General features: G+C 34.1%; 5 protein-coding genes and 1 non-coding gene across 7 annotated transcripts; 4 read left to right on the top strand and 2 right to left on the bottom strand.

Annotated features, from left to right (window-relative positions):
- The first annotated feature begins 13,551 nt into the window (after positions 1 to 13,551).
- LOC148562953 (small nucleolar RNA R71) lies at positions 13,552 to 13,659 on the top strand. Its single transcript, XR_015887155.1, has one exon. It is a non-coding gene; the product is annotated as a small nucleolar RNA R71 (small nucleolar RNA).
- A 10,013-nt stretch (positions 13,660 to 23,672) lies between these two features.
- On the top strand, positions 23,673 to 32,427 carry DEG9 (DegP protease 9). Its single transcript, XM_016307157.3, has 9 exons — positions 23,673 to 24,467; positions 25,209 to 25,408; positions 25,525 to 25,705; positions 26,086 to 26,277; positions 26,738 to 26,970; positions 30,272 to 30,373; positions 30,469 to 30,519; positions 30,619 to 30,723; positions 31,852 to 32,427. Exons 1-9 carry the CDS (start codon positions 23,873 to 23,875, stop codon positions 31,948 to 31,950), a joined length of 1,758 nt encoding a protein of 585 aa, XP_016162643.1. The 5' UTR covers positions 23,673 to 23,872; the 3' UTR covers positions 31,951 to 32,427.
- A 378-nt stretch (positions 32,428 to 32,805) lies between these two features.
- On the bottom strand, positions 32,806 to 37,534 carry LOC107647606 (WAT1-related protein At3g28050-like). 2 transcript variants are annotated; one of them, XM_088489276.1, is made up of 8 exons: positions 37,434 to 37,534; positions 35,632 to 35,922; positions 35,490 to 35,555; positions 35,256 to 35,369; positions 33,932 to 34,175; positions 33,688 to 33,846; positions 33,444 to 33,595; positions 32,806 to 33,363 (listed from the first exon to the last, which is right to left on the bottom strand). In XM_088489276.1, the coding sequence occupies exons 2-8, from the start codon at positions 35,817 to 35,819 to the stop codon at positions 33,189 to 33,191; spliced, it is 1,098 nt and encodes a 365-aa protein (XP_088345402.1). In that variant the 5' UTR covers positions 35,820 to 35,922; positions 37,434 to 37,534; the 3' UTR covers positions 32,806 to 33,188. The 2 variants fall into 2 exon arrangements, with proteins under 2 accessions (XP_088345402.1, XP_088345401.1); XM_088489275.1 differs by having other exon boundaries at positions 35,632 to 35,840.
- An 8,082-nt stretch (positions 37,535 to 45,616) lies between these two features.
- LOC148562952 (uncharacterized) lies at positions 45,617 to 47,311 on the top strand. The gene is made up of 5 exons (XM_088491081.1): positions 45,617 to 45,937; positions 46,130 to 46,412; positions 46,497 to 46,852; positions 46,923 to 47,028; positions 47,142 to 47,311. The coding sequence occupies exons 1-5, from the start codon at positions 45,617 to 45,619 to the stop codon at positions 47,309 to 47,311; spliced, it is 1,236 nt and encodes a 411-aa protein (XP_088347207.1).
- An 8,025-nt stretch (positions 47,312 to 55,336) lies between these two features.
- On the top strand, positions 55,337 to 57,080 carry LOC107647607 (uncharacterized). The gene is made up of 5 exons (XM_088491080.1): positions 55,337 to 55,760; positions 55,947 to 56,218; positions 56,508 to 56,573; positions 56,646 to 56,765; positions 56,832 to 57,080. The coding sequence occupies exons 1-5, from the start codon at positions 55,337 to 55,339 to the stop codon at positions 57,078 to 57,080; spliced, it is 1,131 nt and encodes a 376-aa protein (XP_088347206.1).
- A 7,188-nt stretch (positions 57,081 to 64,268) lies between these two features.
- LOC107605315 (WAT1-related protein At4g15540) lies at positions 64,269 to 70,195 on the bottom strand. Its single transcript, XM_016307159.3, has 7 exons — positions 69,882 to 70,195; positions 69,732 to 69,797; positions 69,505 to 69,618; positions 66,563 to 66,809; positions 64,991 to 65,152; positions 64,754 to 64,905; positions 64,269 to 64,641 (listed from the first exon to the last, which is right to left on the bottom strand). Exons 1-7 carry the CDS (start codon positions 70,079 to 70,081, stop codon positions 64,506 to 64,508), a joined length of 1,077 nt encoding a protein of 358 aa, XP_016162645.1. The 5' UTR covers positions 70,082 to 70,195; the 3' UTR covers positions 64,269 to 64,505.
- Between the last annotated feature and the right edge of the window lie 1,894 nt (positions 70,196 to 72,089).

Here is a 72,089-nt window from a genome sequence, read left to right as displayed (position 1 = left end):
CAAGTAGACAATTTGACATTCTCCAGAGTTATGCTCAAAACCTGAGGCACTTGGTGCTACTCGACGGAATTATGATCAGTTTCACGACCATCCCCATGAAGCGTTTCTTTCAGTGGAGTATTTAGATTAATGGTTGATTGGATCATCTTGTATTCAGCCATGGTGTGAAACAATTTCAGGGATCCCCATAGACGACGCCAATGTTCGTACCTATTTCAGGATACGTATTGAAGAAAATTCGAGATCCCATGTTGATTGTTCACAGACCAAGTCGGGTGGACAACCTGCAATAACACTCCGAAGCTTAAGTCAGTAATATATGTTGCAGAGATGATGATGATGTGTTACCTATTTCTGGAGTTCTCATTTTATATGTTCTTTGAGTATCCGTTGAGCACTTATTTCTTTAGATTGACATTTATATTGTTTATTTTCTGTTTCCTTGATTCGGGTCTGTTTGACTTACGCTATTCATATTTCTTGCATGATGTCGGTAATGTACGATTTCGGATAGCTGGATTTTTGTTACCATTATTATCCATAACACTATTTAAATTAATTTAATTATTTTTGTCTCAAACACCGAAATTGATTTCAATTTGCATAAGAATTAAATTCTAATCTTTTTGGACTTAAATATCTACCAGATAAAAGAGAATGACCTATCTGTCATTTTTTTCTTAGTTTATATAATTACAGGGTTAATGGTCAAATGAGTCCCCAAAAGATTGCATGATCGTCATTTTTGTCTCCAAAAAAAATTTTTAATCAAATTAGTCCTCGAAAGATTTGACATCAGTCACGTTTGTCCTTCCGTTTATTGGCTCACAGATTTCGTTAACGGCAGTACACGTGGACCGTTAAGTGATACCTAAGTAGGTCCAAAACGACGCCGTGTTGCAAGAATCTCTATTACTGAAGTAACTCTCCCATTCCCCTTCTCACTTTCACTTTCAATTACACTTTTCCCTTTTTCACCCAAAACCAATGAAGAGTCACCGAAACAGATGAGAAGACGAAGTTGCTCTGATCAGCTATGGAAGCAATAATTAGTGACGCCGTTCGCATTGCAATTGCTCCTCCTCCTCGTGGTCTGCAGGCCACCAGTCTTCTGCGGTGGTAGTCACCGTCTCCGGTGAGAGGTGAGATCTCTTGCGTGGCGAGTTCCTTCTCTATTTTTTATGTATGAATGTGTGGTATAATATTCGTTGATTTTGAATGTTGGTTGATTTCGGGTTAGGATTTTTATGTTGGGGGTAGTTGCTGCTAGGGTTTTGCAATGGTTCAGACATTTTGTATGTTGAAAAAATCTAGATGCTCTGTTTTGATATGGCCGAATGCAATGTGTGTGGATAGATGAAAATTTTTGTTTTGTTTAGTTCATGTAAAAGGCAGGATTATTTGGTTTAATGGTGTTCATTTTAGATTAAAGTAGTGATTGGAGTTTTGTTGTTGAAAAATAAATAAATTGTACAAAAAAAATAAAAATAATGAAAAATAGAGTGCACTCTCATTATTCACTGTTGCTACTTTTAATTTGTAGATGGAAAATAATCCAATGACATTTGTTTTCCATCATAGTGGAAAGTTTAAGAATGACGAAAGTGGATCAAAAATTTATGAACCAGACAATACAAAGGTGTTAGCGGGAGTTGAAGGGGATATGCTAGATGTTTTCTTTGTAAAGAGATATTATAAGGAGTTAGGATATTCAGAGGTGGATGGTTGTTGCTGAAAGGTACCCGAAATGTCGCTTGAAGTTCTGTTGAGGAAGTTAGAAGTAGATGCTGATTTATTGGAAATGGTGAAGGATTGTAGAAGGAATCACAATTCGATCAACATTCATTTTGTGCATAAATTCTCAGAGCCACACATGGTGGAGTGTATGAGTGAGGATGATGATGAGTTAGTTATATTAGAAACTCAGAGCACCTGTAAACCCAAGGCCACAAATACTTCTCAGTTGAATAGGAGATTCTGTTTAAGGCCCAAATCACAGCCATTGTCCCAGCCCAAACCACATCCCATGTCTAGGCCCAATAATACACCACCATAGCCAAAATCCCAGCCCAAAACATGGCCCATGTGTCAGCCCAAATCACAACTCATGTCTCAGTCCAAATCATAGCCTGAAACACAATTTGTTCTTCACAACTAGCCCCTAAAATCCTCATCTCAGCCATCAAAGTCTTCTACCCAACCCTTGAAAGCTCAATCCCAACTACTGAAGACTCACAGCCAACCCTCAAGATCTCAGCCTTTTAAGAAGTATGTTGTTGGAGATAAAAAAAAAGAACCAGTGAAGGGAACCAATGTGATAAGGACTAGTAGAGTTGTTACCCCAACTCCACTTCAAGAGGATAGTGACTCTCATGATTCGTACGAGAGTATCGAAGATAGTCTCTATAATAAGCCTCCAAAGATTTTGGGAGATGGATATGAGAGTTCTAGTGATAGTGATAGTGGGGTTGTTGCTGCCAAGAATTCAGGTTCAAAGAAACATGGAAACAAAGAAAAGTCTAGGTCTGCATCTCACAGATCCACTGATAAGGCAATTGATATGGATGACTCTAGTTATGAGGATATTGAAGATGATGAGATATCAGATTCAGGTGACATGCAATGAACTTTGTCATATTGTTTATAGTATTGTGTTACAAATTTTATTTATAAAACCGATTAGTAAATACCTTTTGTTATCAATTTTTCAGGATCAGAAAGAGGTGTAGAGTCTGATAGTGAATCTGATTGTGGATCTTGGCACTCAGAAGATATGAATCAAGCGTTGAATTCTGATGAGGAGGATTGTGCGGTTTATCCACCGTATAACGAAAAAGCCAGGTTTGAAGAGCTAAAGCTTGAGGTAGGTATGATCTTCAAGACAAAGCGTGAATTTATGAATGCCACTAGGGACTATACTATACAGTGGAGTAGGAATATTGTTTTCAAGAAGAATGATAATGTGTGGGTTAGGGCTGTTTGTAGGGGATAAAATTGTCCTTGGGTAGTGTATTGTGCTTTGAAGAAGTCTGATATGTCTTGGCAGATTAAGACTTTAGTGGATAAACATACATGTCCTAAGAGTAGGAGTAATAGGGCTGATACTCAGGAGTGGACTATGAAGAAGCTTGTTCCTAAACTAAGAAAACACCCGACAATGAAGCATAAAGAGGTGTATGCATGGTTTATGAGAAAATGTAGCATATGGTTGAACAGTACATGTATCACTAGGGCATTCAGGAAAGCTAGGAAGGTTGTTGAAGGAGATGAGACTAAACAATATGGTCTGATTTGGGATTATGTCCATCAACTGTACACCACTAACTCGGGTTCAACAATTCAGGTTGGAGTGATTCTGATGCCTGCGAGTTCCCCACAGTTTCAGAGATTCTATGTGTGCCTCGACGCTTGTAAGAAAGGGTTTAAAGCCGGGTGTAGACCGTTGATTGGATTGGATGAGGCATTTTCGAAAAATCTACATGGGGGATAGATTTTGACTGCATGTGGGCAGGATGCTAACAATCACGTTTACGTGATTGCTTATGCAATTATGGGAATTGAGAACAAAGACAATTGGAGTTGGTTTTTGGAACTTCTTCACAATGACCTCGGTGACACACAGCATGGCTGGGTATTTATATCAGACATACAAAAGGTGAGGACCATTTTGATTTTCAAAAAGATTTTTAAGGGCTTTTCTGACTTAATGAATAACATTTTAAGGACTAATATGATTTAATGATAATCATTTGAGGACTATTTTAACTCATTATCTTTTCAAGTTTTGATGTTTATACAGGGGCTAATTCCAACTGTGAAAGAAGTCATGCCAAATGCTCACCGCAAATTCTGCGTTTGGCATATATAGAGGAATTTTTCAAAACAATGGGGCAGCATGGAATTGAAGGATATGATGTAGGAATGTGCTAGATCAAGAACTGTATCAGAATTTGAAAGAAACATGAACAAAGTAAAAATGATTAGTGAGCCTACTTGGGCATACCTTAATAAACGGCCAAAAGAAGCATGGACAAAGACACACTTCAGAGAGGAGCCAAAGATGGACACAATATGCAACAACGTGTGTAAGTCATTCAACGCGAAGATAAAGCATGACAGGGCAAAGCCCATCTTGACACTAGCTGAAGAGGTTAGGAGGATCATCATGAAGAGCATGATTGAGAACAGGTGAAAGTTGCTGCACTATCAAGGAATTCTTACTCAGGTTCAACAAAGCTGGCTAGAGGCAATGACAAAGCTGTCAAGAAATTGGTTTTCTCAATGGTCGGGTGATGAGAAAGAGGTGTTGTATGAAGTGCAAGGCTGGCCAACGAATATGGTGGTGGATTTGGAAAGTCGCACCTGCACTTGTAGATTTTGGCAGCTGACAAGTATAAAGAATGTTGGTATAGCTTGTGAGTTTAGGTTGTTATATTATTTTGTTAAGCTTATGAGTTAATGTTGTTATATAATATTATGTGAATCTGTGCATAATTTAATGTTGTTATATTATATTGTTGATGCACTCTATCCCCATCGAGATTGGAAGTCTGTGATTTGTCTTAGGTCTTACTTCATTTAAAGATCAATTTACTATTGAATGCAATATTATATGATACTAGATTTTAACAGTGAACTCTTGAGTCTCTTTATAGTATATGTCCATTGAATTCATTATTATCTTTTAACTAGTCGTCATATATTTTTGTAGAATGATATATTTTTGTTCTACTGAATAGTTAACTAGTTCATAGATTTCATTTTGATACCTGGTGCGGAATTTATAACCCACAAACTAACCGGCAAGTGCATCGGGTCGTACCAAGTAATACCTCAGGTGAGTGAGGGTCGATCCCACGAGGATTAATAGATCAAGCAACAATAGTCAATTGATTATTCTAGTCAGACAGTTAACATAAACACAGAAAATTACATAAGAGCAAACTAAAATTAGTTAAGAAAATAATATGATAAAAATAGTTAAGGTGTCAGAGATATTTAAATTTCGAATTAATATTCAATGTTAACTACCTTGATCATGCAAATATTATGTTCATGGCAAACCTTAAGTGATTAAACCCTAACTCCTTAGTAATTTAATCTCCTCTAACTCAATCAATCGCCAATTCCTTGGTCACTTGATTGAATTAGAAGATTAAGTTCAATTCTAGTTTATGAGCCACACAAACCCTAGATACCAAAAAATAAGACGATTATATGTCACGTATCGCGTTAAATCCAGATAAATAGAGAGTTGTGAGGAATTGATTTCAAGATGTAATTCTAATGATATAACTTTTCCAAGATTCAAATAGAATTCAAGTTGAATTAGAGTTATTTCCCAATAATAACTAATTCTTAGGATGAAGAACGAAACCAATTCTTAAACAATAATTAAAACATTAATCAAGAGTAGAAGAACAAATAATTATTAATCCATCAAAGTAAATAGAGCTCCTAATCTTAACAATGGAGGCTTAGTTCCTCATGGAGAAAATAAACCCTAGTAGAGAAAAGTATGAAAGTGTCAAATGAAAATTAGGAGAAGAGCCTTGGTCAAGATCTCTTCTCCTTTTATATCTAATCCTAATTAATGTAAAATATATTTTTTAAAATAAATAATATCTTTTCCTATTTGTAAATAAAATAAAAGTTTAATCAAAATTAATAAAAGATTGGGTGCTGGCTTCTTGGAGAAGTGGGGACCACCCCAAATTGCTGAACCTGGTGCCAAACTTGGGTTGGGCCAAGTTTGGCGCCACTCCTACCGCTTGAAATTCTCAATTGTTTCTTCATCCTGATGCCAAACTTGGATTTTCCAAGTTTGGCGCCACCAAGGCAGTATGCATGGGAAGCTTTGTGATGATCATGGCGCCATACTTGGAGATTGCCAAGTTTGGCACCCCCTCCTGGTCCAAATCTAGAGAGTAAGCATAGACTATTATATATCGTTGGAAAGATCTGGAAGTTGAATTTCCAATACCATTAAAATCGAGTCATTTGGACCTTTGTAGTTCAAGTTATGCTTGTTGGAGTGTGAAGAGGTCAGGGTTGACAACATCCATGAATTTTCTTTACACTTGTCTTCAATTTTTAGTTCCTCCTTGTGCTTTTACTTCTCTTTTCCTAAAATTTTCCTACAAGAATCATGAAATAAAAAAGATCAAAGTAATATCCAATTTAAGCACCAAAACTCTCCATAATTAAGCATTATGCATTTATTTTGTATATGAAAAAGCATAGAAAAGCCCAACATGATGCGCACGCATCAATACCATTTGAATGATGAATGGCTCATTGTGTATTTTGATTTCAATTAGTTTGATTAAGATTTTTACTATGTTGACTAGATAAAATTTTAAGATCCTAAAATATTATGAATGAAATATGTAGTACTGTTTCTTTAGGGAATTCTTTTAAATATATAAAGATTATGAATGAAATATGAATGAAATTATGTTGTTAAGCTTGTTTCTTTATTGTTTGTAAATTATGTTTCTTTAGTGAATTCTTTTAAATATATAAATTTGTGCTGAAAGAACATTTTTATGTTGTTGTGTGATGCTTTTGTCCTATTATGCAAAGGTATGCCCTGCACGCATGCCATCGTTGCCATTCAAGACAAGAATGACAAGGGGCCTGAGGAGTATTGCCATGAGTGGTTAACGATGGACGCGTATAGAAGAACATACTACTTCAATGTGAATCCAATAAATGGATAAGATCTTTGGGAAAAAAAAAGGGTCGCCAGCACCGGTTCCGCCTCAAGTTAAGATCAAGCCGGGTAGGCCCACAATGAACAGGAGAAAGGACAAAGATTAGCAACCTGTTGGCTCAAAGACACGGATGAAAAGAAAGTATAATCTAATACAGTGCCTGTATTGTGGTGAAGTTGGACACAACAGAAGAACGTACAAAGTGAAGAAACAAGAGAAAGCTGCTGAACAAGCAAGGCTTATTGGTACACGAAATTGTGATGTCCAGGCTCAAACAATCCCTGGCAACGTGAGCAACTTGGTACGCGCAATCGTAATTACACTTTGATTATGTAAAATTCATGGCTCTTTCTTTCCCTGGCAATGGCGCCAAGAACATGGTACCAATACCATGGTTCACAACTTCAATACAACTAACCAGCAAGTGCACTGGGTCGTCCAAGTAATACCTTACGTGAGTAAGGGTCGAATCCCACGGAGATTGTTGGTATGAAGCAAGCTATGGTCACCTTGAAAATCTCAGTTAGGCGGATATAAATTGATAATGAGGTTTTCGAAATTAATTAATAAAATAGGGATAGAAATACTTATGTAATTCATTGGTGAGAATTTCAGATAAGCGAATAGAGATGCTTTCGTTCCTCTGAACCTCTACTTTCCTGCTATCTTCATCCAATCAGTCTTACTCCTTTCCATGGCTGGCTTTATGCAAGGGCATCACCGTTGTCAGTGGCTACATCCCCTCCTCTCAGTGAAAAATATGCTCACATGCTCTGTCACAGCACGGCTAATCATCTGTCGGTTCTCGATCATGCTGGAATAGGATTCACCCTCCTTTTGCGTTTGTCACTAACGCCCAGCACTCGCGAGTTTGAAGCTCGTCACAGTCATTCATTCATTGAATCCTACTCAGAATACCACAGACAAGGTTTAGACTTTCCGGATTCTCTTGAATGCCGCCGTCATTCTAGCTCACGCCACGAAGATTCTGATTAAGAGATCTAAAAGATATTCATTCTAGCTTATTTCATGTAGAACGGAAGTGTTTGTCAGGCACGTGTTCATAGGGGAGAATGGTGATGAGCGTCACACATAATCATCACCTTCATCACGTTCTTGGGTGCGAATGGATATCTTAGAAGCGAAATAAGATGAATTGAATAGAAAACAGTAGTACTTTGCATTAATCTTTGAGGAACAGCAGAGCTCCACACCTTAATCTATGGAGTGTAGAAACTCTACCGTTAAAATTACATAAGTGAAAGGTCCAGGCATGGCCGAGATGGCCAGCCCCTAAAACGTGATCAATAGATCAAAAGATAATCCAAAGATCCAAAGATGTCTAATACAATAGTAAAAGGTCCTATTTATAATAAACTAGCTACTAGGGTTTACATGAGTAAGTAATTGATGCATAAATTCACTTCCGGGGCCCACTTGGTGTGTGCTTGGGCTGAGCTTGAGTGTTGCACGTGTAGAGGTCCTTCTTGGAGTTGAACGCCAGCTTTTGTGCCAGTTTGGGCGTTCAACTCTGGTTTTGGCTCCTTTTCTGGCGCTGGACGCCAGATTTGGGCAGAAAGCTGGCGTTGAACGCCAGTTTACGTCATCTATTCTTGGCCAAAGTATGGACTATTATATATTGCTGGAAATCCCTGGAAGTCTACTTTCCAACTCAATTGGAAGCGCGCCATTTCGAGTTCTGTAGCTCCAGAAAATTCACTTTGAGTGCAGGGAGGTCAGAATCCAACAGCATCAGCAGTCCTTCTTCAACCTCTGAATCTGATTTTTGCTCAAGTCCCTCAATTTCAGCCAGAAAATACCTGAAATCACAGAAAAACACACAAACTCATAGTAAAGTCCAGAAATGTGAATTTAACATAAAAACTAATGAAAACATCCCTAAAAGTAACTAGATCCTACTAAAAACATACTAAAAACAATGTCAAAAAGCGTATAAATTATCCGCTCATCACAACACCAAACTTAAATTGTTGCTTGTCCCCAAGCAACTGAAAATCAAATAGGATAAAAAGAAGAGAATATACTACAAATTCCAAACTATCAATGAAACAGAGCTTCAATCATATGAGCGGGACTTGTAGCTTTTTGCCTCTTGAATAGTTTTGGCATCTCACTTTATCCATTGAGGTTCAGAATGATTGGCATCTATAGGAACTTCAGATTTCGAATAGTGTTATTGACTCTCCTAGTTTAGTATGATGATTCTTGAACACAGCTTCTTTATGAGTCTTGGCCGTGGCCCTAAGCACTTTATTTTCCAGTATTACCACCGGATACATAAATGCCACAGACACATAAATGGGTGAACCTTTTCAGATTGTGACTCAGCTTTGCTAAAGTCCCCAATTAGAGGTGTCCAGGGTTCTTAAGCACACTCTTTATTTTTGCTTTGGACCTTGACTTTAACCGCTCAGTCTCAAGTTTTCACTTGACACCTACACGCCACAAGCACATGGTTAGGGACAGCTTGGTTTAGCCGCTTAGACCAGGATTTTATTCCTTTAGGCCCTCCTATCCACTGATGCTCAAAGCCTTGGGATCCTTTTTATTTGCCCTTGCCTTTTGGTTTTAAGGGTTATTGGCTTTTTGCTCTTGCCTCTTGGTTTTAAGAGCTTTTGGCTTTTTCTGCTTGCTTTTTCTTTTTTTCTTTTTATATAATAATTTTTTTCGCCTATTTTATTTTTTTTTCTGTAAGCTTTGTTCTTTGCTGCTTTTTCTTGCTTCAAGAATCATTTTTATGATTTTTCAGATTATCAAATAACATGTCTCCTAGTCATCATTCTTTCAAGAGCCAACATATTTAACATTCTTAAACAACAACTTCAAAAGACATATGCACTGTTCAAGCATTCATTCAGAAAACAAGAAGCATTGTCACCACATCAATATAATTAAACTAAGTTCAAGGATAAATTCGAAACTCATGTACTTCTTATTCTTTTGATTTAAAACATTTTTCATTTAAGAGAGGTGATGGATTCATAGGACATTCATAACTTTAAGACATAGTTACTACTACTAATGATCATGTAATGAAGACACAAACATAGATAAGCACATAACATAGAAAACGAAAAACAGAGAAAGCAAGAACAAGGAATGAATTCACCTTAGTGATGGTGGCATTTCCTTCTTGAGGAACCAATGATGTCTTTGAGCTCTTCTATGTTTCTTTCTTGTCTTTGTTGCTCCTCCCTCATTGCTTTTTGATCTTCTCTTATTTCATGAAGCATGATGGAGTGCTCTTGATGTTCCACCCTTAGTTGTCCCATATTGGAACTCAATTCTCCTAGGGAGGTGTTGATTTGCTCCCAATAATTTTGTGGAGGAAAGTGCATTTGAGGCATCTCAGGGATCTCATGGAAATGAGCTTCTTGCGCCTCTTGAGCTCCATGACTGGGCTCTCTTGCTTGCTCTATCTTTTTCTTAGTGATGGGCTTGTCCTCCTTAATGAGGATATCTCCCTCTATGTCAATCCCAGCCGAATTGCATAGGTGGCAAATGAGGTGAGGAAAGGCTAACCTTGCCATGGTGGAGGACTTGTCAGCCACCTTGTAGAGTTCTTGAGGTATAATCTCATGAACTTCCACCTCTTCTCCAATCATGATGCTATGGATCATGATGGCCCGGTCTATAGTAACTTCAGACCGGTTGCTAGTGGGAATGATTGAGCATTGAATGAACTCCAACCATCCTCTAGCTATAGGCTTGAGGTCCAATCTTCTTAGTTGAACCGGCTTGCCTTTGGAGTCAATCTTCCATTGAGCTCCTTCTACACATATGTCCATAAGGACTTGGTCCAACCTTTGATCAAAGTTGACTCTCCTTGTGTAGGGGCGTGCGTTCTCTTCCATGTTTGGCAAGTTGAACGCCAACCTCACATTCTCCGGACTAAAATCTAAGTATTTCCCCCGAACCATTGTAACATAGTTCTTTGGATCCGGGTTCTTACTTTGATCATGGTTCTTGGTGATCCATGCATTAGCATAGAACTCTTGAACCATTAGGATGCCGACTTGTTGGATGGGATTTGTTAGAACTTCCCAACCCCTTCTTTGAATTTCATGTCGGATCTCCGGATACTCATTTCTTTTGAGTTTGAAAGGGACCTCAGGGATCACCTTCTTCTTGGCCACAACATCATAGAAGTGGTCATGATGGGCTTTGGAGATGAACCTTTCCATCTCCCATGACTCGGATGTGGAAGCTTTTGTCTTCCCTTTCCCCTTTCTAGAGGATTCTCCGGTCTTAGGTGCCATCAATGGTAATGGAAAAACAAAAAGCTTATGCTTTTACCACACCAAACTTAGAATTTTGCTCGCCCTCGAGCAAGAGAAGAAAGAATAGATGAAGAAGAAGAAGAAATGGAGGAGAGGTAGAATGGGGAGTGTTTCGGCCAAGAAGGGTGTAGAGGGGTGTGTTGTGTGAATTTGATGAAGAATGGAGGGCTTTATATAGGGAAGGGAGGGGGGTTAAGGTTCGGCCATATGGGTGGATTTGGGTGGAAAATTGGTTTTGAATTTTTGAAGGTAGGTGGAGTTTATGAGGTAGGTTTATGGGGAAGAGTGGATGGATGTGAGTGGTGAAGAGGTGATGGAGAAGAGAGTTTGAGGTGATTGGTGAAGGGTTTTTGGGGAAGAGTGTTTATGGGGTTGTGTGAAAGAAAGTGGTGAGAAGAAGTGAGTGGAGGTAGGTGGGGATCCTGTGGGGTCCACAGATCCTGAGGTGTTCAAGGATTTACATCCCTGCACCCATTAGGCATGTAAAAATACCTTTGCACACAACTCTGGGCGTTCAGCGCCAGGTTGGTGGCCATTTTGGGCGTTCAACGCCCATTTGTGTGCCATTTCTGGCGTTGAACGCCAGAACCATGCCTATTCTAGCGTTCAGCGCCCAGAAGCTGCCCATTTTGGGCGTTCAGCGCCAGACAGATGCTCCTCCAGGGTGTGATTTTTCTTCTGCTTTTTTTGATTCTGTTTTCAATTTTTCTATTTATTTTGTGACTCCACATGATCATGAACCTACAAAGACATATAACTAAGAAAAATATAGTTAGATAAAAATTGGGTTGCCTCCCAACAAGCGCTTCTTTAATGTCAATAGCTTGACAGTGGGCTCTCATGGAGCCTCACAGATTTGCAGAGCTTTGTTGAGACTCTCCAACACCAAACTTGGAGTTTGGATATTGGAGTTCAACACCAAACTTAGAGTTTGGTTGTGGCCTCCCAACACCAAACTTAGAGTTTGACTGTGGGGGCTTGGGTTAACTTTGCTTTGAGAGAAGCTTTTTCTGCTTCCTCTCCATGGTTGTAGAGGGAGATCCTTGAGTTTTAAACACAAGGGAGTCCTCATTCCATTGAAGGACTATTTCACCTCTGTCAACATCAATCACAGCTCTTGCTGTGGCTAGGAAAGGTCTTCCTAGGATGATGGATTCATCCTCTTCCTTTCCAGTATCCAGGACTATGAAATTAGCAGGGATGTAAAGGCCTTCAACCTTTACTAACACGTCCTCTACTTGTCCATAAGCCTGTTTTCTTGAACTGTCTGCCATCTCTAATGAGATTTTAGCAGCTTGCACCCCATAGATTCCCAGTTTCTCTATTACAGAGAGGGGCATGAGGTTTATTCCTGAACCAAGGTCACACAGAGCCTTAAAGATCATGGTGCCTATGGTACAGGGTATTATGAACTTTCCAGGATCCTGTCTCTTCTGAGGCAATGTCAGTTGATCCAGATCACTTAGTTCATTGGTGAACAAGGGAGGTTCAACTTCCCAAGTATCAATGCCAAATAATTTGGCATTCAGCTTCATGATTGCACCAAGAAACTTGGTAGTTTGCTCTTCAGTAACATCCTCATTCTCTTCAGAAGAGGAATATTCATCAGAGCTCATGAAGGGCATACGGAGGTTCAATGGAATCTCTATGGTCTTTAGATGAGCCTCAGAGTCCTTTGGTTCCTCAGAGGGAAGCTCCTTATTGATCACTGGACGTCCCAGGAGGTCTTCCTCCTTGGGATTCACGTCCTCCTTTCCCTCTTTGGGTTTGGCCATTTTTCTTATGTCAATGGCCTTGCACTCTCCTTTTGGATTCTCTTCTGTATTGCTTGGGAGAGTACTGGGAGGGATTTCAGTGATCCTTTTACTCAGCTGGCCCACTTGTGCTTCCAAATTTCTAATGGAAGACCTTGTTTCATTCATGAAACTTACAGTGGCCTTAGATAGATCAGAGACTAAATTTGCTAAATTAGAAGTATTTTGTTCAGAGTTCTCTGTCTGTTGCTGAGTGGATGATGGAAAAGGCTTGCTATTGCTAAACCTGTTCCTTCCACCATTGTTAAAGCCTTGTTGAGGCTTTTGATCCTTCCATGAGAAATTTGGATGATTTCTCCATGATGAGTTATAGGTGTTTCCATAAGGTTCACCTAAGTAATTTACCTCTGCTATTGCAGGGTTTTCAGGATCATAAGCTTCTTCTTCAGAAGATGCCTCTTGAGTACTGTTGGATGCAGCTTGCATTCCATGCAGACTCTGAGAGATCATATTGACTTGCTGAGTCAATATTTTATTCTGAGCCAATATGGCATTCAGAGTATCAACTTCAAGAACTCCCTTCTTCATAGGCGTCCCATTACTCACAGGATTCCTTTCAGAAGTGTACATGAACTGGTTATTAGCAACCATGTCAATGAGTTCTTGAGCTTCTGCAGGCGTTTTCTTTAGGTGAATGGATCCACCTGCAGAAGTGTCCAGTGACATCTTTGATAGCTCAGATAAACCATCATAGAATATATCCAGGATGGTCCATTCTGAAAGCATGTCAGAAGGACACTTTTTGGTCAATTGTTTGTATCTTTCCCAAGCTTCATAGAGGGATTCACCTTCTTTCTGTCTGAAGGTTTGAACATCAGCTCTAAGCTTGCTCAGCTTTTGAGGAGGAAAGTACTTGGCCAAGAAAGCCGTGACCAGCTTATCCCAAGAGTTCAGGCTGTCTTTGGGTTGAGAATCCAACCATAATCTAGCTCTGTCTCTTACAGCAAAAGGGAAAAGCATGAGCCTGTAGACTTCAGGATCTACTCCATTAGTCTTAACAGTATCACATATCTGCAAGAATTCAGTTAAGAACTGAAAAGAATCTTCAGATGGAAGTCCATGAAACTTGCAGTTCTGCTGCATCAGAGAAACTAATTGAGGTTTCAGCTCAAAGTTGTTTGCTCTAATGGCAGGAATGGAGATGCTTCTTCCATGTAAATTGGAATTAGGTGCAGTAAAGTCACCAAGCATCTTCCTTACATTATTATTATTTTCGGCTGCCATCTCCTCTTCCTGTTCGAAAATTTCTGAAAGGTTATCTCTGGATTATTGTAATTTAGCTTTTCTTAATTTTCTCTTCAGAGTCCTTTCAGGTTCTGGATCTGCTTCCACAAGAATGTTCTTATCCTTGCTCCTGCTCATATGACAAAGAAGAGGGCACAGAAAAAATAATAATAATAATATGGATCCTTTATACCACAGTATAGGGATCCCTTTGTGAGTGAAAGAAAAGAGGGAGACAAAGAGTGTGATGTAAAGAAAGAAACACAACTGTGAGGATGGCAGAGATGTGAGATGAGATGTTAGTAGATGAATAAATAAATAGAATAGGATGGGAGAGGGAGATTTTTTTCGAAAATAATTTTTTTGAAAAAGGGTTAGTGATTTTTGAAAATAGTTTTTGAAAAATGTTAGTAATTTTCGAAAATTAAGATTTAAAAATTAAAATAATTAATAAATTAAAAAGAAATTTTGAAAAAGGGGAAGATATTTTCGAAAATGAGAGAGAGAGAGTTAGTTAGGTAGTTTTGAAAAAGTTAAGAAACAAACAAAAAGTTAGTTAGTTAGTTGAAACAAATTTGAAAATCAATTTTGAAAAGATAAGAAGTTAGGAAGTTAGAGAAGATATTTTGAAATCAAATTTTTGAAAAAGATAAGAAGATATTTTTGAAAAGATATGATTGAAATTGTTTTTGAAAAAGATTTGATTTTTAAAATTACAATTAATGAATTGATTCACAAGAAATCACAAGATATGATTCTAGAACTTAAAGTTTAAATCTTTCTTAACAAGCAAGTAACAAACTTGAAATTTTTGAATCAAAACATTAATTGTTATTGTTATTTTCGAAAATTTGGTATAAAAATAAGAAAAAGATTTTTTTGAAAAGTATTTTTGGAATTTTCAAAAATAACTAAGAATTTTGAAAAAGATTTGATTTTTGAAAAAGATTTTGAAAAAGATAAGATTTTCAAATTGAAAATTTGATTTGACTCATGAGAAACAATTTGATTTTAAAATTTTTTGAAAAAGTCAATCCAAATTTTCGAATTTGATGAGAGAAAAAGAGAAAGATATTTTTTTGATTTTTGAATTTTTAATGAAGAGAGAGAAAAACAAGAAAAATGATGCAATGCATGAGAATTTTAGATCAAAACATGTGATGCATGCAAGAATGCTATGAATGTCAAGATGAACACCAAGAATACTTTGAATGTCATGATGAACATCAAGAACATATTTTTGAAAAATTTTTAATGCAAAGAAAATATGCAAGACACCAAACTTAGAATTCTTTAATGCTTAGACAATAAGAATTCAAGAATGCATATGAAAAACAAGAAAAGACACAAAACAAAAAATCATCAAGATCAAACAAGAAGACTTACCAAGAACAACTTGAAGATCATGAAGAACACCATGAATGCATGAGAATTTTCGAAAAATGCAAGATGCACATGCAATTGACACCAAACTTACAACATGACTCAAGACTCAAACAAGAAACAGAAAAATATTTTTGATTTTTATGATTTTCTAATTTTTTTTGGATTTTTTTTCGAAAATTATATGAAAAAGAAAAAATAAGGATTCCAAAATTTTTAATATGAATTCCAGGAATCTTGCCATGTTAGTCTAAAGCTTCAGTCCAGGAATTAGACATGGCTCACTAGCCAGCCAAGCATTCAATGAAAGCTCCGATTCAAAACACTAGACATGGCCAATGGCCACCCAAGCTTCAGCATGTAATTCAGACATGACATGCCTGACATACCCTACAGTCGTATAATAGCTGATGGTTGGAAGCCTCAGTCCAAAAGAATTTAGACATGGCTTTACAGCCAGCCAGGCTTCACATGCTTCATGAAACACTAGAATTCATTCTTAAAAATTTTGAATCTAAAATTTTTTTTCGAAAACAGGTGAGAAAAATTTGAAATATTTTTGAAAAATTTTTGAAAATAAAATAAAAAGAAAATTACCTAATCTGAGCAACAGGATGAACCGTCAGTTGTCCAAACTCGAACAATCCCCGGCAACGGCGCCAAAAACTTGGTGCACGAAATTGTGATGTCCAGGCTCAAACAATCCCTGGCAACGTGAGCAACTTGGTACGCGCAATCGTAATTACACTTTGATTATGTAAAATTCATGGCTCTTTCTTTCCCTGGCAATGGCGCCAAGAACATGGTACCAATACCATGGTTCACAACTTCAATACAACTAACCAGCAAGTGCACTGGGTCGTCCAAGTAATACCTTACGTGAGTAAGGGTCGAATCCCATGGAGATTGTTGGTATGAAGCAAGCTATGGTCACCTTGCAAATCTCAGTTAGGCGGATATAAATTGATAATGAGGTTTTCGAAATTAATTAATAAAATAGGGATAGAAATACTTATGTAATTCATTGGTGAGAATTTCAGATAAGCGAATAGAGATGCTTTCGTTCCTCTGAACCTCTACTTTCCTGCTATCTTCATCCAATCAGTTTTACTCATTTCCATGGCTGGCTTTATGCAAGGGCATCACCGTTGTCAGTGGCTACATCCCCTCCTCTCAGTGAAAAATATGCTCACATGCTCTGTCACAGCACGGCTAATCATCTGTCGGTTCTCGATCATGCTGGAATAGGATTCACCCTCCTTTTGCGTTTGTCACTAACGCCCAGCACTCGCGAGTTTGAAACTCGTCACAGTCATTCATTCATTGAATCCTACTCGGAATACCACAGACAAGGTTTAGACTTTCCGGATTCTCTTGAATGCCGCCATCATTCTAGCTCACGCCACGAAGATTCTGATTAAGAGATCTAAGAGATATTCATTCTAGCTTATTTCATGTAGAACGGAAGTGTTTGTCAGGCACGTGTTCATAGGGGAGAATGGTGATGAGCGTCACACATAATCATCACCTTCATCACGTTCTTGGGTGCGAATGGATATCTTAGAAGCGAAATAAGATGAATTGAATAGAAAACAGTAGTACTTTGCATTAATCTTTGAGGAACAGCAGAGCTCCACACCTTAATCTATGGAGTGTAGAAACTCTACCGTTAAAATTACATAAGTGAAAGGTCCAGGCATGGCCGAGATGGCCAGCCCCTAAAACGTGATCAATAGATCAAAAGATAATCCAAAGATCCAAAGATGTCTAATACAATAGTAAAAGGTCCTATTTATAATAAACTAGCTACTAGGGTTTACATGAGTAAGTAATTGATGCATAAATTCACTTCTGGGGCCCACTTGGTGTGTGCTTGGGCTGAGCTTGAGTGTTGCACGTGTAGAGGTCCTTCTTGGAGTTGAACGCCAGCTTTTGTGCCAGTTTGGGCGTTCAACTCTGGTTTTGGCTCCTTTTCTGGCGTTGAACGCCAGATTTGGGCAGAAAGCTGGCGTTGAACGCCAGTTTATGTCATCTATTCTTGGCCAAAGTATGGACTATTATATATTGTTGGAAAGCCCTGGAAGTCTACTTTCCAACTCAATTGGAAGCGCGCCATTTCGAGTTCTGTAGCTTCATAAAATCCACTTTGAGTGCAGGGAGGTTAGAATCCAACAGCATCAGCAGTCCTTCTTCAACCTCTGAATCTGATTTTTGCTCAAGTCCCTCAATTTCAGCCAGAAAATACCTGAAATCATAGAAAAACACACAAACTCATAGTAAAGTCCAGAAATATGAATTTAACATAAAAACTAATGAAAACATCCCTAAAAGTAACTAGATCCTACTAAAAACATACTAAAAACAATGTCAAAAAGCGTATAAATTATCCGCTCATCACTTATGCAACTTCAACTTGCAGTAGTTGCTGCTCCTGCTGATGCTAATGCTCAACATGCACCTAATGGAATCTCGATTGATCTTGTTGCTCAAGATCCTACCAATCCACCAGCAGCAACTTCAGATGTACCAACTGAGATGATCCTTGGCCAATCAGAAGGGGTTTCGGTTACACAAGAATCTCAATCTTTATCTGTTTCCAGCCAAGTATGATACTTTATTTGTAATCTATCTTTTGTTATAAATTATAATGTTCCATAATGTAAATATGATTAGTGAATTGACTTTATCTTTCATGATGATAAAATGCAGGACAAAGTAAAATCAAGGCCTCCAAAGCTTCATGTTGTTAAAGGAAAAGCAACAACCCCAGCCTCACCACAACCGGCTACAGCTGCAATAATTCCGGTTTCAGCTGAAACAATTAAGGGCACCAATTCTGCTACTGCGAAAAAACTTGCTAGCTTAATGACTTTTGTGCCAACTCCTGGATTCAAACACTCGAGGAAGAAAGACAAAGATGTTTTGAGTTGTGTTGTGTATTAAAGGCTGAATTATGTATTTTGTAAAGGGTTAAGGATTAGAATCTTTATGTATTATAGACATATTGAAGTATTTTGTACAACATTGTTCATATTTTAGTATAGCCCAAAATTAGGTAACTTATGCTTGATATTATGAAGACTTGATTAATAGGTTTAGTATTATTGTGAAGACTATATTAGCATGATTATATGGACATGCAAATGCTTCGATTTCAATACATATGATTAGACTTAATTTATCTTATGAGTGATTAAGTCTTTATTTTTATTTACTTATTTTTAGAATTGTGTAAAAATTTATTAAACTAATGTCAAAAAATGCAGGTTGCATGATTGTTAATGGATATTCAAAAATGTCCAATCTCATTTATTACATTTCACCAATACTCTTAACAAGATCCAACAAAATAACAACATCACCAATACTTTTACAAGTTTTTTACTTTCCCATTGAATTGACAAAAAGTGCTCCAACTACTAACATAAGCATTATTACTAGGACAAACATGAAAATAAGCAACATCTTAACTACTCTGACTTCAACTTCCAAACTACCCATTCTCCAACTTAGTTTCACTTTCCAATCTTCATAATCACTTTCAACTTCAAACTCTTCTTCTGCCCCACCATTTGCAACGTCAAAAACTTCATATTCATTATTATCTATCCAACTAAAGTAGTTACAGTGGCTAACTTTTTGCAGATGTCAAGTGAAAAAATTGAATCTCACGTTAATGATGAAAGGGGGTTCAAGAAACTATGGATCATACCAATTTAAACTCACCCAATATCTTGGACAAGTGTGAAACAACCTTTTTGATTTTCTGGTGTTTCAGATTTCTTGATCACAGTTTTCAGTCCACAAAAACAGGTTTTGTCCATGTTCATTCTCCTTTTTCGCATGGAGGAGCTAGAGCCGAAGCTACCCAGCGATCGCAGTGATAACCCACCACTTCGTCCTCCACCGACGCTCCGCATCGTGGCTTCTAAACCTGGTGATGTCTTTGCACCACTGCAACACCACTCCTCAAGATAGATTAATGTTTCCGTTCAATTTGGGGATTGGAGTTTATAAAATGGGATAAGGACTATTTTGACATAATAAGGTGAACATATCTTATCAGTTTTCAATTGGGTACACAACTGTTAACACACCTGTCACTTAACGGTCCACGTGTATTATCGTTAACGGAATCTGTAAGCCCATAAACGGAAGGACAAATCTGATTGATATCAAATCTTTCGAAGACTAATTTGATTAAAAAAAATTTTCGGGGACAAAAATAACGATTGTGCAATTTTCGGGACCAATTTCACCATTAGCCCTATAAGAGCCCGTTTGGGAAGGAGCAGAAGCTACTTTTTCTGACTTTTGAATTATGAAAAGTCACAGTACGCGTGTTTGGCACTATTTTAAAAAGAACTTTTAACTTACCAAAAAGTTAATTCATAGCTTTTTGAAGAAGTAGAAATATATGACTTCTCCTCCTCGATGAGTCATTCTATCATTTCCGTAAAAAAAAAATTCAAAACAAAAAAATCTACTTTCATTCTTGGCTCTGTAAATATTGGAAATACTCCCCACCACCATTTTCACCCAAGGTTCCATCTGCTATAAGCATTGGCCTTCCACCATCATTTTCACATAATGATTTATCTGCTCAAAAATATTGACCCTCCACCACCATTTTAAAATAATGTTTTATCTAAACCACCTATTGTATATATTTCTTCCAGTTTTTTTAATCATTTTATCACTCTATTTTTATTATTAAATTTGTATTTAACATTGTGTGTGGTATAAAATCTCAGTTTTATTTTTATTTTTTTCCATGTGATTTTAATTTTATATAGGATTAATCTCCACATACAAGCCTTTTCACTATACAAGTTATACAAGTCCTGAAAATCCCTAATCCCTAAAATGCGCCTCTTATGGCATGTATATTTCACGCGCCTTCTTAACAGATTTTTCAATCAATCAACGCACAAATATATAATTTCCTTTTTCGAAAAGGATTTTGTTTCCTTTTTTGAATTCCTTCTGCGTTTTCTTGTCTTTTCTCTTCGATCTCTTTCATGCGTTTCTCTCTCCCTTCTCCTTCGCCGTTTACGTAAGTTTCTCTCTCTGTTCTCTTTCTTCGTTTTTCTCATTTTCCATTGTTTCTGAAATTAGCTCTGAAATCGTTTTGAAGATAATGGATGATTCAACTTCAGATTATCAGTTGAACGAGAGCGAAGTGAATTTTGAATTTGAATCCAATGAAGTTCCTGAGATGTGGTTTAATTCCAGTTAATAATTGAATTTGAATTTGAATCCAGTTAATAGTTTATAATTGTGTAGTTGAATAATGCGTGAACCTTGTCTGTAAAATTTGCTGTTTATTATTCCTTGTTTGAATTGAATCTAATGTACTAGTTCTGATGAATTTTCTGCATTTTATATCAGACGTTTGGGTGTAAATCAGGAATATTTGGGTGTATTTTAGAAAAGTTTGGGTGTATTTACAGTTTATGACTTTTCATCTCACTGAGGGTGAATTGTCTTATTCTTTTAGTTGAATTGTTTTAGTTTCTGTTTAATGATGATTCATGAATCTGATTTTTGTTATTTTTTATGATGGTTTTATAGTTCTATTTGCATTCTATAGTTTATGCTTATTTTAATATGGTGTATTTTTGGTGTATTTTGCAGCCCCTCTATGGTATTGATGAGCAGTTTGTTCTCCACATACAAGCGTTTTTCTCATACAAGTCTTTACAAATCTTCTCCTCTTTTTATTGTTTTGAATCCAATCAAGTGGCTGAGGTGTGGTTCAATTCAGAAGTAAAAATGTAGCATTAGAGGAAACATTTTTCTGTACAAAAATGTTATTTGTACACTAAAATCAGCTACTAAAATCAGCGACCAATGTATTTGTGTATAAATACATGTGTGGTTTAATTTATTTTCAATGTATATTTCTATTCCAGTAGGTATTTTATACTGGTGGCTGACTTTGGTGGCTAATTATAGTATACACGTAGCATAACTCATTTCTGTATTTGCATCAAATTTGGGTGTAAAACAAAGATATTTGGGTGTAACACGAAGATATTTGGGTGTATTTTAAGAAATTTTGGGTGTAGTTTTATTCTGATAAGTTCTGCATAATTTAGAACTCTTTCTTTTCCTCCTCCTCATCTTCTGCTGCTTCTTTTTTTTTCATCATCATCACCATCTTCTTCTTCTTTATTTCTTATTCATCTTTTCCTTTTTATTTTACCTTCTCAAGTTTCTTCTTGTTTTACTCTCTTAACAAGAATAAAAACAAAAAATCAAACAAAGAAGAAAAAAAAACACATAATGCTCCAAAATTACTTGAAAAAGGATGAACTTACATTCATTTAACTAAAAGAAATAAAGAAATAAGGAAAAGAAGAAGAAAAAAATATAGCATTAAAGGAAATATTTTTCTGTACAAAAATACTATTTGTACACTAAAATCAGCCACCAATGTATTTGTGTATAAATACATGTGTGGTTTAATTTATTTTCAATATATATTTGTATTTCAATATGTATTTTATACTAATGGCTGACTTTGGTGGCTAATTTTAGTGTACACGTAGCATAACTCATTTCTGTATTTGCAGCAAATTTGGGTGTAAAACGAAGATATTTTGGTGTAACACGAAAATATTTGGGTGTATTTTAAGGAATTTTGGGTGTATTTTTATTCTGATAAGTTCTGCATAATTCAGAATTCTTCTTCTTCCTCCTCTTCATCTTCTGCTTGTTCTTTTTTTTCATCATTATCACCATCTTTTTCTTCTTTTTTTTCTTATTCATCTTTTTCTTTTTGTTTTACCTTCTCAAGTTTCTTCTTGTTCAAACAAAGAAGAAGAAAAAATACATGATGCTGCAAAATTACTTGGAAGAGGATGAACTTACATTCATTTAACTAAAAAAAAGAAAGAAATAAGGAAAAGAAGAAGAAGAAAAAAATGCAGCATTAGAGAAAATATTTTTTTGTACAAAAATGTTATTTGTACACTAAAATTAGCCACTAAAATTAACCACCAATATATTTGTGTATAAATATATGTGTGTTTTAATTTATTTTCAATGTATTATTTGTATTCCAGTATGTATTTTATAGTGGTGGCTGACTTTGGTGGTTGATTTTAGTGTACATGTAGCATAACTCATTTCTGTATTTGCAGCAAATTTGGGTGTAAAACGAAGATATTTAGGTGTATTTTTATTCTGATAAGTTCTGCATAATTCAGAACTCTTCATCTTCCTCCTCCTCATCTTCCGTTTATCTTCTTCATCTTCTTATTTCATATTCTCATAATTCTTTTTTGGAGGAAAAAATCAAATAAAGAAGAAAAAAATACATAATGTTGCAAAATCAAAAGAAGGAGGAGAAACACGATGATGAAGATGAAATATGCGAAGAAAAAGGAGGAGAAACACAAAGAAAAAGGAGAAGAAGAAGGAAGAAGAGGAGGAGAAGGAGAAACGCGGAAAAAAATGACAGTTATAATTTTCATCGAGGAAGAAGAAGATGAGTCGTTCTTAACGGTGAGTGAGCGCTTTGGAAATGTGATGCGCGTGTTAACACACTTTTGTGGGTGAGTGTAGCTTCTGTTGTGTGTTGGCCTAACTTGTAAGACTTGTAAACCAAAAAGACTTGTATGTGTAGCATAACTATTTTATATAACTGCTATTATTTTTATAGTTAGTTATAGTAAGTTCTTGACCCCAATAAAAGAGGAGGAAATTCTAATAGAAGTAAAAATAAAAAAATAAAAAATAGTAACAAAAATATACATTGACACACATTTCACATTTATTTTTTATTTTTATCTATCATGTTATAAACAATAAAACATCAAACACTAACTACACAATAATTTCTTTGACATTGCCATCAAGATTATTGTAAATTAAAATTTTATTACTATTTATCACATACAAGAACACCGTTATGGATAAAGATGAAGTAGAAGAATCAGTTTCTACCTAAAAAATAGAACTAATAAGAGAGCAAATAAATAATTAATTGCCTAAACAATTATAATCTTAGTGATTAGGTTATAGAAGATCAATATTTAATATTGAAAAGTATTTGCTATCATGTTATTTTAATTTTCATTTTTTTTGAAAAAAATTATATTTTTTGAATTATTTATCTAAACGCTACAATTTTAAAATAAGTATTTTTATGACTAAAATTTCAAATACAAAATATCTTATTTATAAGCTGTTATTAATAAAAGTTCTTGAATTTTAAACTTTTTTCTAAAGAGCTTATTTAAATGGTTAAGTATATAACCCAGCAATTTTCCGACTGTCCTTTCCTCTCCTCTCCTACCGCGTCTGCTGTTGTGGCAGACTTGTGCAAAGAGAAGAAACTGGTCACCTCTCGATTCTCCTCCCTATTATCAATTTATCATAAATTTCTCTCCCCTCTGACACGCTCTCTTCGCTCTCACACGCAAAAATGGGCGACAAGAAGAGAAAGCGAGCACGAAAATCGAAAGCTGCAACTGACGAAGAAACCGCATCCCCAGACCATAACACCACCACCACAAGCAGCAACGCCACCACATCCAAGAACGACGTCGTTGTCATCCCTGCCCCCGAACCCGCCGAAACCAGTGACCCGGAGTCCCATGGGCTACGCCGTGGCCGGTCCAAGAACAAGAAAAAGAAATCGCCGCCGACCTCCGCGACGGTGCCGGATCGGCGTAGCTCCCGGATTGCGGAACAAAATGGGGACTACGCAGCGACGGGGTCAGTGGCAGAGCCGCCGCTGATGCCAAAGTGGGAGGGCAGCGGGGCCGCAGCGAAGGTGGTGCCGTCAATGGACGCGGTGGTGAAGGTGTTCTGCGTGCACACGGAACCGAATTTCTCGCTACCGTGGCAGCGGAAGAGGCAGTACAGCTCCAGCAGCAGCGGGTTCATCGTGGCGGGTCGGAGGGTGTTGACCAACGCTCACTCCGTTGAGCACCACACTCAGGTCAAGCTCAAGAAGCGTGGGTCTGATACAAAGTACTTGGCCACCGTGCTAGCCATTGGGACCGAGTGCGATATTGGTAACTGAAAATTTTCGGTCTTTGTTAATGTATTTTCTCCGATCTGTATTTGAACTTCTTGATAGCGTCTAGTTCTTTTGAGGGTTTGCGTTTGTTGAGGTTCCTTCAATGTTAGAACTTGTCTGTGTTACTATCCAAATGGAAAACTTGTAGCACTACAAGGAATTGAATGAAAATGACAATGACAGTGACGATCTTTACTTCGTGTTGAATATATAATTGCATTAGGGAGAGGAAAATATTGTGATATGCATGTAAAAGAAGAATTATATATCATGTTACAATTTATCTTTGTTTTGAAGCATTCCTTTTTATTTTCAGTTTCTAAAAATTGGAAAAACGTTTATATATCATCGAATGGATCCTCTCATTTGTTTTGTGTGCAATCTTTTAGTATTCAACATCTTCTCAAACATGTTTTCTGTACTTAAAGAGTATATGGTAAGAGATCATACTTGACTAAATAATTGAGAGGAAAAAATTAAGAGGATTCATTTGCTGTTATCAGGGTTTTGGATGGTTTCTGCTGTAATGCTGTTAATTCCTGCTATTCTGTTACATTGGGCAGGAAGTGTTAATATACCTTCTAATGGTGTAGGCATTGATGCATTGTAGTCAACCCCACTCAGTTATTAGTACTAATTGTTGTATTATTGTATGTTTGTGGATGATGTTAGGCTACACACACACGTTATTTATTAATTCATCTACACTTCTTTTTTCCTTCTGATAATGTTTCAGCATTATTGACGGTGAGTGATGATGACTTTTGGGAGGGAGTTTCACCTGTTGAGTTTGGAGATTTGCCTGTACTGCAAGATGCTGTGACTGTTGTAGGCTATCCTATTGGAGGAGATACAATATCTGTGACTAGTGGTGTTGTTTCACGCATGGAGATACTCTCGTATGTTCATGGTTCTACCGAACTTCTGGGACTTCAGGTAATGGAAATTCTCAGTTCTTAATTTAACTACGTATTTCTTGAGCTACCCATATATATGTGTGTGTGTGTGTGTTACACTGACTATTGCTGGTGACTCCTCAAATACCTCTACAGATAGATGCTGCAATAAATTCTGGGAATTCTGGTGGACCTGCTTTTAATGATAAGGGAAAATGTGTGGGGATTGCATTCCAGTCTCTTAAACACGAAGATGTGGAAAATATAGGATACGTAATACCCACTCCCGTTATCCTACATTTTATCAAAGACTATGAAAAGAATGGGGCTTATACAGGTACTGAGAATAATGCTTCACTTGTCAAGCACATCATCCCTCTCTTTTCTTAAATCCTTAAAAAAAAAAAAAAACAAATAAAGATCCATCCCTAACTAGAAAACCAATAATAATTAAAAAAAAAAACTGTAGATGAGAAAGTGCTTAGCTGCTTAGCTGGAGAATTCTATTTTCAATTTATTCTTGACTTTTTTTTTGGGTTATACCTTTTGGTGCCCCCTTCCTTCTCCTGGTTGGCCTTCACAATTTAATGCATGTGTGTTTAGTGTTTACCATTTTTTACTGGTTGACCTTAACAATTTAGTGCATTTACTTATTGTGTGTTTGACAGCTAGATCTCACATCTTAACTGAATTTATCTTCAATGAATTGCTTTTCAGGATTTCCTGTTCTTGGAGTTGAGTGGCAGAAAATGGAAAATCCTGATCTGAGAATGTCAATGGGGATGGCATCTGACCAGAAAGGTGTGCGTATTAGAAGAATTGAACCCACAGCTCCAGAATCTCATGTTCTAAAGCCATCTGATGTGATTATTAGCTTTGATGGGGTCAATATTGCCAACGATGGAACAGGTAATCTGCCATGTTTTTACTTGGTTAGCATTCTCAATATCTGTAAAATGTAAATTTGCTCAACTTTCCACATATCATTCCCGTGTTTCCACCTATCGTATCATTATATGGATTTGTGCACAACTAGAAAACGTGCTAAGAAATAATGAATGCTTCTGAATTGTTATTTGGTTCCTCCTTCATATGAAATATCTTTTGAAATCTTGAACATTTATTATAGGTTTGGATATGGTTTATCCTTAGTGCTAGTGGAAAAGTATTTGAAAATGTTACTCTGATTTCTTCTTTATTGTGACCATTGATGCTACAAAATGGGATTGAATTTATATATCTATGTTATGGAATTCATTTAATGTGTAGAAACCTGATCCTGTTTTGCTTTAAAATTCATTAAATAAGGTTAACTCATTGTTCCATTGGTTTATGGAGCTAACATTCTAATTCTGGGATATATTTGTAGTTCCGTTCAGGCATGGGGAACGCATTGGTTTCAGTTATCTTGTCTCTCAGAAGTATACTGGGGATAGAGCTCTAGTAAAGGTTTTACGTAATTCAGAGATACTTGAATTTAACATAAAACTCGCAACTCATAAGCGGCTTATTCCAGCACACATCAAAGGCAGGCCTCCTTCCTACTATATAATTGCTGGATTTGTTTTTACTGCCGTTTCAGTCCCATATCTTAGATCTGAGGTTAGTAATTATTGTTGTTGTTGTTATTATTATTATTATTTGTGTAAATCAAGTATCATTAACAAGAGAAGGATATTACAAAGGTATGAAGGATAAGCAATTTTTACAAAGTCTCCCCAAAAAAGTTCATGCAGCTTGCATCAAGTAGAAGCAAGATGCCTAATCTTATCCCACATGGCTGGCTTGTTTAGATGTTTGTCGATAAAGATGCTGGAGTTACATTCCAGCCAAATACCCCAAATTGTAGCATAAATAGCATGCTGCCACAAATATTTGGCTTTCTTCCTCGTCCTCCCATAACCAACAAATGCAGTCAACAAGAATTGATTTGAGTATCCTACACTCCCAATACTAAGTACTTAATAATGCATTCCGGAAAACGTTTGTCACTGGATAATGGGAAAACAAATATGATATTTGATTTAGAATTCAACGCAAGTGTTAGCATAGCTAAAATAACCATATGTGATCTGCGAACCTACTAAACATCATTGGTATTTTGGTATTAAACCTGTTAGGTATAGTTTCCAAATGAAGAATTTGATACTAGCAGGAGCTTTAGATTTCCAAATAGGTTTATTAAGTTGGAAGGAGGATGTATTTGTGGAATGAGTTAAGAATAGAAACAGGAACAGAAAGTAAGATTTACAAGAAAACAATTTAGAGGGATTATTGGTCCACAATGTTTCAGGATGACACTGAATTGTTTGGGATTTGAAAATAATGGAAGTCCAAAGAAAGGTATAGTCCTAAAAATTTTGAATTGGAGAGTTATGTAAAGAAGACAGGTGAGAAAGGAAAGAGGAGCCTCAGAACCAATGATCCTCCCACAAGTTAAAGTGAGAACCATTACCTACTTTTAAAGAATGCAAATATCTATGGCCTTTGGGAAATAAATTTCCAATGGCTAGAATGAGCAGCTTGAAAGGAAGTGTTAGCATCCCACCCTCCCTTTTCCAAGCCATTCTTGTTCTGGGTAACCTGATGCCACAAAAAGAGTGAGCCTCATAGAATCTAGTTGAAGACTTGAAGGTATGAGACTTGATACCTACATCAAAAGTATGGGATTATAGTGTGGAGTTTATAAGGATTTGGACTTTCAAATAACAGTAGTTAGCTTTTTTGATAGGGAGTTCTCAGATTTTTATCAATTGATATCAGTCTTCCACCATGTTATGGCTAAACGGCATGGCTGGTGATGCGAACATTGTAGTGTTTGCTTGTTATTCGCAATGGAGGGAGTTGTATCTACAGGGACTTGACACTAGAGTCAGGCATGAGTTGCAAGCGGTATTAGGTTTAGAACTAATACCTGACACATGCATTATGCATAACGTGTGGTTAGGTATGATTTTAAACCTAATACGTCTTGCAACCTTGTCGGACTTGAGCATTAGATTTCTTACTGGTACTCTCCATTGGGAATAACAAGATTGGTGCGAGAGGATCTATGACGGTTTTGTGTCTCCTACCCATCTCTCTCCAGTGTTGTTCAAGTAACTTTGTATACAAAGAAATGGGACCATTCAATGATTTTTATACAAACCTGTCACGTTTGATTCAATATATATTTTGTTTTAACCCTAAGCAAGGTATCTATTTTCGGAACAAAAGTGATATATTTGGATTTAATATTCACACCGATGTTATCAATCCTATGGAATTCTTCAAGCATTTCAAAAGGATCGGCTTTGATGATCAGTAGTAAACAAATCAGGACCCACTGCCTTTCCCATATCCATGCTTTAAACTTCTTCACTTCATCTTATTCAGGGTTTCTCTTAAGAAAGGAAGCTACTTTGTGGGTGGCAGGATACCAATATAACCCTCCAAGCAAAGGTCTAGAAGGTTCCCGTTGAAATAACTGTCCTCATAGAATCTTGTGATGTCTTTCGTGCACACCACTTTCTCTAAATTTCCAATGCTTTGATTACTAGTAGTGTTTTTCCCTTTCTCCATGCCGCTGGATATGTCACTCAAAGAAAAAAATTCAGAACTTATATCTTCTTTAGCCCATTGGATCCTTGTCTTTTGCTTCTAACTTATTTTTCCTTTCAGCAATATAATGTCATAATCATTAAGCTAAGAGACCTTCTCTCAGTAATCTCTATTCCCTAGTTCTATCCAAATTCAATTTGTTGGAGAGCCTTGGAGCAACCATTGAGTTGTCTTCATGTGACAAGGTCACGTGTTCAAGTTGTGAAAACAGCCATTGATGTAATTATTAGGTTAGGCTGTGTACATTACACTCTGAGTGCGGCCCTTTCTCGGACCCTGCGTTAACGCGAGATGCTTGTGCACTGGGCTGTCCTTTTATATATATATATAAAAGAAGAATGTCATTTAGATAGAAGAATAATACAAGGAGAAGGGAGGGTAAAAGGTCCAGGTCCTCTATGCAATGGTAAAAAAAAAAGCCAAAAGAACTATTCATAAAGCATTGCTTCCAATCTCTCAACATGTCAGATAGAGTCTTTAAATGAAATCATGAACTTTACAGCAAATGAATGCTTAATGTCTAATCCTATCCCACAAAACTTGCTTGTCAGAAAATTTTTCATTGAATGTACACGAATTGTGCTCCAACTAAATACTCCAAATTGTAGCATATAAATCATTTTAGATTGTCATGAACTTATATCTTTCCAATCCTTGGACTGCTGTAGTGTTGTCTAGATTTAAACATCTTTCATAATAGGAACATAACTGCTACAAGAAGTTGCCATATGTTCTCATATCCAAATTGTAGCATATAAATCATTTTAGATTGTCATGAACTTATATCTTTCCAATCCTTGGACTGCTGTAGTGTTGTCTAGATTTAAACATCTTTCATAATAGGAACATAACTGCTACAAGAAGTTGCCATATGTTCTCATATCCAAAGGTGTTTTACACTTTGACCTCATATCATCATGCAGTACTCCAGGTGGAGCACTGGCAGAATCTTATTTCTTTGTTTGAGCATTGTATGTGGATTAAATCCTATATTTAGTGCTTGTATCCCCAATTAGATTCCCCAATTAGATCTGAATTTTCTTTATGGAAGTTCAAAATTATTCAATGTTATGATTGTTTATCCATCAAGTCCAAAGTAAAAAAGGCATCTATCATTTTGCAACAGTGCATATAAAACCAATGTTATTGTGATTTCTGGTTGCAAGTTGTAAAAGTAGTGTTTTAAATATCTTAAATTTGTGTCTATGATTACAGTAAATTTTATTTCTGGAAATTATCTTTTGTTGTTTGAGTATATATTTGTTACTAACTTTATTATTGCTTCTTAATTTGTATGATCCAGTATGGTAAAGATTATGAGTTTGATGCTCCAGTGAAGCTCCTAGAGAAACATCTACATGCTATGGCACAATCTGTTGATGAGCAACTTGTTGTTGTTTCTCAGGTCTTGGCCTATGCTATCCCTTATTTTAATTTTTTCTTTTTTTTTTATTGGATTTGCTGTTTAACATTTGCTCTTACTTAAACTTTACTATATAGGTTCTGGTGTCTGACATTAATATTGGATATGAGGAGATAGTTAACACTCAGGTAAGAGAACATTTATTGATATTAAATTATTAATTGTTATAGATCTAAATTAATGGTTGATTTGAAATGCCTACCCCTTCTCTTTTTGGATTCATATAGGTTCTTGCTTTCAATGGTAAGCCTGTGAAGAATCTGAAGGGCTTGGCCACCATGGTTGAGAACTGTGATGATGAGTTTCTAAAGTTTGATCTGGAATACCAACAGGTTCTCTCTCATGGACTCAGTCGTGTGAATTTTTTTTTTTTGACTTTCTAAAGTTTTCTGAATTAACATTTAATCTAACTTTCGTGTATCAGTAAGCTGCCCATTCTTCTCTTTACCCATTCTTTACATATTTCGTTTAAGCATATATTTTTCTAGTTTCTTATGTGGAATTTGATTTGTCATATCAATTAGAAGTTGTTTCTTTCTCTATCTTTTACATAATTAAATTGAAAGTAAAACTACACTTTAGTCCTAGGAAAATTTTCATTTAAAAACTTAGCCTGTAAAAGATTAAATGTACTCACTTTAGTCCTTGTAATATTTATGTTTCAACACTTTAGTTTGTAAAAGATTATAGGCTTAAGTAAGTTTTTGGTCCCTGTAAAATACTCGATTTTTTGTTTCGGTCTACTAAATTTCAAAAGTTGTCTATTTTAATCCTTCTTGTTAGTTTGCTTTAAAGAGTAGTTTCTATATTGTAGAAAATTTAAGAAATATAAGACTGCTAAGAAGGAGACAAAGGTGGCAATAAGAGAGTCAAAACAAGAGTGTATGAGAGTCTTTATCAGTATTTGGGTACGAAGGATGAGAGATTTGGATCAAATTAAGTCATTAAGGACAAGAATGGTGAGATTTTGGTCACTGATGAAAGTATTGACGAAATATAGAAGAGCTACTTTCACGAGTTATTTATCGAGAGAGAGGAGACTCTTTTGTATTTCAGTTGCATACAAAAAAGAAGACCAAAATTTTAATTATTATTGAAGAATTTGAGAAGTTGAAGTAAAGGAAGTCCTAAAGCTGATGAAGAATGAGAGGGCAGTAGGCCCAGACAATATTTATATTTGGATTGAAGTTTGAAAAGATTTAGGAGGTGTTGGTCAAAATATGCATGCGACAATAGATATCTATAAAAAGTTAAAAACACACAAATGTTTAAAATTTTGATCAAATTGCAATATTTTATTTTTGGGTAAGCCAAAGAGAGAGCAAAAAGAAAAGTACACAGGTCTAAACAAGGAAGCCCCGATGAGATAACTACTTCAATTCTCAAATATTTATAGCTCAACAACTTCATTGTGAATCAGATGAATACTTATTCAAATTTTGAATGTCCCACTTTTGCAGATAGTAGTACTAAAGACCAGCACTGCCAAGGCCGCAACCATGGATATACTCACAACACATTGTATACCGTCGGCAATATCTGATGACCTGAAAGCATGAAAGGCATTGGCGAGAGCTATTTCAATTTTCACTGTTGCTTTGTGGTATGTTTTTCGAGGGGTACTAAACACGTGTTATCAGATTTTTGACCATGAGATCTATATAGTAGACGGTGAGCTGAACAATGAAGCACGCAGAGGAGACATTGAAATCTGGCGGGGAGTATTTGGGGGAATTTGAAATGCATCAGCTGCTTAGATGCATCTTGTCATTTTCATTGGCGGTTGAATGCTTTCTACTCTATTCATGTCTATCATTTAATATCTTTCCTCAATCAGAAACATTATATTCCTTGTGGAGGAATGGATAGGAGAGGGTAGGGACTAGGGAATATATTTCCCTATTTAGAGAAATTGTTCCCCCCAAAAAATTTGACATTGTGGTGTATTATTTTTCTTTAGTTAGGACGAGGCATGTAGACTTTTCATATTGAGGATATTAATGTTTGATTTGTAATAAAAGGCAAATAATTTGAAATATTCTGCATTTTTTAAGGTATACATATTTTTTTGTCACTTTGGGGTATGGTTTGGAATGAGGGTTGTATTCCTCTCTATTTTAGGGATTACAACGGTTCTATGGGGCTGGGACTTGTTCCCATCCCCAGTCTCTGTTTTTCAAAACTCTCCGTCCTTATTACTATTCGCCTATTCGGTTGGGAAAAGAAAAACTTTCGATTCGCTTGTTAACTACACTCAATACAAATTCATGCCATACATAAGATACAAAATTTTATTGTGGCATCCATTAAAAAAGAAAAACACAATGTTGCTCTTACTCTTTTTTTTTTTTTGTATCTCTGCACTCTTTCATTCTGTATCAGAGTAGGCACCATTGGTTATTACTGATTTTCAATTTCTTTTTTTGGTTTATTTAGCAATATTTGCTGACTTAATACAAATTAAGCTGCACAGAAGCTTTTGGAAACCTATCATGGAAAATATGTTACAACAAACACACAAGCTTGCTTTCTTTTCATATCTTCAGAATACACGTTCATATTACTCCCACCTGCTGATAGAATGCTTTCTCTTTAGAAATTTTGGTTTATGTTCCTTGCTTTGTGGTGTAAGTACACTACTCTCATTCAATTGAACTGTTCCTGATGGGATTTTTTATCCTTATATGCTTCTATATTTGTTCTTTCTGATTCTATCTTCCATCTACTCCGTTTCTTTTCTGGCTTCTCTTTTGGGATATTTTTCATTGCTTAGAGCTTTGAAGAGTAGTTTGGTCAGTTATATAAGTGAATGTTTTTCTTCAGATAAATCACTTTTATAGCTTTGCAAGAGAGGAACATTGTTCTCTGTAGTTGGTAACACCGGGTTTGAGATGTTTTCATCCACCTCTTCTGCTGCCTTACCCCACATTACTGTGTAAAATCCAATTGATATTATTGTTGCTCCAATTAGACTGCAAAGTGGAGAAACAATTTAGTGGCATTTGCAGATGTATACATGTAACCGAGTTTATCCGAAAAGCCAAACACATACCTTCCAAGGTGAAGAGAATCACCAAGAAACATGACTCCCATGGCTACAGCTATGACAATCGAGAGTGGCTTGAACATTGCGACGTAGACAGGTCCCTTTATGCGTAATACCCATGTGTGGACAGCATTGTTCAAGAACGATCCGAAAATTCCCTAAACATATGAAATGCATCACCAAATTTTTTTTTCAGATAAATAGCATACACTATACCATAAAGTTCTGTTCTACTTTGTGTGTATCTTACAGAGCAGAGGACAGATGCCAATGCTGTATCTACTCCTATTTTCCAAGCATCTGGATTTGTCTCTGTAAAAATGGCAACAATTGCGGCCATGATGCTTACGCATAAATTGTAATAGAAGACAACAGTTAGTTCAGCAGGGTACACCTTCATGATTTGCACCTGTAAAATATATTTAGTCCAAAATTAGATAAACTATTAGAATTAGCCCCTCTGAAACTTTCTATAGCAGCCGGGAAATTCGTACTTGTACAATGTACCACATAGGAACCAATATATACTCAGCCATCAGTAGAAGGCCGCCGATGGCCCAACTTTGATCCACAGAACTGAGATTGTTAATTGGAGGTTGAATTGAGAACGAAGGCGCATGAATAATGATGATCGGTGGTCCTTTGTAAAGAGTTACAACGAATGCTCCTGATATTGATACTATGGTGCCCAAGACTTTAGCTTGGCTGCTTGAACTTTTCAGAGCCACTTTTTCCATCCTTAAAACATTCAACAGAAAACATGGTGTACAAAGTCAGCATAACAATATGAATCATAAAGAAATCATCCATCTGAGTAGTTTAAACTTTAAACTTAGTCATTAACTATTCTTCAGTAAGGATATTGAACTAATGAATGGGGTGACAGGATCATCAGCTTTTCGGAAAATGAAATTCATTTATTGCATTAATTCAAATAAACCGTTTACATGCAGAAGAGGTGGTTTAAGTAGTATATGCAGTTAACAACTTGTAGCAGAAAACAAATTACTCTGAACAGCAATGTAAGTTGAAGCTAAATAAATACTCCAAGCTGGCTCACACCAAGTTAAACATACGATTTATACTTCTCCAAAATCGGAAACAAAATTTTCTTAGTAGTAATTACATTAATTCTTTGAATAACTGTAGAACTTCAGAGGATCGCTTTGAAAGGTTCTGTCATGAATTTGGTTATAAGAAGCCAGCAAGATCTAATAAACTGTCAAAATAAAGACAAAATTTAAAAATAATAATTATATATAAAGAGATTGTTAAGTGAAGTTGGCACAGTGGTAGGGGCACACTACGATCCCTCTAAGGAAAACTTAAGGGTGCATTTGGTATGCATTTCTATTCTCTGTTTTTATTTTGACTATTTTCTGTTTTCAAAATTTTGTAGAAAAAAATAATAAAAATAATAAAATTTTATTTTCTATTTTCACATATTGTTTTCTGTTTTTTCTTCAGAAAATTCTGAAAATAAAAACAAAAAGGCAAACCAAACACATTCTACTAATCAAGATACCAAGAGTTAGAAGAGCATGTTTATTTGTAAGGTTTATCAATTCACTCTTTTGTTTTTTCAACAAAAAATGTCATTGTAACTTACAAAAAATTATGTTTCGATTAAAAACTGCCAAAAATGGGAAGTTATTACTACTTGGGAAATCTAGGAATCAAAGTTGGACACAAAAAAGTAGTTAACCAAACGTAAAAGAAAAACACGTTAACCAAAACTAATGATTGAGAAGTCCTTAACCATTGAAAATGCAAGACAGCGAGATTCTTTTGCTATTCATATCAATGGAGGTAAGGAACCTGAAAGCGATGGCGAGCAAGAAGGTAAAAGCCGGCACCAAATTGCTGATCGCCGAAGAAAGAGTTGGCGAACTGAAACTGATTCCTGTGTACCCCATTATCTGAGATGAGCATCTTCAATTTTCAACAATCCATCAGTAACCAAAAACAAATAAAGCAAAGACCAAAAGAAGTAACAGAAGAAATCCAAGATCCACCAAATTAAAAATAAATATTGTTACAATTTGCATGTACCCGATGAGGCCAAGAAAAGCAATTTTAGTTGCAACTGGCAAAGTAAGAGGAGGAAGCACTCTTGATCTGCAAAACAGAGAAAGTAACACAATATAACATATTTTTGTTTGCAAATGAAATGATTGTAAAAGTCAATAATAACCTTGAGGAGATGAAGGGAGCAGGAAGAAGCAGAATAGCAGCAACCGCATAAGCATAAACAACAAAGACATGGTAGCTCATGCCTTTCATGGTAGCTGCTTTGAACAGAGTGTTCAATCCAACATTCACGCATTCCATGCTCACCATGGCACCCAAAGGAACCAAATCATTCAACAACTTTCTCGCCATCTTCCTCTTCCTCTCAAAAAACTAACATGCAAATGCAATATTGCGAGACTCAAGTTCAAGTTCGGTAGTGAGGGAGGAAAAGGCTTCTGCCAAATGATGACAACTCGACCATTTTTTTTCTTTTTATTTTTTTAAAATATTATGTATATATTTGTATATATATTATTTAATTTATTTTTAATATATATTTTATACAAATAATTAATTTGGTAAACCTAGATTATTTTTGTTAAATGAAAATTTTAGATATGTGGACAAAATTTTTAGGCAGAGAGAGTAGCAGAGTAGAGTGTTGCTATGAAAATAGTCATTTTGGTTTCGTGGCATCACTTTCAAGATAAAGAAGCTTTGATCATTTGGCGTATTTGTGTGTGAGAGTGACTTTGGTTATAATGGGTGACGTAGAACACAAGCAGAAATATTAAATTGTTGGAAGATAAGAAATGTGATGTGAAACGGATCTTCCTTGCAATAATTTAGGTGGATATGGTTTGCTGGTCTTCACTACTTCATACTATACTAATAATCAACTTGTGTGCGATCCACAAGACAACTTTACTTTAATTTTAGTAATTAAAATTTAAAATATTTGGCTAAAAAATTTTTGAAAATTAATTTAAAATATTACTCTTTAATTTTTGTATCATGCTACTTTAGACCAATTGCCGTTTTGTCAAACTGTATAGTGTATACGACCGTATACAGAGGAAGCACGCACTTTTCTTTTCTTTTTTTTGTTTATTACTTATGATTAATCTTTTATTTAATTTATTTTTTTAATAAAATTATAATTTATATTATAAAAAAATTATACTAAAAATAGTATACGAAAATTACAATTATAAAAAAAATACTAAAAATAATTAAAAAATTAAATATTTACTTTAATAGTGATTAAAACAAATGTAAAAATTCTTGATAATGTTTTTTATATAGAATTTTTTTAATATTTTTAGTATTTTTTTTAATATGCTATAATTTATTATTATTATTATTATTATTATTATTATTATTATTATTATTATTATTATTATTTACGGTTAATTTTTTGTTTAATTTATTTTACTTAATGAAATCAATAAATCATATTATAAAAAAATAATAAACAAACATTACAATTATAAAAGTGTATAATACCAAATAAACAGTTAACAAAAAATAAAAATAATAAATAATAAAAAAGAGCTCATATAAATAGAAATAATAAGAATTTCATAAATAATACAATAACATATATAAAGAATAAAGTTGATAAAAAGTAAATAAATATTTAATATTGATGGTTAAAAATCGTTTAATGAAACGAAGAAACTAAGAATCGTTACTTTTTTATAAACGTTTGCGCTCATAGATAAAAAAATTAGTCAAATCAAAAATTAAAATTTTTAAAAAATTAAAAAAAAAATTTCTTCTATGCATTTGTCAAACACATTTTTTTCCTTACGGTTAATTTCAAATAACAGGAAAGATGCTGCCAACTTTATAAAGCACTTCAATTTGCTCAATAACAAGGAAAGATGTTAACACAGTCATTATCAAATGAGTGCATAAATTCCAAATTTGTCATTTCTTTTGTTTCATAATTGATACAATAAATCATTAAAGAAACCTTACTGCCTGACAAGGAGTTTTCATCTTGAAACAATTTATCTTCTTTTGCTTGTCCTCAAATAACAGAATAAAACCCAGTAGATACTATCACGGTTCCAACAACACTGAAGTTAAGAGAAAAAGATTATTAAGCAACAATAGAAAAATAAAATTAACTAATTAAGTATATAGTGTGAGTTGATCAGAAATTAAATAGTTTTAATTGATAGATAATATACCTTTTAAGATACAAAGTTTCACTAAGGAATATGATATTCATAGTAGTAGCGATGGTAATTGAGAGAAGCTTGAACATTCACACATATACAGGGCCTTTTCGGTTGAACATTCACACTTATACGGGATCTTTTCGGTAGAGACACCACAGTGTTCAACAACGTGCTGCACAGTGTCTGCAACACGTGTATATTATGCTTTTTATAGGATTTTTTTTAAATTGCGAAATATGTTATTTTTTGTATTTTGGATAAGTTCGCCGCACCTCTGAATTTTTAGTTTTATATGAAGTTCGCTTTATTCCATGGCGGACTTTGAGTTAAATCCACAAAGAGAAATTAAACATTGAAAAAGATACTATAAATAGAGAATACAATAAGTATTACTTTCGACAAAAATGACGGTTATTATTATCGTCTCTACAAGAGTACACAAGAGTACACAGGACACAAGAATAAGAATCTAGTTTGGTTTAATTTGAATAAAAAGAAAAGTTCGAAAAATTAAATACAATAAGCATAGTTTCTTTAATATCGCTGACGATTATATCACCTCCAAGAGTACACGAATACACAAAAGTATATAAATAAGTCGTTTCTAACTCGAAAATGTAGGAATTTGAAATTCGACCAAGATGTTGCGAACTTTATATGAATTTTATAAAGTTTGTTGGGTACGGCGAACTTGTCCCCACAGATAAAAAAAAAGAGAAAGTCTATGAAACAGCACTTTTATTAAAATACGACGAGCACTTGACCAGCAAAAAAATGAGTAATTTTATGTTATTGGATTAAATCTCACACCATTAAAAACATCAATGATAATTTTTTATGACTACACATCACAAAATTTGCTGACCTTAACACTCTTCATAAAAAACGTTGGATTTCATAATATAAGGTTTGATTAATTTTTTTTAAAAAAATAAAGGTTTTTTTTATTTTATAATAGAAAAAATAGGACAAAAAACAAAAATAAGTCAAGGGAGAAAATAATTTACGTGAATCAGCCAAAACGAAAACTGCTTCATAAATCCACCAATGCACATTTATATGTAGTTCGAACCAGCTAAATTTGATCTCCATTTCTACATAATTCGAACCAGATGGGTTGGAATTATACACAAACACACGCACACACTAATTCGAACCAGCTTAGTTTGAATTACACACAGTAATTCATAGTATAATTCGAATTATGTTGTTAAAAAATTAATTTATTAAAAATTTATTAAAAAATTAATAATCTAAAAATTAAAAAAATATATATTTTATTTCATACGTTAAAAAAAAGCTAACAAAATATTTAATTACGAGACTTCTTTAAAATATTAATGAGCTATCAATTTGAATTTCATACAATACTTTTTTGTCCATTTTTAATAGCTCATGAATATTTTTTAATAAAATTTTTTAAATTATACTACAAAAAATATTTTATTCTATGCAAAATAATTTAAAAAAATGGCTTAAAAAATGTTAGGAGTACTATAAAAATTTGTAATGTTCTAATAACTTAGGTAAATACATGCATGTACTCAAATTTTAAATAAAATATTTTACATAGTCAATAATAATTTAGAAATGAAAGAAAATATTTTATTCCATACAAAATAATTAAAAAATATATTTTATTCTATACAAAATAATTTTAAAAAATGGCTTAAAAGATGTTATGAGTACTATTAAAAGTTTGTAATATTCTAGTGATTTAGGTAAATATATGATAAAAATATTTTTTCTTTAATTTCTAAATTATTAGTGACTATGTAGAGTATTTCTTTAATGTCCTAAGTCATTAGGACGTTACAAATTTTTATAGTACTTCTAACATTTTTTAAGCCATTTTTTAAATTATTTTGCATAGAATAAAATATTTTTTTGTGGTATAATTTAAATAAATTTATTAAAAAATATTCATGAGCTATCAAGAATGGGTAGAAGAGTATTGTATAGAATTCGAATTGCTCACCATATAATTTGAATCAGAGTGATTCGAACTTCTCCATGCGTAATTCGAATCATGTAATATCTCACCATATAATTTAAATAATTTTATTAAAAAATTATCATGAATATTTTTTAATAAATTTATTTAAATTATATCACAAAAAAATTATTTAATTCTATGCAAAATAATTTAAAAAATGGCTTAAAAAATGTTAGAAATACTATAAAAATTTGTAATGTCCTAATGACTTAGGACATTAAAGAAATACTCCACATAGTCACTAATAATTTAGAAATTAAAGAAAAATATTTTTATCATGTATTTACCTAAATCACTAGAATATTACAAACTTTTATAGTACTCATAACATCTTTTAAGCCATTTTTTAAAATTATTTTGTATAGAATAAAATATATTTTTTAATTATTTTGTATGGAATAAAATATTTTCTGTCATTTCTAAATTATTATTGATTATGTAGAATATTTTATTTAAAATGTGAGTACATACATGTATTTACTTAAGTTATTAGAACATTACAAAGTTTTATAGTACTCCTAACATTTTTTAAGCCTTTTTTTTAAATTATTTTGCATAGGATAAAATATTTTTTGTAGTATAATTTAATAAAATTTATTAAAAAAAATTATTAAAAAATATTCATGAGCTATTAAAAATGGACAGAAAAATATTGTATGGAATTAATAGCTCATTAATATTTTAAAGAAGTCTCGTAATTAAATATTTTGTTAGATTTTCTTTAACGTATGAAATAAAATATATATTTTTTAATTTTTAAATTATTAATTTTTTTAATAAACTTTTTAATAAAATTTTTTTAATAAATTATTAATTTTTTAACAGCATAATTCGAATTATACCATGAATTACTTTGTGTAATTTGAACCAAGCTGGTTCGAATTAGTGTGTACGTGTGTTTGTGTATAATTCGAACCAAGTTGGTTCGAATTAGTGTGTGCGATGTTTGTGTATAATTCGAACCCATGTAAAAATGGAGTTCAAATTTAGTTGGTTCGAACTACATATAAACGTGTATCGATGAATTCATAAAGTAGTTTTCGTTTTGGCTGATTCGCGTAAAATTTTACTCCTCTTGACTTATTACCCTGATTTGCCCGAAAAAATACCTCTGTTTCTAACTCTTTTCTATAACATTATTCTACAAAAATGCTAAAAAAATATTATTTATACATTAAATAATTAATCATTAAAATTAATTATTATATATTTATGTACAAATATGTTGTTTAGTTTATTTTTTAAAATATATTTTATATTTTAATATATATTTTATACTAATAACTAATTTTAATAACTAATTTTAATATACATATAATATAATCATTATACCAATGCTAAATAAGCGTTTGTTATTATATTAATTTTGTACTAATATATAAAATAGTATTTTGTTACAAAGATACAAATATATTATTATTCTGTTCCAATAGATAATTTCTTTTATGTTTTCTATACTTTTTAAATAGGAATAGAAACTCTAAGTAGGGTTTGTTTCTTTTGTTTTTTTTTTAAATTTTATAAAGAACAAAAAACGAGGTAAATATAGAAAATAAAATTGTATTACTTTTATTATTTTTTTTTGGTTTTCTTCTGTTCTTTACAAAATTTAAATAACAGACAATACTAAAAAAAAATAAAGGTACAAATCAAATATATCCTAAATTTTTATATTTTTATTTTCAGAAATAAAATCTAAACTCAACGTAAAAAAATCAATTTTAAAAAAATAACTCCAAGACATGTGATAAAGAAGAAATAAATTATTAAGAGACCGAATGAATCAAATAAATATAGAGCGTGTTTGGTTTGTGTTTTTATTTTTTATTTTTATTTTTAATATTTTTTATTTTTTAAATTTTATAAAAAAATAAAAATAAAAAATAAAATTTTATTATTTTTACTATTTTTTTTATAAAATTCAAAAAATAAAAAATACTAAATATAAAAATAAAAAATAAAACGCAAACCAAGTGTACTATACAATTTTATTTCCATCTCGTTATCCGAAGATATTTTGATTCCCAAAATTTGTGTCTCATATATGTGTCACATGAGTAACAAAATGATATCTTAAGAGAATTACTACCGAGTATATAATAGCCACCAATGTTATATCAGGTTTTAGTCTCCAAGCACTCAAATTCCTTTCCGCTAGATAACTGGGGCAGCAACCATAGTCCCAAACAAGTTGAATAAGAATACAACAATCCACTTTGCTTGATACAATTTTATTGCGAGGAGTGCTAGGGAGGTAGCAATTTTTATGATTTGTAGCCATTAAATAGTTATTAATGATAATTTTAATGGTGTAAGATTAGTGTGAGATTTTATCCAATAACTCACTTTTTTTATTGATTACATGCTGGTCACAATTTAAAAAAATTACTAATTTTTTCTTTCATGACATGGGTCTGTTCATAAATGCTGTCCACAATTCAACCTTGCTTTCTTAGAATTCTTAATCATACATACAATTTAGGATAAAATATAATTTACTCTTCTAATATGTTTTCTTATACGAAAATAATATCTAATAACATTTTAAATTGTACAATTTGACGCTCAAATGCTATCAAAATAGTGGAAGAAAAGAGTTTAATTTCTACTAAATTACTTTCCAAAATTATTTTTCAATTAAGGAAGAATTATAAACCCTAAAACACATCATGTAAAAAAATATTAGAGAATAAATATTATCATTCCTAAATTCTTTTTTTCTTTATATATAATTCCAAAAAATTATGTGTGGAGTGGCATTATAAATGAGTGACATTTTTATTTTTTTTAAAATTAATATAAATATGTCTTGTTTTGATATGATGTTATATTATATCATAATGATGTCAAATTACACCATTTAAAATGTTTGGAAATAAATTATTTAGTGAATTACCAGCATAATGTAGCAAATGGACACTAGAATATAGGCTAGTGCTAGTAGGAATCCACCCCAAATCCAAGCCATTGTGAAGAACCAATAAGTAGCGAATTCATTGAGGGGGGTGATGACGGAGAAGCATCATTCAAGACTTTTGGTCCTTTTGTAGAAAATAACTATGAATGCACCTGCTATTGATATAACTGAACCCAAAATTTTTGCCTGAGTGCTTGAACTCCTTATTAGAGTTATCTTTTCCATCCTTCAAAATTCAAACAAATTAAAGAAGCACAAAGATATCACAGTAAAGTGAACTCAAAGGGATGATCCTAATAAAAGTCACATTTAGCAAATGATCCTCTTACTATATATATATATTGACATCAAGGTCCTTTTCTAGTAGTCAATTCAGGCATATGTTAATATGAACATAAACATTTTTGTAGAAATTCTCTATCGCTAAAATTGGTATCCTAAACTCATCAAATCACACTTATCACAGAGTATAGAAAATTATTTTTTAATTAATTAATTTTATTATAAATTCAAAACCGATAAATTCTTAAGAATAATCAGTTGACTAAGTAATATCCCTAGTCTATAAGAAATCTTTTATATATAAAGAAGAATACCAAAATAAACTCGAGGATTTTTATTTAAGTTTAATTATTTTGTTGGTCTTTATAATTTTATCAAATTTTTAATTAGGTTATTATACTTTTTTTTTCTTTCAATTAGATCTTTATACTGCTTTTAATTTTTAATTACCTCTTTTTTAATGTAAAAAATGTTAGATTTAATTGAATATTTTTTCATAAATTAAAGGTATTCATAATTAAAAATCTAACTAGAACTTTGATCGCATGTATTTTGAGAGAAATATAATATTCGGTTAATTTTAACATTTTTTTGTATAAAAAGACATGATTACAAAATAAAAAACAGTGTAGAGACCAATTAAAAAGTAAAAAATTCAGAGACCTAATTAAAAATTTGGTAAAATTATAAAGACCAATAAAATAATTAAATATTTTATTTAATTAATATATTTATTTTCGGGGTATATATAAAATTAACTCAACGTTATACTCGCTTATTATCTCTTGCTAAATAGGAAGCATCTCTGGTGATAATTAAGGTACTGTTGAATGAGAAGCAGCAAACCTGAAAAGAACAGCAAGTATGAATATAAACGCTGGAAGGAGGTTGCCAACAGCGGCTAATTTTTTTGGATATGAACCAAGGGTTGGTGTAACGCTCGTTTATGGCGCTGAGAGGTGTTTAACTAGTGTGTGATGGCGGTTAGCTAACGGAGGAAAATCGGACGGTTCGATTTCATGCAGGGGGTGAGGGGCACAAATCGGACTGTCCGATTTGTGCGTGGCGAAGTTGCATGCATGCAAATCGGACCATACGATTTGTAGCATGCGTAGGATTTTTTTTTTTTGCCCAAGGAAATCGGACCTACCGATTTGAGGGCTGATTTCAGAAAAACTCCAGCTAACCCAAATCGGACCCAGCAATTTCTGGGTTTAAAAAAATTTTTGGGCGGGCTTTCTACTAATCGGACCGTCCGATTAGTTAGTTCTAAAAATTTCGAATGGCCATACATGCGGTCGGATGGTCCGATTTGAGTGTGATATATATATATATAGATGTACCCACCAATCTGAGCAGCTCATTTCATTCCTCCTCTTCGGTGCTACAATTCTCTAAACCTCTTCTCTGCAAATCTCTTCTTCTTTATTTTTAGATCTCTTCTTCTCTATTATCATGGATGATAGAGTAAGATTAAAAGTGTATTATCATGGCCATATTTTATTACAAACATCAGAAGGAGTGAAATTTGTGTGTGATAATCCGTTAGATACTATTATTCCATTCAAACTGTCATTTGAAGAATTAAAAGGGGTCATTTGTGAGAGGATGGAGTCTCAAATATCTAGGAGAGTGTCGTGTATTCTATACAGATATCCTATATCTGTCTTTGGTGGGTTCGTGCAATTTCAAACGAAATACGTGACCGACGAAGCGAGCATGCAAGAAATGTTTTCAGTGTATCTTGAAAGTCGGTCGCGAATGACGTTTATCGAACTGTATATCGAGTTCGAGCAATCTGCAGCGGACCGAGATATTGAATTGGAAGATTACAACAGTGATAGTGAAGAAGAGTTCGAAAGTAACTACGAGGTCGTTGATCCCGGTGTAGACGAAGATCAAACTGACGAGGCTATGGTGGCAGATGTGGCGGATGTGGCAAATGCACTAGCAAATCAGCAGCCATTTGTGGAGCCGAGTTTCATGCGGTCGTTGGATTTGGAGGCCATGCATGCACCGGAGTTTCCTCAATATGTAAATGCAGGTGCGCCGTTAATTTAAATTAAGATTTGTGATAGTATGATTTGTGTGCCATTTGGGCCCGACTGGCTGGTTTGACTGGACTGGTCCGGTTCAACTGGACTAGTCAGTTTGACCGGACCGACTTGGTCGACCAAAATGACTGGTTTGACCGGACCGGTCATATAGAACGGACCGGCCGGTCTGACCGAGCAGGGCATTAGGATGGGACTTGATGGTTTGACCGGACCAATCGGTTCAACTGACAGACCAGTTCGACCGAACCGGTTGGTTCGTCCGACAAACTGGTAATCCGAATCTTAGACCGGTCCGGTCTCATGGTGAGACCGCAGAAGGCAACGAAAATTGTTGAATTGTTAGTAAAATTTTTTTACTATGCTTTATTTTTTAATTACATAAGACCGGGTAGATCAGTTAAACCAGTGATCTGACCGGTTCGATCACCGGTTTGGTTTTGAGAAGTATGGTTTCCATTGTTCTGTGCTTATTAGTTTATTACATTATTAGTTCTGACAAGTCTAAAATTTGTGATGTTGTTGCCGCAGAGCTTCCCCTTATGTCGGATGGTGAATTTACTGTGGGAATGGAATTCAGTTCTAGGGAGGCAGTGATTAAGGCGATGAAAGATTATACAATCCGCAGAGGTGTAGATTATCGGGTGCATGAGTCAGAACCGACGACATTCTATGCTAAATGCACCCAGTATGGTGCATGATGTGATTGGCTAATTAGGGTGAGCAAAATGTCCAGAAAGTTCTGTTGGGAGATAAGGAGGTACAATGGTAGTCACACCTGTACTAGGGCCACCATTTCTCAAGATCATTCGAAGCTGGATTCCAACACAATTGCAGAAGCAATAAAGCCATTGGTAAAAGCTGACCCGTCTATTAGGGAAAAATCAGTGATTGCGGAAGTACAGTCAAAGTTTAACTACACCATTAGTTATCGCAAAGCATGGTTGGCAAAACAGAAGGCAGTGGAGTCAATTTTCGGAGGGTGGGAAGCTTCGTACGAAGCCTTGCCGATATGGTTTGAGGCCATGTGTCACAAGGAGCCATCCGCAGTTGTTCATTTTGAAACAATGCCTGCGTACTAGGGAGATGACTTGGTTCCTAATATTCGTGTGCTACACCGAGTCTTCTGGAGTTATTACCCTTGTATTAGAGCCTTCAGACATTGCAAGCCAATAGTGCAGGTAGACGGAACTCATTTGTATGGAAAATACAAAGGTTGTTTGTTGGTTGCAGTCTCATAGGACGGCAACAACAACATCGTGTCGATTGCATTTGCGATAGTTGAGGGAGAGACATATGAGGCTTGGCACTTTTTTCTGAGTAACTTGCGACAGCATGTTGTGACACGTGACGGTGTGGGTCTTATCTCTGATCGACAAGATTCCATTAGGTCTGTTATTGCTCATTGTCACGGAGCTTGGTCTCCTCCCAGAGCATTCCACATGTTTTGCATTAGACACATAGAGTCCAACTTTCTGAGGAAATTCAAGGCTCCGTATCTGCAGAAGCTTATCGTCAACATCGGTATGATAGTTACGATTACATTTATTCCTGAACTCAGTTATTATGATGAACGTTTTTTATGGTGGGTCCTTTTTTATATGACAGGTTACTCGCAAACAGTTCGCGAGTACGAGATGCATTATCAGCGTTTACGTGAGCGGGGTGAGGCTTATACCAACTGGTTGGATCGAATTCCGCGTGAGCAATACGCTTTAGCATTTGATGGGGGATATCGATGGGGTCATATGACAACCAATCTAGTAGAATGCATCAACTCGGTACTGAAAGGGGCTCGCAATCTTCCAGTCACTGCACTTGTTAAGGCAACATTTTACAAGCTTAATGAATTGTTCACCCGAAAAAGGGCCGAGACTGAGGCTCGAATTAATGCAGGACATGTGTTCTCTGAGCTTGTAACCTCCAAACTACATGCAAATCAGCGGGCAGCAGGAAACATCCAAGTGAGTTGCTTTGACCGACAGAATGAGGTATTCGAAGTGCGTGAGTGTCCGAGTGGTGTGGAGTATGCAGTGGACCTCCGTCAACAACGGTGTGACTGTGGTGAGTTCTAAGTTGACCGGCTTCCGTGTCGACATGTGTTTGCTTGTTGTGCAAACCAACGTCTTGATTGGCAATTGTATGTACATGATGTCTACAAGATGGACCAGGTTCGATGAGTGTACAGGGCTAGGTTTAGGCCACTTGGGAATCCAACAACATGGCCTGTTTATCATGGACCTCGATTCGTAGGTAATCCATTCCTTAGACGGGTATCCAAAGGTCGGCCAAGGATGACCCGTTTCTTGAATGAGATGGACACTCGGATGTTGCGTGGTCCTAGGCGATGTAAGCAATGCGGGGCCGAGGGCCACAGCCGTAGTAGATGTCGTCAACGTGGTGGTCCAAGCAATCCGCAGTAGATGGACGCTCGATTTAGTGTATGACTTTGAATATTTTATATATTGTATGACTTTCGTATGTGACGTTATTGTATGACGTGATTAACAATTCCAATTCAAGACATAATTCCTTCTTTTAAATAAATCAATCTCAAAATATATCATGTTTAAAACCAAATCTTTTTAAATATTTACTTCAAACGAAACTTTCAATTTTATAAAATTTCGGCAGCATCTCCTCTAAAACTCGGACTTTGCCACCCTATTCGGGTCCCATCCAAATATTTCTCACACCTGTTCTCAACCATTTCCAAATCTCAAACATTCTAGAAAATTGAACCAGTTCCATGAATAAGTCCAATACAGTCTACATAAGTAAGTCCAACATGCTACATAAATAAGTCCAAGACATGATACATAAATAAGTCCAACACATGCTAGATAAATAAGTCCACGACAAGATACATAAGTAAGTCTAACATCATTTTCTCATCGCCCATTTTACATCTTTGACTAATTTCTTGCATTTCTTTGCAACCTTCTTAAAAGCGGATGGGGTATACCGACTAGCGCTCCGCCCCTATGAAAACATTCAACAAACAACTAAGTCAACAATCAACTAATTAAATCAACTAATTCAACAATCAACTAATTAAATCAACTAAGTCAATAATCAACTAATTAAATCAACTAATCGACTCAAATAATCAATAACTAACTAATTCAACAAACAACTAATTGAATAATCAACTCGATTAATCAATAATGAAGTCAAATAATCAATGACCAACTAATTAAATCAACTAATCAACTCAAATAATCAATAACCAACTAATTCAATAAACAACTAATTCAATAATTCAATAATGAAGTCAAATAATCAATGACCAACAAATCGTTTTACCTGCAGTAGGCGCTGAACCATCATCTGGACCATCACCCCCATCATCATCATCCTCACCATCCGCCTCATCCTCATCGTCGTCCTCATCTTCATCGTCATCGTCATCCTCATCTGCAACCTCATCCCCATCTGGATGGTCAACCAGAAAGTCATCATTGTCCTCATCAACTGGCTGATAGCTCTCTAGAATTAGATTCATCGGAACACGATGATCAAATCCGCTCTGTATGATACCCCTCGTGGCATCATCACTCATACTAGAGTCAACAGAAACTCTACCTCCGGAAGTACCAGAAGAGGTGAGCTGTCGAGGTCTTGTATCCAATGACAATCTACCTGGAGCAATCCCACTCGGTCGGGCCATCTGGTCGGTGAGAATGTCTCTATAAGCTGGATATGGGTAACCTAGCACAGGAGCCATGAACCCAAGTAGCTGGCTAAAAGAACCCTGTTCACCTGATTCTTGGTGCGGGACACTCCAGTACTGCTGATATACTGGTGGAGTCAAGTAATCCGCAGAATGCGTGTCAGGAATGTATGGAGTGAACTGCTCAGGCTCTTGTTGTGCCTGTGTTTGTGAGGGAGGCGGTGGTGGTTGCGGTGGGGATGGTGGTGGTGGTGATTGTACGTCTTGGTTCTCCTGATTATGCATAGGATCACCGGGCTGATTCTCTTGCGGTTCGATCTGTGACAGATGCAAGTGTAAACCAAATCTACCTCGATACCAATGCAAGTAGATATCTGCCTGGTGCTGGGAGGGCACCGTGTCATCGACAAGAATATGACTATACCGGTTCATCCAATGCATAACCCAGATTGAGTGGGTTCCAGACCAATCTTGATTCTTCGGACCTGTCAGAACTTCGCCGTGTGCTTCACCTAGGTCTCGCTCCTGATTAGGAACGCCTTGAGTCAAGCCAAATTGCCTCCTCAGTCTATCAGATGTATGCCACTCAATACATTCAAAAGATATAAGTGGAACTGTGGCACTCCAAATAGCAGAATGCTGGCGGATGTCAGGAGGAATCACGTCCGGATCGGTCCTTCCAATTGCATAAGGCTCCCAAACAAACTGCACACATTATGCAAGTAACCGAGGATTACACACAGAATAATAACACGGATAAACAAAAAGAACTACTTATTTATTACAACAAACCTGTCCTTCTTGCAGAACATCCAGATCTCTCCTATAGTTCTCAAGGGTACGAAATCTATAAGGCCGATTCTGACGTTCCCAGTTACGCCACCTAACATCAAGCGAGTCGCTAACTTACATTTATGGAGACAATTTAAAATACACTATTTAAAAGCTTTTAGTAATTAAATTTACCTATTTGCAATCGGAAAGATTCGAGGATTGCTTGGAATCGGCGCAATGAATGGTAGATGGGTCCAAGCCCAGGCAAGCAACAGTGTCAGCGGACCATCAATCTCCTTACAGTCGACACGAGTTGCCCTACACAACGCTCTGTACAGGTGTGCCAGGCATACCGATCCCCAGCTGAACTGTATTATCCCGACAAAGTTACGGAGTAATGGGAGAAACTTCCAGTGCACCCCTGCTCCAGACTTATCTCCAAATATAACGGTCCCAAACAATAACATTATGTGGCACTTCACGTACCTCTGAATCTGGATATCATCATCCAACACTAACTGATCCTTCAATGCTCGAAACCACGTCAACTTGATGAAACTTCCCCTACAATCTGCCTGCCTAGGTGCAACACCAAACTGATCCAAGCATTCAGCCTCTAACGCCTCATAACTACTCAGTGTCGGTCCCGTAACTGGCAAACCATTCGTCGGAAGACCAAAAATTAACGCCACATCCTCCAGTGTCACAGCACACTCACCAACCGGAAAATGGAAGGTGTGAGTTTCGGGGCGCCATCTCTCAATCAGAGCATTAACTAATGCCGACTGACATTGGACAACTCCAATCTGTGAAACATGATAAAAGCCGGTGTCCCGTAAAAACTCCTCCACTATTGGATTGTACCGATCCGGCAGCATGTAGTGGTCACATTGCAACATTCTAGATCCCTAAACAAAAACAATAATATTAATAAATTAACAAATTAAACTTAAAAGAATCAAATTTTCATTATCAAATAACCAGTTACACATAAGAATCAATAAATATAATAATAATAACAATACAATACTTTATACAAATAACTATTATATTATCTACTAATATTCAAATAACTAGCTACTCTATTTTATTCTATTCTAACAGCAAACATACAATAAAAAATCAATCACTAACCCTTTATTAAATATTTATATTAAACTTATAACATAAATAATTAATTCAATAATTTTTAATTCATAATATTTATTTACGAATGACTAATATAATATTAAGTAGCTACAAAAAAATTATTTATTATTAACAATTAAAACTAATTTACTTATTTAAATTCACACGTACAACAGAACAATATTAGCACTACTATATTCTATTCTACTGATAATTAAACGCTACTAGCAGTAATAATTAATATTATTACAATAGGCAGATTTTATAACAATTAATATTAATATTACTTATTCTATTTATTTATTTATCATACATCCAAATTTTTTACTAACCGTGTTATTATTAACAATATTATTATTGCAATTATTCTATTAATAACAATAATTAACTTATTATTATAATGTAACATATCTGAACAATATTAATACCCAATAATCTCTAATAATAATTTTTAATTCATAATATTTATTTACGAACGACTAATATAATATTAAGTAACTACAAAAAAATTATTTATTATTAACAATTAAAACTAATTAATTTATTTAAATTCACACGTACAACAGAACAATATTAACACTACTTTATTCTATTTTACTGATAATTAAACGCTACTAGCAGTAATAATTATTATTATTACAATAGGTGGATTTTATAACAATTAATATTAATATTACTTATTCTATTTATTTATTTATCATACATCCAAATTTTTTAATAACCGTGTTATTATTAATAATATTATTATTGCAATTATTCTATTAATAACAATAATTAACTTATTATTATAATGTAACATATCTGAACAATATTAATACCCAATAATCTCTAATATCATTTTTAATTAAACTCAAATATCTAAATATTATTATTCCACTAATTTATAACATTATTACTATAATAAACTATTACTAATCTCTAACATTATAATTATTATTTTAACTAAAATAAAAAATTTTGGAATAGAAACTTACATAGTTAAGATGATCAAGATAATTAGGAATGTGAAGTTTTGGACGATTCACATCTTTTATTTTTCTTCTTTTAGGCATACTTTCCTGTGTGGTCTAATTTTTTCAGCTCAAACCTTCAACAATGGAGTGAACTACCGTGGCTGGGGTGGGGTATATGGGAGAAGAGAAATGGAACAAAGTGAAAGTGAAATGGGAAAGGGAAAGTGAAAGTGAAACTGGCTTAAGGGAGCTCGGGTGGTTGGGATCATTTCATCTTTGCTGGACCAACGTGCATGCGCGACACGTGGCTGGGGGCGCAAATCGGACGGTCCGATTTGTGTACCTGCCCAGCCTGAAATCGGACCGTCCGATTACTGATCCTCAAAACGGACCATCCAATTTCTTCGATCCTGACCGTCACACTCCGGTTATGCACCATGCAGCCCCATAACGTTGTTATACACCACTCCTCTCCCAATATTAAAAATAAAAAAGTGGCCAACAGCGGAAGCAAGACTTGGCGAACTGAACTCAATACCTTTATACCCACAAATTTGGGGAGTGGCTCTTTTTCGGTGGGAAAAAATTGGATAGTGTCCAGTGTTTGATCTTACCATTCATTGTTTTCTCTCTCTTATTAATTTCTGATCCTACTTATAGAATTAAAGGTGAGAGATCACACTTTATTCTCTCCAATGAAAAAAAATAGAGAGGATCCATTTTTCAAATCTGCAGTTCAATAATAATAATAATAAAATTTATTATCTAGCATTATTCTAAAAGTATAAATCATAATAATCATATAATGACCATCATATATGCACGTCAAAAGTTAATTACAAAATTAATTATTTATATAAAATATATATTAAAATATAAAATATATATTTAAAATGAGTTATATGAGCGTTAATTTTTAATGTGCATCTAACATATTTTAATCATATATACATGAATTTTTTAGGTCGGATAGAGTAACATCCACAACTTTATTTTTGACAAATAAGCTTAATTAATAGAATGAACTACCAACGTGGTCTCTGTCCATTTTCAAGAATGACAATGCGATCTCTCAAAATAAAATTGATCCACTTCGGTCCCTATTCCCTAATTTCGTCACACAACGTGGTCTCTGTGCATTATTCTCCAGGCGAGACTTGACGGAAAAGGCTGAGCTGTCACATTTGAAGCGTGACCTTCATATGAGCTGGATGACGTATTCATTCAGTGCCTAAGTGGACAAGTTCAAATGGACAGGGGCTAAGTTGTCCAACGCCTTCACCCTAAAAATGATGTTCGCACGGGAATTAACGTTTCAGTTGCTTCTGAAACGTTGTGTTTCCATAAAACCCCATCGTCCAGCCTTCACATTTACAAGAAAATCCTAGGAGAAAAGCTTCCTCACTTCTCGAGACCACTGTGGATGCTGGGTTGGTGGAGGAAAGCGCTGACGTTGCTACTTACAAGGGTGCTGACGACGTCATAATTGACGGCAGTTTGGTGGTGTTGTTGACGAAGCTGGACGGAATCCTGTGACAACACTTCACACAGTTCGGGTTAGTGATTTTCTAGAAAGCATTTGTCCCTTGTGCTTTGTGTGGTCCAACATTTTGATTCTGCTTCTGACAACGCACCATTATTGTTTGCAATCCTTTGTGGTCCTGGTTATAGAAAAGTTTAAATAATGCTAAACTTTGTGTATTTTTGTAAAAATTAAATAATGTAGTGATGGTCATTCGTGTTTAAACATTTTTATTGTTAGGGAGAGTTTATCAAAGCTGGAATAAATCTAATTGCAGATGTCTGAATATATGGTCATTCTTGTGTTTCACCATGGGGGAAGATTTGTCAAAAACTCTGAGGGTGTCCTCTGCAACTTGGATGGTAAAGTGAAGAGGTTTCTCCCGTTAGACTTGGATTACATAAATTTCTTTGACTTCATTGAATTATTTAAAGAATTGGGTTACCGGGAGTATAAGCAGATGTTCTGGCTTGATATGGGAGAACCTAATATGAAAGGTAGACTTCATGTAATTAAAGGAGATATAGAAATTAATCAGATGAGGAAGGGTAAGTTGAGGTACAAGAAAACTGATGAGCTATACATCTATTTTGAACACGATCTAGACATGCCTGAAGTAGTTGAAGAAGATGTGGCTGGAAAGACTGTTGTGTTGGATTCTTCGTCATCATCATCTGATGATGATGGATACGAGACAATAGAGGATGAATCTTACAAGCCTCATCCTCCTAGATTTGAGACAAATAATAGCAGTAGTGAGGAAGAAAAAAAAAGAAGAAAAAGGTTCCAAAAAAGGGAGTTTCAGCAAAGAAGAAGATGAGTAATAAGACTACTGGGTATGCAACTGAAGATACGAGTACTGGTGAGGACCAAAGAACTAAGAAAAAGAATAGTGTGCCTAAAAAAATAATGTCACCTAAGAAAAATGAGAGTAAGAAGAGTGGTTCATCTAGTAGTAGGCCAAGCCAATCACCAAGAACTGCTAAGAAGAGAACATCTAAAAAGTATTCTGGTGTTAGAAGAAGGCATATCTTAAGAGATGAATTAGGCAAGGAGGGGATGGAGGGTCAAAATAATGGGCCTCGACCAAGTATTAGGGCTGGACAAACAGAGCAGAGACATGGGCCTGTAGGTGAATCAGGTGAGGGTCTTAGTATGGGTGATAGACCTAGTAACCCAAGATCAGTCCCAACTGATGTGGAGATGGATAGTGATTATGAGAAACCATATGAGTATGAGAGTGAGGGAATTAATAGCCCAGTTTCTTCTGAGAATGAGGAAAGGACAACATATGACTCTTTTAGTGAGAATACTAAGTATGGAGAGGTAGTGTTTAAGATTGGTCAGATGTTCCCAACAATGGACTTGTTCAAGAAGGCTTTGAAAGACTATTTTGTATATGAGGGAAAGGATGTGTTATACATAAAAAATGAGAAGCATAGGCTGAGGGCTGCATGTGCTACTGAAGATTGTCTATGATTGATTTTAACCTCATGGAATAGTATTAGTAGGTGTTTCCAGGTGAAAATTTTGATAGATGAGCACACTTGTGGTAGAGACTATGGTAGCAACATGGCCGATAGGGGTTGGGTGGCATCGAAACTCATTAAGAGACTACTTATCCATCCTGAGATGAAACCAAGACAAGTAATGGATCACATGATAGAGGAGTACAATGTGCAGCTTAACCGAAGGATGATTGCAATGGCTTTGAAAGTAGCTAGAGAGGTGGTTGTTAGCAATGCACGGACACAATATGGAAAAAGTTAAAGACTACTTGATGGAGATTCATCGGAGTAATCTCGGGTCTACAGCATTGATGGAGACAATACCACAACCTGAAGCCCTCCCATTGTTTGATAGGTTGTACATAAGTTTAGATGCTTCCAAGAAGGGTTTCATTCAGGGTTGTAGACCGTTAATTAGTCTAGATGGCTATTTTTTGAAAGGCTATTATAGTGGTAAGTTACTGAGTGCAGTGGGCCAAGATGTGAACAACTATTTTTTCATCTTAGCATATGCTGTTGTACCTAATGAATGTAACGATACCTGGAAGTGGTTCCTAACGCAGTTGCAAGAGGACCTGGGACTGGTGACGCAGCATGGATGGAATTTCATAAGTGATCAGTAAAAGGTAAATCAAGAAATTTTGCTTCATTCTTTTGTACAATTGATGGAAGTAAGCCTAATGCACACCATAAAAACTGTGTTTGTCTAACTATTGCAGGGGCTAGAATTAGCTATCAAGGAAGTAATGTCTAATACACACCACAGAAATTGTGTGCTTCATATTTGGAAAAATTTTATCAAGCACTTTAAGGACCAACAAACAGAGTAAATGGTATGGGAATGTACAAGATGCACAACTTTCTAATAATTCAATCGCTGCATCAAAAAAATGAAGACAATCAATTTGGGTGCATGGGAGTATCTCCAGAGATTTGATCCGGCAGTGTGGACAAAAGCTTATTTCAGTCATGGGCCAAAGGTGGATAATATTAGCAACAATATGTGCGAGGTGTGGAACACCAAGATCGTAGAGTATCAGGAAAAACCAATCTTAATAATGTGTGAAGACTTAAGGTGCTATCTAATGAGAAAAATAGCAACACACAAGAAGAAGCTAGAGAATCATAGTGGTCACTTGGCACCAGTACAGCAGAAGAAATTGGACGAGTTTGTCAAGCCTAAAGCTAACAAGTCGAGAGCCATCTGGGCTGGAGACAATGATAGAGTGTTGTTTGAGCTTCATAGAGGAACTAACAAGGTTGGAGTCAACCTTCAACAAAGGACCTGCACTTGTAATGTTTGGCAACTTACTGGTAAAGTTGATTATTAATCCATCCTTATTTTACCTATGGTCAGCAGTTGAATTATAATTCATACTTTGACTCCTATGGTTACTTATGTTTTATTTTATACTTTGATTTATTGTCTTATTGTGACATTGATATGTAATTCATGCTTATATCTTGTGGATTGCATGTCTGGATCGTGTTTGTTTTTAGGAATGCTTTGCTGTCATGCTGTTGCAGCAATGTATAAAATTAGTCTTAAGCCAGAGGATCATGTGCATAAATGGCTCACCATGCAATCAATTAAAGCAACATACATGCATTGTATTAAACCAGTTAACTCAGAGGAGTACTGGAACCCTTGTGATGCTCCAAAGACAGAACCACCCAACATTAAGAGATCAGCTTATAGCCCCAAAATAAAGAGGAAGGTAGATCCTGTAGAACCTGAGATGCACACAACTAAAACCAGAAAAATCTTTGAAGTGGCGTGCATCAAGTGTGGATAGCTTAGCCATTACTATAAGACTTGTAAGAATGACCTAAAAGATCCAAATTGGCAACCATTGACAAAGAAGGAGAGAAGAGTTGCTAAGGGAAAGGGTTTATAGATTGTAACTTTTGACCCAAACCAGAATTGAGGCCAGGTAATTAGGTTTCGAATTGGATCACTTTATAAATTGTTAGGGGTTTAAGAGTCACATCTAAAAATTGTGAAGGTTTTATGTGTCTCATTTTAAAATACCACTTATTATAGCTTGTTTATATAAATAGGATGGAGGTTCTAATGTTAATCTGAACAATGATAATGTACAACCTGCACCACCTATGGATCAACTGGTAATATCTTATTGTTGTTTAAGTTACATATTTGAGTCTCCCTATACTAACATGTTTATGTTACTGTGATAGACAAAAGCAAAGAAGAACAAAAAGAAAATTCCAAAGACATTACCTAGGAAGGATAATTTTGACCCTCAGGAACAGAGAGATAAAATTTCCCTTTCACAAAATGCACCCCAAGCAAAAGAGGTATAGTGATTTGTCACTATTATTTAACTTGTTTGTTACTTTTAACTCATTAATTTTTGGTTACAGGTTGCAAGAGAATCTATCAACCTGAATCAGTCACCCCCTCAATCCAACTCCACCCCCAATCTTAATCATGTCCAGAGAAGAAAACACCCTATTGTTAGGCCCCGACTGGCGACTGCTCCTATATCGGTTCCACCTTCATTTGAACTATCTACTCCACCATATGTTCAAGAAGCATTAGGTCTCAGACCCTATGTTCCAACCGAACATAATGTGAACCCGAGGACAACAATTACTAATGTCCCCCTTTAACAAAGTGCTATTTCTACTGAGACCATGGCTGCAGCAAGTTTCGAGACTGCAGCAAGGCTTTTCAAGTTCATTTCTACCCCTGTGTTTAGACCTCCGAGAAAGACTTGATCTCTGATATGTTGCTATTGACATAGATGATATGAAACTGAACTCCTTTTGTTATTATTTTGATGTCGGCGTTTACAAATTTAGGAAAAACTTTGCTTTATTTAAGTTTATGTATGCATGTTTAAGTCAATTTGAAACTCTACTAGATTGAATTAGAAGATGTTTTGGGTTCAAGGCTACATGTTGGCCTTCTTTTTGTTGTTAAAGGGCTATATGTTGTCCCTTTCTCATGCTGAACAAGGACAAGATTGGTTGTTTTGTGTACATGTTTTATATAAAGCATCTTTTTGGTTTGTTTATCCAATATTTTTCATTGATTAATTTGTGTGACTTCATGCTGCTAGAATGCATCAAAGTAGTAACAGACCATTTTCATTGAATCAAATCATTATCTCATCTGAAACAACATACATACTTCTGAAGTTAGTAACACAAATTAAAAGTTAAACAACATACACTTTTTAAAACAAAATACACTTTAAACCTAGTATCACAGAAGGTTTTCTGCTAGCCAAATGTGTAACACCCTACAACACAGAGTTTAATCCTTAAGTCATAAAATAGAGGTGGTGAGGTATTACGACCTCTAAAAATAAAGTTTAGCATATATAGTAGTGTGAAAAATATGTATAACTAGGAGCCTTTGAAGAAAAAAGGGTAAATCAAAACCGTTAAATTGAAAAGTGCAACACTCAGGAAACGAGATTACTTGTGTGCTAAGAAAACCAAGGTTCATAAATATACATAGAAAAAAAGTGGGAATAGAGAGTCAAGGGTACAAAATAACAAGCTCTTAACTCAGCTTGCGAAGCTAAGGCTGGCCGGAGAATATTTACACACACACACACACACATATATATATATCCCAAAATTCAAAATACAAAGATAAACCCTAATTCTCCATAAACCTCTAAGATGTACAAAATAAAATAGTTGTTCGGAGAGTTTAGTACATATATAAACATCAACTATGCATCAAAATAAAACCCAGAAACCGCTCCGCTACAGAAGTCCAGATGCCTACCGAGGAGCCTCTCGACCTGCATCTGAAAAATAACAACACAGTATGGGGTGAGAACCGGAGGTTCTCAGCATGGTAAAGGTGTCATGCACATAATATATAAGATCCTGGGAATGCCAGAGGCAATCTTAGAACGCCGACACTCAAATTATAAAGCTTAAAAGTATTAAACAGGAGCCATAAAAGGTGGTCTTCTAAGGATATCTAAGTTTAACTGAACTTAACCTTAACTCTAAGTCTTTCCTCCTTTCCTCCATACCTCCATCTCCGATAATTTGCATAGACAAACAAACAGACAAGGCAAGTACAGATAGAAAACAAGTAGTTCAAGTAACAAGTACAACAATTAGCATAATATAATCAATTAGGCATTCCCAATTAACGCATAGCAAACAAAGCACACATATGCATATGATGAATATCTATCCTACTGGCTGTTGATATCAACTGTCGGTTATGTAGCCATCCCGACTTGTTCTCAAGTTTAAAAATACACCATGGGAGAATTCCCAAGCTGACATAAGGAAGAGAATGCCCCCAAGCTCAATAATATCCATGGGACGAATCCCAAGCTGACATGGGGAGAAGAGACAACACCCCAAGCTGACATGGGGAAAACAATACCCCAAACTCAATGTTATCTATGGGACGAATCCCAGGCTGACATAGGGGAGACAATACCCCAAGCTCAATAATATTCAATTTTTAGCTTACATATACATCTCCAGCATACTCGCGACACTACTGCACTTTCTCAATAAATAATAAGCATTTACTCATTCCTTTTATATTTTATGGTACACAATTATAAATTCATAACTCGTCTCATCGTCCTCAATTCGTTAATGTCCATGATTATCTCATTCATTAATCTCAATATCACATTACTCTTTTAACTACCTCATATATCTTTCTTCCATCATCTTATCAAAATAAAAGCCATCTTCTCCAATCCTTAGTTTAGTTATCTTCCTTCATCTCTAAGTTACCTCCTTTTTCCTAGCTTCATCCTATTGTTAAGCTTACTAACCAAATCTAGAGTTAACAGAATAAAAGTAGGGGTTTAGGGGTTTGAAATTAGGTTTAAAACTAAAAAACTCAGATTTGCTTAAACAGGGCCACGCGTATGCGTGGGCGTGCAAAAAGCCTTGCTCGCGCAAGCATACCCCTGCTCGCGTACGCGTGGATCCCAGCCCGCAAGGGTTGGTCACGTCGCGAGCGATTGGACGCGTACGCAAATACTGGGTCACGCGTACGCGTGGGCGTACGTTTTTCCAAAAAATTTGCTAAGGTATGAAAAGCTGCAGAATTTTCCAAATTCAATCCCAAAGTTCTGACGCGCATAACTTTTTCATTTTAAAACATTTTTCATCCGTTCTTCGAACGGCGTAATCACAGACCCAATTTTCATATAAAAGAGGTTTGAAACAATTTGGGGGTCCAGAAGCCAAGTTATGACTCGCCGAAGTTCGGTCAAAAACCAAAGTTAAACACAATCTCCAAACCTCATTTGCTTTAAAACTCAATTCCAAAGTCAACATACTATACCCACAACCACCAACACAACATGCCATTCTCAATACTCCAACAACCTTCATATCCTACCGTTTATCAAATCAACAATATCATGCACCAACCCCTTAAATACATCAACAAAATACTTATTTTACCTATCCAACATATATACATATATTATCATAAGTCACCATTTGACTCCATTCAACAAACACATTTCATAGCAATCCCACACAACCCTACTAGCTACTCATCATATCCCAAACCATCATACTTAATTTTTACCCTATTCACACCCTAAATCTCTTGCTTTCATCAATAAAACCATCATCATTCTATCATGCATACATATACAATCAAATCATCAAGCTTGCTAACAATATCCAAACACCCAAGGAGCATTTATTTCCACTATAACCATGATCACCAACACATACTTACTTATATCATCAACAATATCATTAAAGCTAAGGATCCAACATACATAATCATTCCAACATATCCTATGGTTCTCTAGCCTAAGTTTTCACATGACATTATATATTAAATACGCGAAACCTAAACCATACCTTGGCCGATTTTTACGTATTTCCCGAGACCACCCACTAATGCACCAAGCACAGCCCCAAGAGATCCGGACTCACCAAGGCAACATCACCAAATCTCCCACCAAGACTCAAGCTCCAATTAATATATATATATATATATATATATATATATATATATATATATATATATATATATATATATATATATATATATATATATATATATATATATACATACACCTAACATCAAATTACCACACATGTACATATCCAAATTTAATACCCAATATAATTAGAGAATTAACTAGATTTCTAGGATTCTCACCATACCAATGGGAAATTGGGACAAGACTCGGCAAGTCCACCAAGTTAATTCAATCCTAAACACCGAAATTACATAAAATCTCAACACCATAGCCCAAGGAATTCGAAACTGGAAATGAAAAAATTGAGGAAAAAAATATGACTTTCTTACCTTACAATGTTATAGGCTTTGTAGAGTTCGACGTTGCGAACGCTTGGTCGCAAACGGTGTGGCGATTGAAGCTCAGAGTGAGAAGTTGTGTGGATTTGAAGTAGAACCAAGGGTTTGGAACCTTGGAATGCTCTTCCTCCCTCTCTTGGCTATGCTTCTGCGTTCTTGCATGCAGAAGAGAGAGAAGTGAGCTGAAGCTCACTTAAGTAAGTGGGTTGGTTGGGCCCACGGGCCCGGTTCGGATCCGATTCAATCGGTTCGGCCTGTTCAACCCAATCTTGGGCCGAATTTTTTAAAATTGGTGTCAAAATTCATATTTTAATTAGCTCTATTATATTAAATTATCAAATCTCATTTTCTAATTACTTTGATTAATAATTACTTTATTGGTTAGTTATTTACTAATTACTCGGGGTTTATAAAATGCCTTAAACAAATTTGGATATCACAACTCCAAATACAAAAGCAATAATCATAGCTTCAACACTAACGCAGCTAGTACCACTATTGGTATTACAATTTTTAGCTTCCAACTCTAACCCAGTAACTCTACCCTCTAGTTCCCTGAGTTTTTCAGCATCAACAGCAACAGCATCAGGTATCTGACTTTGATCTAGCTTCCAACCCTCAATAAAAGGAGAATTTTTGGGTAACTCTTCAAATGATGCAACATAATTATCCAACCATGCAAAAAATTTGCAATGCGGTGTTGAACTTTGTAGAATATACTCACTGCTAAGAAGATGTCACATGGAGTTAAAATCAAAGAAACTTAAATTAAATTTCAGATTACCTTGAAGTGTGGACATCCATAAAATAATCTGTTAGAGTTTAGTTCTGTTGAGGAGAGAAACAGTATCGCATGCGCCCCACAACGGCATCGTGGAGCAATGAACTTCTTCTTCTTCGGCGCACCAACACTTCCTGCAGATACGCTTAGAGCACTTCTACCTTCCTCTTTAAAAACTTCTTTTTCACTCCCATTCAATGGAACTCGACGCTAGTTCCTTACTGCTGCTCATGCCTCTGCTAGGTTTTCTTGTAAATGTGAAGGTTGGATGATGGGGTTTTATGGAAACACAATGTTTCAGAAGGAATTGAAACGTCAATTCCCGCTCGAAGACATCATTTTTAGGGTGAAGGCGTTGGACAACTTATCCCCTGTCCATTTGAACTTGTCCACCTAGGCACTGAATGAATACATCATCCAGCTCATGTGAAAGGTCACGCTTCAAACGTGATAGCTCAGCCTTTTCTGTCAAGTCTCGCCAGAGAATAACGCACAGAGACCGCGTTGTGCGACAGAATTAGGGGACAGGGACTGAAGTGAATCGATTTTATTTTGAGGGGTCGCATTGTCATTCTTGGAAATGGATAGAAGCCGGGTTGGTAGTTCACTCTAATTAATATTTTTTGAGGTCTTACGTAAGCATGCCCATGACAAAAATTTTGCAGAGAAGAGAAAAATAAAGTGAGGGAAGCCCAGTTGACCTGCATATATATGGAACAATAATAATATGCACAAATTTTGATCTCAAAAAAGGAAAATTTCATTATTTCAACTTGATCATATTAATTATAGTTGTGACTGTAAATTCGATTTCTCTGTTCTAAGTATAGGTTGTCATTTTCAGAAACAGGTATATACTATTCTTATACAACACACAAATCAACTTGTTTTTGCTACTATAACTCATTTTATATTTCCTAATTTAGACACTTCTTTAGATATCCCTGCTCTTTCTGTTAGTAATAACACTGCTTCTCAACTCCAACATCCTATTCCCTTCCTAGATTCTTCTTCTACTACTAATCTAAATATTGTTAGTAATTTTACTCCTTCCTCTTCTGATAATCACCCTTCTCTTTCTCACAATACTCATCCCATGATGACTAGATCTAAGACTGATCACTTTAAACAAGAAATAGATTTAATTTCTAAATCTGGCACAGCTTTTTTTAGAAAATCCACCAAAATCTCTATTTATAACCTTAACCATCTCCCAATGAAAACAAGCCATGCAAGAAGAATTTGATGCATTGCAAAGAACAAGCACCTGGATACTAGTTCCTAGATCTTAGCATTGTAAAGTGATAAAAAGTAAATGGGTATTTACCATAAAAAAAACTCCCTGATGGTACTGTTCAGAAATACAAAGCTAGATTGGTGGCTCAGGAGTATCACCAATAACAGTTAGATTAGTGTTAAGTAATGCTCTTTCCAAAGACTGAATAATTAGACAACTAGATTTTAATAATGCTTTTTTAAATGAAAACTTGAATAAAACTATCTATATGTCACAACTGTTTGGTTCTAAATAGGATGCTGCTACTCATGTATGCAAACTCAATAAATCTCTTTTTGGTCTCAAACAAGCACCAAGGAATTGATTTCTAAAACTTAGTACCATACTTCAATCCTTTGGCTTTCAAAGTACAAAATCTGATATCAGTATATTTAATAAACGTGGTTCAAATTATCTAGTTTATATCTTATGCTATGTTGATGATATTATTATAACCGGTAATGATGCTATTGAAATTGACAATATGATTCTTAAGTTGAATAACATTTTTACATTGAACGATTTAGGACCACTTTTATATAAATAAACAACATTTTCACATAAATAACATTGGTCAACTCCACTTATCACATACTAAATATATAGTTGATTTACTTTTGAAATTAAGCATGAGGGAGACAAGTGCTATGCCTACCCCTATAATTTCTGCTTTACAACTTTTGTCTACAGGGTCAGAACGATTTGAGGATCCTAAATTATTTAAGTCTGTTGTTGGCACACTGCAATGTATTATCATAACATACAAGACTAAATTTGAGCTTTGTTATTAGCAAAGTAAGCCAATTTATGCACTCACCACTATTGACTCACTGGAAAGCAGTAAAGAGAATCTTGAGATACCTTTAAGGAACTAAATATCATGGCTTAGTCTATCACAAATGTACAGATTATAGGTTGTATGGATTCTCTAATTCGGATTGAGCAGCAAACTTGGAAGATCGAAGGTCAATCTCTAGTTATTATATATTTTTAAATACTAATTTAATCTCATGGTCATACAGGAAGCAAACTAATATAGGAAGCAAACTAATATCAGCAAGTCCTCCACTGAAATTGAGTTTCAGAATCTTATTGCATGTGAAGCTAAACTTGTCTGGATCAGGAATCTTCTTTTGGAGTTACAGATTGAGGTGTTTACAGTTCTAGCTATTTATTGTGATAATTTAAACACTGTGCTTCTCACAGCCAATCCAGTATTGCATGATAAAATATTTTCAATTGGACATTCAATTCGTCAAAGACACAGTCAATTCGAAACAACTACAAATTGTCCACATATTAGAGATTGAGCAAACAGCTGATATACTTACCAAACTCATTTCAACCTCATCATTTGAAAGACTTAAGACCAAACTCAGAGTTGTTCCTCGACACAACTTGAGTTTGAAGGGGGTATTGAGGATATAAAAGGAAAAGTAGAATAACAAAAAGAGATTAGAAATAATTTTCTGTTTTAGCCAGTGTAACAGTTCTATATATTAGAAGAGAGAGTTATGACTTGGTTTGGTATCTTTTATTCACTCATGTACAATCCTAATGATTTAGTGCACTATTATTCAGACTAATGTTCTCATATTCAATATACTATTTTCTTATTATTTTCTCCATTTTAGTTCTCTATTATGAATTTTTTGTTCATTTCTTGTTCTTTGAACTTCTGTACTTGAGCTTCTATAATAACAAAGGCTGGTTGACTTTTGATGTGGGTTGACTTTGGCTTGAATCAATGTACTCACTCAATTCTTCGTTTGCTTTGCCCCATAAAACAGCATAAAACCCAATTGATATTATTACTCCTCCAACAACACTGCAATACAAAAACAGATGCAAATGTCAAAGGATTAATACCATGTCTTAACATATTCCAATTTTTCAATAGTTAAATCTTAACAAAGAATAAAAGGGATTGATATCCATACATGCCCAAATATAGTGCATCACCAAGAAATATAGCACTGAAAGCAGCAGCTATGCCTATAGACACAGGCTTGAAACTTGATACGTATACAGGGCCTTTAATATGGATACCCCATGTATGGACCAAACTGCTTAGGCCTGTGCAAAAGAATCCCTGCATATAGTATGAAATTTCAGTTAGAATTTCATTTTTTATTTTTTAGGACTTATAATTATCCAACAAAATTGATATTTCTCACAGAGTACAAAATGGCGACTAATGTTATATCTGGTTTTATAATCCAACCACTTAAGTTTGATTCATCTAATAGTAAGCACACAGGTGCAGATATGAGAGTCCCACACAAGTTGTAAAAGAACACCACAATAATCTCGGCTGGATAGTCTTTGATCACATTGGTCTGTTTCAAACAACAACAAAAATAAATTGTATTAGTTTCTTTAAATTTTTAATATCTAAATTAGTCTTAAAAAAATTTTATGTAAACAATTTGATATTCAACAAATTTTAATTGCCAAATTAATTTTTAATTTTTTTTGTTAGACAAGTTAATTTTCATATAAAATTTTATAAAAAAATAGACAAATAAATTTAAGGAAAAAGATTTAAGAATAGAAAAGAATTAATTAATCAGAGAGAATTAAGAGGAAGAGAGATAATTCTATAAAAAGAATTCCAGAAAAAAAACTATATTCATTACTCAATTCATGATCCCGTGTTATATTTTTACTATATTTATTTATAATAAATCAATTACTAATGAAACTAGTTTAATTGCACCTTGGCCTATATTTTACTCATTACAGTTACTTAATAAAAATATAACGGTCTTTAATAAATTTTTAAATTCTCTTATAATCTTTTTGTATAGAAAAATAATCTGATATAAAAATCAATATGTTTAACGAAATAAAAATACGAAAACTAATTTAATTATTAAAATTTATCGAAAATTAAAATGTCCGATTAAAAATTTTTTAAAGATTAATTTGGAATAATCCTGTGTCCTAAATATGACTTGGTATTTAGGGAGCCAATCAGATAAAGACGCTGAAAATGTCTTTTTATAAAGATATTTTTTTAATAATTAAAATTTAACATATATAATCGATTAAATCGTGTTATTTTTGTCAAAATTAGACTAGACAAATTGATTTGACCGAAAAATTGTGAATCAAATCTTGAACTACTCTAAATTAATATTATTTTTTATAGAAAATGACTACAATACCCTATTATAGAAAATGATTACTTTCATTATATATATTAATTTTAAAAATCCTAAATTTTAGTCCTTTATTTTTCTATCGTAGGGTTAGGATTTAGAATTTTTAAAATATATATATATATATATATATATATATATATAAATAAGAGTATTTTAATAATTTTCTATAATAAAAGTATTGTAGTCATTTTCTATAAAAAAAATAATATTAATTTAGACCAGTTCAAGATTTGATTCACCATTTTTTCGGTTAAATCAATTTGTCTAGACTAATTTTGACAAAAATAACATGATTTAATCGCTTATATAGGTTAAATTTTAATTACTGAAAAACATCTTTAAAAAAAGACGTTTTAGTAGTCTTTATTTGAGTGACTCCCATTTAAAGTTATTGTTGAGATTACATTCATATTAGTATAATAAAAAATATTCACATGATGACATCTCCTAATAAAAATGATATTATAAATTTTTAGATGGTTAATCAAACATATTTAGCCAAACATATCAATTTATCTAATGATTCACAATGTTATTTTCATGTGAAGATGTTATCATGGGAGTATCCACTTAATATAATACCTGAACAATATACCAAATTGGAACCAGAATAAACTCAATGGCAATAAGGAAGCCTCCAAGAACCCAATTTTGCTGCGGTGATGAGTCCTTTAGAAAATCAACATGAGGTGACTGGTGTGGTGATGATGAAGCTGAGATCAATGTTGGACCCTTGTAGAGAACAACTATGAGTGCACCTAATATTGACACTAAAGAACCCACGATTTTGGCCTGAGTGCTCCAACTTTTTGGAGAAATCTTCTCCATCCTTCAATATACAAGGAGCAACAAAATGGTTAATAACAAAATCATATATCACATATAATGATATAAATGTAAAGTCAACAACAAATGCAAAAACAATAACTTACCAAACATAATCCCAAGGTATTTATAATGATTTGATATTCATATACAGATTTTTTAAGTGAAAAAATTTGTAAAATAATGAAATATAAGAATAATTTTTATTAAAATTTATAATGTTTATTATGGGTAAATCCAATAATTTTAATTTAAAATAATTAATAAATTTTTATTTTTTTCTCTCAAAAAAAAAATATATATCTTGAGACAGGAAAACAAAACAGTGAAGCAAAAGAAGAGAAATATGTCTTGCATACTCTCAAATCTCCACTATTATGCCAAACGTTAACACTCTAGCTGGCTGAGTGTGCATGTTATATTACAGGTGTTATATTTGGTGTCTAGATTAGTGTATATATATTCCCATGTGATTACTACTTTCTAAAACAATATTTATTTTTTTTAAAAAAAGTATACGTAAATAATGAAAATATTAAATAATGTAAATAATAGATATATTGGATGTTCATTTCACTAAGTGTACGGATAGTTATTTTAATATTAAAATTTAAATAATTAATTTAAAGATGTACTATATTTTTATTTGATTATTAATTATTCATGTTGTTTAAAATAGTTATTGTTTACCTAATATTCTCCTTTTTTTATTCTTCTTTTCGTTTTCTTACAAAGTTGGAATCCACAATTAAATTAGAAGAATGTTAGGGTCAGCAACTTTTGTGATTTGTAATCATCAAATAGCCATCAATAATGATTTTAATGGTGTGAAATTTCATCCAATGGCTTACTTTTCTTTACTGATTACATGCTGACCAAAATTTAACAAAGTTGCTGGCTCTCTAAACTTTTCCATTAAATTAAGTATACATCTCTTGATATCTAGACCACCATTAATTTTTTTTCCGATCTTGTACAAAATTGCAACAAAAAGCATGAAAGATGGCAAAACGTTGATAAAAGAAATTAAAAACAAAAAAATTATAGAATTATAGAAAGATAAAATTAAATAAAATGTTATTATATATATGTTGTTTGCATCACATGTAAATTTATTTGAATTTAAACATTCACCAAATCCATTAATATAATAAAGAGAACAGATAAAAAGAAAATATATAAAAAACGAACGAATGGATCGGAATCCAGCAATAATTTGATATAATATAACATTGGTATTAAATAAATACTATTTTTGATGTGGAAATAGCTAGCATGATGATGAGAAATAGAATATTAGAATAGCTAAAGCCAACCGCTATATATATTTATTCAAGTATTTTTATGCTGGCGGGGTCCAAATTGATTGCAATCATCAGTAAAGCATATTCTATGAGAAATCATTTCATTTACCAAACTAAGATGTGACATACAAATAAAATTAGCGGCATTATTCATCCAACTTGTTAGGCTTTGTATCAGGTGATGAGTTAGTGAGTAATAATGATATCTTGTCAAATAAACTATTGTTTAACAATAAATTATAAATATTTAATATAAGGTGGTAGTTGATTTGAATCATCTGAAAATAAAAGAAGCAACCTCAAAGACTCGTACATTATTTATTTATTTATTTTTATAATATCTTATAATACCAAAAACATAAACTAAACAAAAAAATAAGTGTTAAATACTTTTTAAAATTTTAAAACTTTTTTGTACCGCATGCGCACTTAAACTTTTTATTTTTAAAGATTGTGCCTATCAATCCCCGTGAACTTTTTTAAAACAAATTTGTTATAAAAAATATTATAAATGTGCAAATAAAAAAAATAAGCTATTAAATATATGTATTATAATTTTATATATCTTAATTATATATGTGATTGATTTTTTTATATGCAGGTAATATTTGTTTATTATATTGATATCAAAATAATAACAAACATAATACATATTTAACAAAAGTTAAAGAATCAAATTTATGAATTTAGAAAAGGTTCGATCTCAATTTGCACATAAGTGATATTTTTTTTTGTGGCTAAAATTTATAAGATAATGCTATTTAAACAAAGATTTATCCTTGTTAAATAACTATAAAATTTATTATATGTTCAAATTCAGTATTATGTAATAAAATATAAAAAAACAAGCTAAGTTTCGGATCACCTCCTTGATTATTCTCTAATCTCTATGAAGCAAAGAAGCTTCATAACTTCATAGAATTATAATCATCTATAATTTTAAAAGTGAAATTATATATAATCATTTACGTCACTGCAATTATTAAGTTCCTTTAAAAAAAAATAAATAGGTACTTGATTTTGATTTACAGATATTTAAGTTATCAAAAATTTAAAAATATATTTAAGTCTTAAACATATCAATTTTTCATGTTCACTTGAATCTATCAGATCTAACAAAAAAATCAAATATAATTACCTGATGTGATTGACATAGATGCACACATAAAACTTTTTTTAAAATAAAATAAATTAAATCTAAAAATCGAGGTATCCAAGTTTTAAAAAAACAAAAAATTTAAATATATTTTTAAATTCTCAAAAATTTAAATATCCGAAAACAACAAAAATGAAAGATTGATTTGTCATGTTCTTTTCCTCTTATTAATATAAGTTTCCGAGACAAATAGTTGTACTAGAAAATTGACTAAAAAGCATTCGGAGAATCCTAAGAACCTGAAAAACACCGCAAGGATGAAGGTAAAAGCCGGAATAAGGTTGCTAAGAGCAGAGAAGAGAGTTGGTGAAGTGTATTCAAGTCCTTTGTATCCACTCAGTTGTGCTACAAATCTGTCACAGTACTCAACATAAAATCAAATTGATTAAAAAGTAAATAAACAAATTAAATTGGGATCAAATGTTGAAAACAAATAATCATTAGGCTCTTCTCTCTTCAGCCTTACCCAATGGTACCGAGGAGAAAAATTCTTAAGATGAGAGAAACATTGAATGGAGGAAGCCCTCTTGACCTTCATAATAAATAGTTCATCACTTGTAACAAACAAACATAGTAGTAGTTATGATTTATGAAATGTAATGCTTGAGCAGCGTACCATCGGAAGACGAAGGGGAGAGGGAGAAGAAGAAAAAGAGTGGAGAGAGCGAAAGAATAAACGATGAATGCGTAGTAACTGAATCCCTTGAGAGTAGCTTGTTTGAAAAGAACGTTGACACCGACGTTGGTACACTCAACTGCAACCATTGCACAGAATGGAACCACGTCCCTGTAACAATACCTCCCTGACTCTGCCATCTCTCTCTCTCTCTCTCTCTTACTCTCTCAGACTCTCACACATGGAATATACTTGTCAAACATGTGTGCGTTTCTCAAACAACGCTTCAAACTTTTATTACATTACTTTTTGGGTTGATTTACACAATATTATTTTATTATCTAGACAATTATTAAAATTTATTATTTTTTATCAATTAATTAGTTATTAATATTTAAAAATATGAACTAAAATATATTATTAAATAAATTTGAATTAGTTGAAAGATTAATTTACTTATCCATTAACTTAAGTAAGTATCTAAAATTCGAATTTCGTCTTATATATACAATAATCCATTAATTTTTAATTTGACCTGTCGAGTTAGAGAATACAATAGACAACAAAAAAGATATATCGTTAAATTATTAAATTAAAAAATTGAGTTGATAATAACTAGTAATTCTCTATATTTTTTATTATTTGTTTACGGCTCTTGCTAACAAAAATGTTTGTTTATTTTATAAAGATATTGCAATTAAAAAATCTAAAGGATAAATATAAGTGGAATGTATTTTTTAACTTTTTATGTATTTAAATTTTTTTATTTTTATTCTCTTAATCAAATGTTTATTTTAGCTAAATCTTTACTATTCCAAAAGGATAATAAAATGAAAATATAACATATAGTTTAAATAAAGTAATATTAAAAATTAAAACTATCAAGTTTAGAAACTTGAGACCTCTTTGGCGATTGTACTTATATTATAGATCATGTAAGTAATATATCAAGGCTAAAGTATTTTTTTATAAGTAATTTAATTTAATTTCATTCTTGACAAAAGACATTATTTATGATACTTGTCAATTAGATAAATAAACTAAAAATTCTTTTAAATTTAATAATGACATCTCAACTAAAAAATCATTAGAAATATTACATATTAATTTTTTTGGTCCTACAAGGACTCAAAGTCTTGGTGGTAAGCACTATAGTTTAGTGGTGGTTGATGACTATATTAATTAAGTTTGGATGAGTTCTTTTCTTAACTCATAAGAATGATGCCTTCATTGCTTTTTCAACTCTATACTAAAAGATTCAAAATGAAAAAGATTTGAAATATTTTGTGATGAATTTAATATTTCACATCATTTTTTATATCTTAGAACACCTCAATAAAATGGAGTTGTTGAAAGGAGAAATAGAAGCCTTCAAGATATAGTTAGGGCAATGCTTTGTGAAAATGAAATTTCAAAATTTCTTTAGGCTGAAGCTGTGAATACAGCTTGTTACATTCTAAACCAAACTATCATTAGAAAAGTCTTAAAGAAAACACCATATGAGTTTTGGAAAGGAGTACCACCCAATCTTAAGTATTTTTATATTTTTGGATGCAAATATTTTGTGTTGAACACTAAAGACAATCTTAAAAATTTTGATCTAAAATCTTATGAAAGTATCTTTGTTGGTTATTCAACCATTAGTAAAGCCTATAGGGTTTATCTCAAAGAACATAGAATAATAGAGGAGTCCATACATATCTCTTTTTATGATTTTAATATCATTTCAAGTGTTATTGAAGAAAATGATGCATGAACTAAAACTGAATTGAATTCTCAAAAGATTGAAGAAGAAGATAAATCAAAACCCTCTTTAAAAAATACTGTCTCTAATTCTGCAGATTAAAATGTAGGAGACGATTCTATTTTGTCTCCTACTGAAGCAAAGAATTCTAGTAATGTGAACAATGCAGAATTGAATTAGGTTCTATCTAAAGTCACCTCACCAAAGCCAAGAGAATGGAAGTTCTTAAAGAACTATCCTCATGAATTCATCATTGGAGATCCTTCTCATGGAGTCACCACAAGATTCTCAAGTAGAAAAAGAGCCGAACTCAATAACTTCGCTCTTATATCACAAATGGAATCCCAAAATGTGGAAGCACTTGAAGATCCCTCTTGGATAAAGACAATGGAAGAAGAGTTGGTCCAATTTGATAAAAATGAGGTTTGAACTCTAGTACCTTATCCAAATGGTAAGAAGGTAAC

This window comes from Arachis ipaensis, chromosome B6, assembly GCF_059453495.1.
Source record: "Arachis ipaensis isolate K30076 ecotype BB chromosome B6, ASM5945349v1, whole genome shotgun sequence".
Lineage (NCBI taxonomy): Eukaryota > Viridiplantae > Streptophyta > Magnoliopsida > Fabales > Fabaceae > Arachis > Arachis ipaensis.
Note: the sequence above shows the minus strand (reverse complement) of the source record. Positions and strands in the feature narration are given on the sequence as shown.

Bases quoted from the DNA above. Each gene is read 5' to 3' on its own strand.
- DEG9 (XM_016307157.3), top strand. From the start codon at position 23,873: ATGGGCGACAAGAAGAGAAAGCGAGCACGAAAATCGAAAGCTGCAACT. The intron at 26,278-26,737 runs GTAATCTGCCAT...ATATATTTGTAG, and splicing joins TATTGCCAACGATGGAACAG to TTCCGTTCAGGCATGGGGAA. The intron at 30,520-30,618 runs GTAAGAGAACAT...GGATTCATATAG, and splicing joins AGGAGATAGTTAACACTCAG to GTTCTTGCTTTCAATGGTAA.
- LOC107647606 (XM_088489275.1), bottom strand. From the start codon at position 37,454: ATGAAAACTCCTTGTCAGGCA. The intron at 35,841-37,433 runs GTAAGGTTTCTT...TTTGCATGTTAG, and splicing joins TGAAAACTCCTTGTCAGGCA to TTTTTTGAGAGGAAGAGGAA. The intron at 35,370-35,489 runs GTACATGCAAAT...TGAAAATTGAAG, and splicing joins GCTTTTCTTGGCCTCATCGG to ATGCTCATCTCAGATAATGG.
- LOC148562952 (XM_088491081.1), top strand. From the start codon at position 45,617: ATGTCCAGAAAGTTCTGTTGGGAGATAAGGAGGTACAATGGTAGTCAC. The intron at 46,413-46,496 runs GTATGATAGTTA...TTTATATGACAG, and splicing joins GAAGCTTATCGTCAACATCG to GTTACTCGCAAACAGTTCGC. The intron at 47,029-47,141 runs GTATGTACATGA...CTCGATTCGTAG, and splicing joins CAACGTCTTGATTGGCAATT to GTAATCCATTCCTTAGACGG.
- LOC107647607 (XM_088491080.1), top strand. From the start codon at position 55,337: ATGAAGACAATCAATTTGGGTGCATGGGAGTATCTCCAGAGATTTGAT. The intron at 56,219-56,507 runs GTGGCGTGCATC...TTATATAAATAG, and splicing joins AAACCAGAAAAATCTTTGAA to GATGGAGGTTCTAATGTTAA. The intron at 56,766-56,831 runs GTATAGTGATTT...TTTTGGTTACAG, and splicing joins ATGCACCCCAAGCAAAAGAG to GTTGCAAGAGAATCTATCAA.
- LOC107605315 (XM_016307159.3), bottom strand. From the start codon at position 70,081: ATGGCAGAGTCAGGGAGGTATTGTTACAGGGACGTGGTTCCATTCTGT. The intron at 69,619-69,731 runs GTAAGGCTGAAG...GTACTGTGACAG, and splicing joins TTTCTCCTCGGTACCATTGG to ATTTGTAGCACAACTGAGTG. The intron at 65,153-66,562 runs GTATTATATTAA...TGTTTGAAACAG, and splicing joins CAATTTGGTATATTGTTCAG to ACCAATGTGATCAAAGACTA.